The 71,071-nt window shown below is 43.6% G+C and overlaps 4 protein-coding genes across 5 annotated transcripts in view; 3 read left to right on the forward strand and 1 right to left on the reverse strand.

Annotated features, from left to right (window-relative positions):
- Positions 1-709: 709 nt before the first annotated feature.
- On the forward strand, positions 710-33,860 carry RCAN2 (regulator of calcineurin 2). 2 transcript variants are annotated; one of them, XM_089499194.1, is made up of 4 exons: positions 710-934; positions 20,088-20,261; positions 20,366-20,537; positions 33,700-33,860. In XM_089499194.1, the coding sequence occupies exons 1-4, from the start codon at positions 710-712 to the stop codon at positions 33,858-33,860; spliced, it is 732 nt and encodes a 243-aa protein (XP_089355320.1). The 2 variants fall into 2 exon arrangements, with proteins under 2 accessions (XP_089355320.1, XP_089355321.1); XM_089499195.1 differs by lacking the exon at positions 710-934 and adding an exon at positions 15,777-15,863.
- Positions 33,861-42,733: 8,873 nt separating this feature from the next.
- Positions 42,734-45,542, forward strand: ENPP5 (ectonucleotide pyrophosphatase/phosphodiesterase family member 5). Its single transcript, XM_089499212.1, has 4 exons — positions 42,734-43,493; positions 44,280-44,456; positions 45,228-45,452; positions 45,535-45,542. Exons 1-4 carry the CDS (start codon positions 42,734-42,736, stop codon positions 45,540-45,542), a joined length of 1,170 nt encoding a protein of 389 aa, XP_089355338.1.
- A 4,743-nt stretch (positions 45,543-50,285) lies between these two features.
- Positions 50,286-54,165, reverse strand: ENPP4 (ectonucleotide pyrophosphatase/phosphodiesterase 4). The gene is made up of 3 exons (XM_089499251.1): positions 53,337-54,165; positions 52,839-53,009; positions 50,286-50,647 (listed from the first exon to the last, which is right to left on the reverse strand). Exons 1-3 carry the CDS (start codon positions 54,163-54,165, stop codon positions 50,286-50,288), a joined length of 1,362 nt encoding a protein of 453 aa, XP_089355377.1.
- Positions 54,166-61,460: 7,295 nt separating this feature from the next.
- The window catches only part of LOC149281486 (aminopeptidase NAALADL1-like), a 10,102-nt gene continuing 491 nt past the window's right edge, over positions 61,461-71,071 (forward strand). Inside the window, exons 1-17 of the mRNA XM_089499213.1 lie at positions 61,461-61,657; positions 62,982-63,154; positions 63,326-63,447; positions 64,048-64,167; positions 64,722-64,911; positions 65,073-65,166; positions 65,298-65,399; positions 66,370-66,455; positions 66,702-66,821; positions 67,281-67,366; positions 67,526-67,589; positions 68,156-68,223; positions 68,340-68,431; positions 68,989-69,079; positions 69,445-69,526; positions 69,649-69,822; positions 70,029-70,116. Of these exons, the coding sequence (XP_089355339.1) occupies positions 61,461-61,657; positions 62,982-63,154; positions 63,326-63,447; positions 64,048-64,167; positions 64,722-64,911; positions 65,073-65,166; positions 65,298-65,399; positions 66,370-66,455; positions 66,702-66,821; positions 67,281-67,366; positions 67,526-67,589; positions 68,156-68,223; positions 68,340-68,431; positions 68,989-69,079; positions 69,445-69,526; positions 69,649-69,822; positions 70,029-70,116 (1,949 nt within the window). The remainder of the gene's footprint in view (positions 61,658-62,981; positions 63,155-63,325; positions 63,448-64,047; positions 64,168-64,721; positions 64,912-65,072; positions 65,167-65,297; positions 65,400-66,369; positions 66,456-66,701; positions 66,822-67,280; positions 67,367-67,525; positions 67,590-68,155; positions 68,224-68,339; positions 68,432-68,988; positions 69,080-69,444; positions 69,527-69,648; positions 69,823-70,028; positions 70,117-71,071) is intronic.

Consider the following 71,071-nt stretch of genomic DNA (forward strand, 5'->3'; position numbering starts at 1 on the left):
CGCTGGGGGTTATATTACTGTATACAGTGCTGGAGGGTTATATTACTGTATACAGTGCTGGGGTTGATACTGTTTACAGAGCTGAGTTTTTTTATACAAAAATAATAATAATTTAATTTCCTCACCTATTCCCATAATCAACATGTATTGATTGGTGATCAGCTACGGATTTATTGTAAGTTAATTAGTTAAATCCGATGCTCAGTGGATGGCGTGGATCATTGCTCCGCACGTCTTTCGTTGGGTACGCAGTTCTTTCCGCTCACTAAATATACCGCGTACAGAATAAATGTGGGAAAGAATTCTGCATTCGCTGCAGCCGAAAACCAGCATACCATGTAAGAGGCAGCAATACCGATCCTATCCGGGGTTAACCAAAACCACATGTGAATCCTAAAATACATGGCGGGATCATCACGAGAGAGGAGACCACCCCTCCAACATGCGCCCCGGGAACCGTGCGCTCCTAAGGGGGGTTTAATGTGCCCGTGCCTTTAAAGGAAAATTTTAAGACTAGTTGGCACTTATTAAAGGAGGGGGTCGTTCCCATCAATTTTCTGTCCATTGGGCATCAAATCCCACCAAAATATGTGTCCAACTAACTCAAAATGGACCATTATGGATAATAATATCTGAAGCGATAGAAGGTTTTCTGTGTTGGGTTCAATTCTTTCTCAGACTGTTTCTTCTGTTTCTTCCTGTTCTAGGGATGCGCGGATCGCCTTTCTTCATCGGGATGAGGGAGACGGGTTACTTCGCTTGCGTGTGGGGTGGAGGAGAGCTGCTCTTTCTCTGCCCCATGCACCGAGACAAGGACTTATCCAGATATCTCACAGAAGAAGACTTTCAGGGGATCACGGACTTCAATGACCTCCCCACATCACTCTTCGCCTGCAACGTCCACCAGTCCGTATTCGAAGATGAAAGAAGCAAGGTAGGGGAGCGGTGGCTTCAGAACTTCATTGGTAGATCGCTGGTCATCCAGAAGACTTTTATCATGTGTAATGACAGAAATGTGCTTCCAGATTAAAATAAATCAGCGTAATTTCCCTTAAAAGTGTTCTATTTGCTTCACCTGTTTCCCTACAATGTCTGGTTTCAATTCTTGGTGATTTCTCCTTCCCTGTCATTTCTTCTTCATGTTTTCTTCTCCTTTTCATTTTCCCCATTTCTACTCTTCTTCTCCTTCTCATTCCTATTCCCTATCATTCATTCCACCCCTCTTCGGATTAACGATCACATCCTTGTTTCGCTCCTCACCCCTTTTCCTTTTGTAACCCAGAGGCCATCCCGTTTATCACCCACCGCCTTCGCTTCCATATCCTTTCAATCCCATGCAATAACTTCCTTCACCCAATACATCTGTATTATTCACCCCTTTGGGAACAATATGCTGCCAGCGAGGGCTGGCCACATGGCAATTACCCCTGGGCTGCTCTGATATGAAGAATTGTGGTCACTTCCTTGACCATGCAATTCCACTTACAGCCACTAGGGTGCCTAACATAAGAAATGTAGTCACTTGTTACACTGTTGACTGTTGTTTTTTGTTTTTTTTTATATGTTTTGGTTCATGAGTGTTGGACATGATTGAATAATATGAAGAAAATGTGTCTACCAAACACGTTTAGAGACATTTCTCCCAGTCTCAGTGTTGTCCTCCTTAGACGTCCGCATAGGGACCGGAAAACAAACATAGCCCTGCCCGCCTCGTTAAGATAGAATATTAAAATCATTTTCAATCAGTCTCCTGCGCATATTTAATAAATAGCGTTAGGTAAATGTCCTGCATTAATAATATATTGGAATACGGCAGTATATAGAGTTATGTGGGGAAGTGATATATATACCCGATACATTGCTATAAAAAATATGTACTTGGCAGGGAAGGGGTTAATGGATCTGTTCTCACACCGGGCTTTGGAGTATCTTGAGAATGTGCTTTCTAGGAATGGCTGGAAGCCTACCGTGGACAAGAGGGATCGTCAAGTTCCCAATGAACTCATACAAGCCCTAGAGGTTCGAGGCAGGCTGTCCATGAGCGACTGTTAACCCTTTTACTGGAGGAAAAAGAAAGGTCGGGCTAGGTTGATGATGACGAAAAAGTCTAAAGTAATGAAATGTACAATGAAATCAGGGTCATGGGACTGCTGTCCCGAATCCCAAGTGGGATAGAAATAGAGCTCGGCAGGATAGAGTGGCAAAATCAAGACTGTCCCACGAAAATCGAGACAGTTGGGAGGCATTCCTCCTGCAGATATTACTTGGTGAAATCGCCAACATTTTTATTTAAAAAAAAGATCCTTTTTCTCTTACATTTGCTTGAAATTCTTCCAGCGCTGTTTATAGAAATGATACACCTGTCCCAAACTCTGCTCAGGGGTCCGGCGTGTGGGACGTCACCCCTTTGTTTATTCCCAAAGTTCTAAGAGATTTGGGAAAATTCCATCGGTAAGAAAGAGGCTTCCTCCACGTTCTTTAAATTATAGATCATTCCTTCTGCTGGGGCGATCCGAGCTGCTGGTATTTTTAGGACACCGAACACTTTTGCCCATTTTGTTCTATTCTTAGCTCTTGGCCAGAGCGCGGTGGAAAGAGGGCCTCAGCGTTCGTGATAAAGTCGTGGCCCCCGCTCCGGCGTGGAATGCGTGTCCCGTAACTGGAATCTGGGTCCGCTTTCCGATAACCGGCCTTATCAGCGCCTGTCTACCTTTTAAGGATGACATTGCTGTGAGACGTACAACGTACACTCGCGCACTTAAAGGAGAACTAACCGTATCCGACGAATGTTTTCAGGCAGCCGCATATCAGCCGTTTGAGTTCTTCTTCAATCTACTAGACAAACACCCCGACTCCTTATCATACTGCTTGTGGGGAACAATAGAATGGCTCAGGCTCAATCACCCAGCCAGACTCTCTGACTAATGAAAGTCTATGGAGGAACGGACTTCATTAGCATCGCCATAAAGAATAGCCTCAGTGCGGTGATAGCCCCTTTGTGTCGTGAGTTTAATTTGCATTGTGAAATGTGTAGGCAATTAACCCTCTGATAACAGGTCTGAAACCCAGAATAATGAGGGCAGCTGTGTAATGGAAACCCTTTCGTGTTGACTCCGCTAGATAGATCAGTACAGTAGCGGTTAATAGTCTTTTTTTATTTGGCGGAATCTAAACTGAAAAACATCGTATTTCCACGAAGATATTTTTATCCAAGTGTATTTGTATTTTCATGGCTGGCTCTTTTTCCATCTCGGATAATGGACGGTATCCAGGCCGGAGAATAACGCATTAACACTTTAATGACAATATTTGGACCTACGGGTCACATCAATGACTCAACAGTTCTGGAATAAAGAGCTTAATCCGGTGGCCGCATTCTGCAGGGGGCAACTGGGTAGCCAAGTGGCTGATTGGCACACGTAGCAGGGCCCCGGAGCATGCATGGAATATGTGTGTGAAGAAATGGTTAGCGTGGTGTGCAGGTGCTGGAGGTATGTAGAATGAGGATGACCCACGGTCCAGTCGGTGCAGATTTTGTGGATAGAAGAGGGTGTCTGACACTGACTGGAGAACTAAAAATAAATGCACGTTTTGCAATAAAAAAGGCAGTTAAAAGGTCTACTTCTCTCCTTTTTGCTTCTTTCTTCCCCCTTTTCTAATCTTTTCTCTTATTCCTTTCTTTCCTCTCTTCTTCCTTTCTCTGTTCTCCTCTTTTCTCGTTCTCCTTTTTTCTTCTCTCTGTTTCCTTCTCTCTCTCTCTCTCTTTCTTTGTTCTCTACCTTGTCCTCTTCTTTCTGTCCTTTCTCTTTGTTGTCTCCCTTCACCCATTTTTTCTCTCTTTTCTTCTTGCTATCTTTTCTCTAATTTATCTTTTCTTATATCTCTTCTTTTTCTTATCTTTCTTCCCTTTTCCCTCCTCCCTTTTCTCTCTCTCAATTTGCCTTTATCTGTCTCTCTTCTTTCTTTCTTTCTTGTGTCTCCTATCTCTCTACCTAACCAAACATGACCGGCACGGTCACCCCAGCTAGTAATGACTTCCAATACATCACAGCATAGTCTTTATATGGGAGAAGGACACAGTAGCCGTATGCCGTGTGGCACAGATGGAGCATCGCTGGGCTCATTGTGAAACTCAACTTCAAGAGCAAAATTCATTGGGAGCCCATGATTGTTTCAACTTTATGCCTGCATGCGTTTCAGTGGCCCACGTCTGTGGCCCCTACATTACTACCAGGCTAACCTGGCTTTTCTTGGCCCATTAGTAATCGGGTCCAAATATATTGGCCAGTTTTCCAGAATACATACACATTTCCCTTTTTACCTACGCACGCATGTAACGTGTCCAGGTGCTGATATCGCATCCCTAGTTGACTTGGCAACACTAATGTACCCCCCCCCCCAAAAGCTTATTTTGTAGTAACTTCAGAATGTTAAAAATATGAATATTTTAAGAAATATCAGAAGAAACACAGGACAAAGAGCGTGGCTACAGGGTGAGAAGTTTGAGCTTTGCATCTGGTGCTAACAAAGTGCTCCTCTCTCCATACTAACCAGTGCAACAATCATCAGGAATTGTATTGGTTGCTATGGTGATAAGATCATTTTTTTTTATACATTGTCCTCATGGAGTTATTGTTGGCTGTAGCAGTGGTGCCACCTGTCTTCCAACAGCGGTATTGCAGCTAAATAAATGTAGCTCATTGATATTCTTCTATTACACGTTTTACGTTTATTATATAGGTGGATTAGATAAGGAATGTTAATGAAACTTACCTTCGCCGTATGCTTCCTATAACTTGCCTGTGCTCTGTTGATTTGGGTAGAACCGGTGGTGACACTATAGGTGCAGGCAATGTCCATATGGGCTGTCGGATAGTCAAAAGGCATGCTCGGAAAAAGTAGACATTTATGGAAAACTTTTGCTTCTTTTGTTCATGGAGCATCCTAATGTGCTGTATTCTTAGTACTGTTAGGAGGTTTTACTTTACTGGGGGGATGGTAGGTAAGTGGAACAGCCTCCCAGCAGAAGTGGTAGAGATTAATACAGTAAGGGAATGTAAACATGCATGGGATAGGAATACGGCTCCTGAATGTAAGACGAGGCCAATGACTGATTAAGGTTTGAGTCTTGGGCAGAGTAAATGGGCCGTATATTAGCTGGGTAATTGCTTTCTACCTACATGTGTAATAGATTATCAATGGGTAGTTACTTTCATCAACCAGGAGGTGGCGACAGAGTTTAATATTATCTGTAGTATTAGAATGTAAGAACCAACACAAATATTATATACATAATAATGTATAATAAACACAGATATGAAACAGGCATACCAACTACTACCCCCAAGAGATTGCACTGCATTGTGGGAGTTGCGGTTGCAGCTGCTCCTGTAGCAGAAGAGGCTTCTATATGATAATAAAGATCTCTGCTTATTCTTTCCCGCAATAATATTCCCCGCAATAATAAAGGCTGTCTGAACTCTGAACCAATCAACTACTTAAGATTAGGTGAGAGATAACATAATGGGGAGGAATAATCACACAGATCCTGAGAACAGGAAGGTAAGATGACGGCTTCTATGGTATATACATTAGGTGGGTTTTTGTATCTGTAAGCACCATGATATAGTTTTTGTTAATTATATTGAACTGTAAACTGCATTGTTTGGGATCAGTCAATAACACGCAAATACACTTATATGCAAAAGGTGTTTTTCTTGATAAAAAAAAAACCTCGACGTCAAGGTTGTTGGCTTTAACCCCTTCGTGACAAAGGCTGATTTTACTTTTTGTACCCTTCGTGACAATGGCCGTTTTAACATTTCTGCGCTGCTCGTGTTTAGCTGTAATTTTCTTCTTTCCCGTTTACTGAACCCACACACATTAGATATTGATATTGAGTTTTGCTATTTCAAAGCCATTTTTTCCAAATCTGGTAATTCTTCCCCCCATGTGCCATTTCGGGTATCTTTGAAGCCGGCCAATGCAATTTACCCCATCATTTTAACCCTTTCCAAGCACTTATTCTACCATCAGCCTTTGTCAAACTTTATGGTAGTAATTTTTTTGCATTTGTTTTTTCACACACATTTTACTTTAGGTATAAATAAACAGGTTCTGGTATATGTCACTATCAAAAAACACCCCAATATGTGTTTAGCAACATCTCCTGAGTACAGCGATACCTCACATGAATGATTTTGCCTGGCTGTTTGGGGGCAAAAGGGCCACATTTGGGGCATGCACATTTTTCAATGTTGCACTTTGGCGTATTGGGGGATCCACTGCCCATGCCCTATTTGGTACATCTTTGAGCCGGGCCATTTCAGTGTGCCCAATAAAGCTATATATTTTTGAAAACTAGACACCCCAGGGTATTTCAAATGCTAGTATTTTAACTCTTTCCATGCACCATATCTACCACCAGTCTTTGTCAAACTTTGTGATAGTCATTTTTTTCCATTTGTTTTGTCACACACATTTTACTTCAGGTATGAATTAAAAAGTTCTCGTATATGTCACTATCACAAAACACCCCAATATGTGTTCAGCAACATCTCCTGAGCGCAGTGATACCCCACATGAATGATTTTGCCTGGCTGTTCGGGGGCAAAAGAGCCACATTTGGGGCATGCACATTTTTCAATGATGAACTTTGGCATTTGGGGATCCACTGCCCGTGCCCTATTTGGTACATCTTTGAGCCGGGCCATTTCAGTGTGCCCAACAAAACCATATATTTTTGAAAACTAGACACCCCAGGGTATTTTAAATGCTGGTATTTTAACTCTTTGCATGCACACATTTTACCACCAGCATTTTTTTAAAGTTTGCAGTAGTATTTTTGTGTGTGTATTTTTCCCACACACACCTACTTTATGTATGAATTTACAGCTCCTGGTATATGCCGCTGTCACACGACACCCCAATATGTGTTCAGCAACATCTCCTGAGTACAGTGATACCCCACATGCATGGGTTTGTCATTTTTGGGGGGAACTAAAAGGCCACATTTGGTACGTGTGCATTTTTCTAATTGGAAATTAGATGTGTGGCCATCCTTCCCCCCGTGTTAATTGGGACCTTGTTGAACCCGGCCAATTCAATTTACCCCATCAAATCATACATTTTTTAAAAGTAGACACCCCATGGGCATTTAATATGCCAGTATTTTAACTCTTTCCATGCGAGAATTGTTTTAAGCTAATATGCTAATTTTAGGACTTGCTCACAAAAATATATTTTTTATATATATATATTTTTTTTTTGCCTTTTTTTAAATTTTTTTAACATTTTTTTTCAACTTGAAGGTTGCCCTGATAGTGACATCAGTGGGAAATTATTTTTACATTTTACTGTTTTTTTACTATTTTTTTTCTAATTATTATTAATTTTATTTTAAATTTATTTTTTCTAATCACACTGTGATTAGAAAGCTGAGCTCCATTGACTTGCATGGTTGAATGCAGTACCTATATTCAACCTGCAAGTGGAGCCAGAGTTCTCTAGAGGGTCTGGAACTAGCGAACTTTTTAGACTTTATTGTTTCTTTATTGAATTTTCCCGGACCGCCGCCATCTTGCAGAATGGGAAGATCACCAGCAGCTGCGGCTGTGACCGCTCTCCGGAGCGGTCACAGCCCATCCAAAGGTAAGTGTTTGGTGTCGCTGGATGCCTCCTGATCGAGGCATTCCAGCGACACCATTTAAGTTTAGGAGGCGATCGTTGATCGCCTCCTAAACGCTTTTAAAACGGGCGTCCGCCGCCATACAAAGTATGGCGGATGTTGACGCCCCGGGGAGGGGCCAGAGATGGCCCCTTTGTGCCGATAATGGCGTTGCTGAATGCCTCGAGGTCGAGGCATTACAGCAACGCCGTTTCGGTGCAGAAAGCGAAAATAGATCGCTTTCTGCACCCGTTTGTCGTTATCGACATGAATTTCCGTGACGTGCCCGGACCGGCAATTGTCATCAAGGGGTTAAGAAACGATCTGATAGCGATGCCTTCAGTGTACAGTTTATTGTCTGGACCGTTCCCTTTGAATAATAACACCGTTACTCACGCTAACCCTTACTGTTCGGAGAATTTCCACGCGTTATTAATAAGTAATAAATGTTTGTGGTCAATAAAGTTTTTTTTTTTTTAAATTAACTATTTATTGAAGATGTTGCAGCTGGAACTAGAAATGACCCAGGGCAGATCCCCCAGCCACCCACCCCACGGCCGCCATCTATGACGTCATATATGACATACGTTCTGTGTCTTAAATCCCGCGCACCGGAGCTTCTGTTTGTGGATTAGATCGGTGATTTCCGAGACATGATTCACAGCAGATCTCATTAGTGTCAGCCGGAAAGATGCCCTTGTGCACCAAGAAGCTTTGCTTGTCCCCCCACACCAAAACTCTGGGGTCTCCAGCATCACAGGTGCCTGCGTTATCCCCCCCCTGGCACCGCTTGTAGTCCTCACGCCTCCGAAGGGCACTAAAGATTAGTAGATAGCATTCGCAGGGAGAGTCCATCCATCAATTGCGTCAAAGATTAAAATCTTCATTGCCTGGACGTTTTCAATTATTTTTCCGCAGCCCGGCCATTATCTGGTGTTGCGCGCGAAGCACAAAGGCTTTCCAAGGGACGACAGTTGTATCCCTTTGGAATCAATGACGTCAAAGCTGTGTTCTTCAGCCCAGAGGACAGATGGAACTGATTGGGATCCTGCCTTGTCGATACCCATCGTAACACGTCTCTGGACGTCTCTAGGACGAGGTCTTCTCATCGCGTCGGCACTGTCAGGTCGTAGAAATGTAAAAGCCGCACGATCAGTTATGTTGTGCCCCAGTGCTATTACACACGCACCACGGCAGGTACAGAACCCCAGGGTAATTCCTCACATCGCATTTATCTTTATAATTGCCCTATAGCTGCGTATTCAGAAAATAGATAATCATTTTCTTATTTTAGGAAAAAAACATTTTACGGGAAGTTAATCGGAGACGACAATTACATTTATTTTTCTAACCGCCTAATACCGGTAATAAGGTGGAAAAGCAAAACATCTGCTGCCCTCTAGTGGTGGTGAACTTACAGCTGCCAGAAGCCTCACCTGCTGCCCTCTACTGGCAGGGAACTACAGCTGCCAGAAGCCTCACCTGGTGCCCTCTACTGGCAGGGAACTACAGCTGCCAGAAGGCTCACCTGCTGCCCTCTACTGGCAGGGAACTGCAGCTGCCAGATTCCTCATCTGCTGACCTCTAGTGGCGGGGAACTGCAGCTGCCAGATTCCTCATCTGCTGCCCTCTAGTGGCGGGGAACTGCAGCTGCCAGAAGCCTCACCTGCTGCCCTCTAGTGGCAGGGAACTGCAGCTGCCAGAAGCCTCACCTGCTGCCCTCTAGTGGCGGGGAACTGCAGCTGCCAGAAGCCTCACCTGCTGCCCTCTAGTGGCGGGGAACTGCAGCTGCCATATTCCTCATCTGCTGCCCTCTAGTGGTGGGGAACTGCAGCTCCCAGAAGCCTCACCTGCTTTATAGTTCCAAGCAGCTTGTTTAAGTGTCACTGCTAAGTCTCATCTTGTGTAAAACCTTTTACATCTATGTATAAAACCAGTCGTATTATAGAATGGAGCGACTGCTCTTTAGGTGGTGATGCTGGGAAGTGCGCCAAAAGCCAACGTCATGACTCTGTTCCAATATAATATGTTATGCGTTTTCCGTAACGTACCCGATTTAGTACGGAGCGTTTCCCAGCTGATTTATGTCCAGTGCTTAATATTCCACGGCCTTCCTGAGTGATCGATAAACGCGAGCTATTTATTAATGCCAGATAATGCGCACCGATGATGCGTTAAAAGGTCCAGAATCTTCGGGGACGACGGAGAGCAGAGCGCTCGCCAATTTATGGCAACATTAGGGGCTAACATAGGTGGCCTGGAGCTCACGTTAATTGCCCTGCCAGAATATTAATTGCTCCTTATGTTCAGATTCGATTAGCGAGCCCCTAATGTTCGTGTATTCGGGATGCTCAGCTTCTCCCCAAGCGTCTCCACTTAACTCTTTTTATGCCAAGGGACAGCAACGCATTGCGTGGTCTATACACTGGAGAGCTTTATAATACATAGGAGCAAAGCCCAAGGACGTGGAAGGTATTTGTTTGTAAAAGTGCTGTCCAAAGCCGGCCCCCCAAAGCCGGGCAACCCAAAACTCCCTTTGTTGCTACTGCTTAAAAATATTTTTTACCAAAAATGTAAAAAAATGCTGAATTCCCCTTTTTTTTTTTTTTTTTTTTTTTTTATTAATTTTCCCTGGAGATCAACATAGTATTATATGAAAGGTATACTGTGTTTAGTAAAATATTCTATATGTTACCATTTGATAATAATTTGGCAGCTTCATTTCTACAGGGCACCTATCGCACACACACACAACTAGCTAGCAGGGGTTGTCAACATGCGTAGCGAACATGCCCTTTACCAAATACCCCCCGAGAGTTTTCTCAATGCTTTGGTAGTCTTTGGTGCCCTATCAGGGGCTGAAGAAGGCAAAAATCAATTGCTTCTCTCAATTTAGTCAATAAAGCCTTATCTCAGTAGCAGTGTAAGACCTATATATAATTATTTTTATATATATATATATATATATATATAATCCATTATTGACATACCCATCACAACACAAAATATATAAAATAGTCTAGCTGTTCGCGCATGTTCATTAATGGCCAAATTACTACAAATTCAAAAGCAGAGAAATATACATTTTTAATTTGACTTTTTAATAATTATTTTTCTTCTTTTTGTAACGTTCGTCTTACAATGGTAACATTTTTGAAATTGTTGAATGGAGGGTGCAGACCTTGACTACGAACATGTGTGTGGTTTTTTCATTACTATTTTATAAATGGAGAGCAGATAATATGTTTCTAAATATTACACGGAATTTTCTGTCTTTGCCCCAAACATTTTAGGCCTGGTGTAAAACCACCGACCATAACCACTCAAGTATGAAACATTATACGGGAGAAGGGTGGCCGTTCGCATACAGAATTCATAAACGCCGCTGGCTGTCACGCACAGCGTAAGGTAGAACCTGTAATCAGGTAGAACAGCGTGTGCAAGTCCCAAAGACAGAACACCAGAGTCCAGTATAGAATAACCAATGAGCAAGCCAGGGTCAGGAAGCCAGAAGTCAGGATCGTTGCAGGGTAAGCCGAGGTCAGGAAGCCAGAAGTCAGAATAGTCGTAATGTAAGCCGGAGTCAGATGCCAGGAATCAAATAACAGGAACGCGTACTGGGATGACACTATACAAATAGGTACAACCATCAGAAGGCAAGGTGAATGGTTTCTGAGGCTCTTAAATAGAAAGAGGAAGTGCAGACTTCAATTAGCATTCTCCCGCCATAAATTCAAAATGCCGTTACGTCACTTCCGGTCCGCGGCCATCTTGGGGTTGGCGAGACCTCAAATTACGAAAAGGACCGGTAGTACCGGCTGGCGCCACTAGGTGGCGTGCGGAAGAGCGCGTACGCGCGGCAGGACCAGACCAGGATTCAGAAGGCGGCGGCTGCCGTGTGGAGTTGCGGGGTCTTCCCCGTCCTCGCGGCGGCAGAAGCTGTCTTGCGGAGGAGGGGGGTCTTCCTCTCCTCCGCGGCGGTTGAAGCTGCTGTGGTAGGGCGGGGGGTCTCCCCCTTCTCCTCGGCAGCTGTGGCTGTTGCGGTAAGGTGGGGGGTCTCCCCCTCCTCCGTGGCGGCTGAGGTTGCTGCGGCAAGGTGGGGGGTCTCCCCCTCTTCCGTGGCGGCTGATGCTGCTGCGGCAAGGTGGGGGGTCTCCCCCTCTTCCGTGGCGGCTGAAGATCCGCGGACCCGGAGGGACCGGCAGCCAGGTACGTTACACTGGCTTGTATTTCACTCTTTTAAGGTTTAAGACGATGGAAGAAACAAGTGGGTTTTTTTTGCCTTTTTTAATTATTTCATAGCAAATATTTCTGTGCAGACTGGCTTTTTGCAATATATATATATTTTTGTTAAGGAAATATAATATTTTTGCTTAAAATCAAAGAGGTCACGACAAGGGGGTCATAATCTAAAACCAAAGGGTTGGAGACTACATTCCGCTGGGTCAACTCACCAAACCTGGCCCTGCAAGGATAGCGTTCTATTTTATTGGACTTTAGGACTTGTTTATTTTTTTAATAATGTTAATGCCCCCCAAAAAAGTGTCTGAAAATTCCAAATCCAATCATATAGCTGCAAATTTTTCCTTAATTTTTAGCTTTATAAACATTTTTTTTTATTGTTGCTGACAGCAAAGGTTACAAACTGCTCAAAAAAATAAATAAATAAATAAATAATAAAAAAAGAGACGTACTCGGGTGGCTGCAATTTAAATTTCTCGAGTATTTCAGGATATATAAAAAATATCCTCGAGTATTTTATTCATTGTATGAATGGGTGTGAGGGTAGTAGATAAGCGAATCTGCTCTCCATCAGAAGTGGTAGGGGTTAATAATACAATGAGGGGATTTAAACATGCACGGGATCGGCGTACGGCTCCTGAAGACGCGCGGTGGAGAATAAGACGGATCAGGGGCCAGTGCCTATTATCTGCCTTTAGAGTCTTTGTTTTTTCTGAAATTCTTTTTTTCGGACCATTTATGATAACAAGAGACTCGGCTCCCTTTGTTTCAGCCTCGCTTCCCGTGAATATGCCGAAGGGTTAAAAAAACAATTAACCTTTCTGATGGCGGACAGCAATCCGAGTGCCGGGGATAACTGACACCAAGAAAAACCCTTTCACTGCTGGTTTTGTGGCGCCGGGGTCTAAGTGGTTAAACACGCAGCGTCCCCTCGATCGGGTCTCTGTCAGCGTGTTCCGGCACAGTGAGCGTCTGGATAAATGCGTTTTATATAAAGTATAATCATCTCGGAGCTGGAAGCCTGCGGAGGATCTTCTTGTCATCAGACGTTTAGTTCTGAATCCTGGGAAGGAAAAAAAAAAAAAGTAATTTTCAGTGTCCAAGGAAACAAATCGACTATCGCCGGTTTCACCGGAACATCGGAAACAAAGTGTGCTTTTTTTTTTTATGGGGCCCCTGCAGAGCCTGGAAGGGCCACACTCCGAGGGGCTGCAGTCTCTGCAGTGAAATAAGATTTTTTAATATGATTTTATTTACCAAAAAATAACTTTCCATCATTATAAATATTTTAAAATTCTATAGCCAAAGGTATGGACTCAATGCTGCATTCCTCTGGTTTCCATGGTGACTGCTCACCTTTTAGAACTTTGCCTGATAACTGTGTTCTATGTGTGTGTCCCAATGTGGGTTGCTATGGTGCTTTTAACACTTTATTCCCCTCAGCGTCAGGTCCGCCATCAGTATTTGTTTGGCTCGATACCACAGATGTCACAGATAATCGTGTTAATGGTCCCTACCTTGAATGCGCACCAATTTCGGCCCCAGGACCCCTCTAGGATTTAGTGTAATCCATAACATAAATGAATCTAATCCACAGATGCTTCCTGCAGTCCCAGCCTCCTAATGAGGCGGATTCTGGAGCTTCGCAGCCCTCACTGTAACAAATGTCCTCCTCCACAAGCTCTAATCGTAACTTCTAGCCAATCAGTGTTAAGCAGGGGCTCGGTCTCTGTACTGGTGCTGATGGTGGTAGTTCCAGCTGAGTATCTACTACTACAAAGCAAATCCTGTCTTCTCCTCCACAGCCTCTGTAGCAAAAGAACATTAAAATGTTGTATAGATGGAGAACACGAGGGTCAGTGTGACTATCATGACGGCTATCGCCCCCGGCACTGCAAATAGTAACGGTACAGGAGTCACCCCGACACAACCTGTCTGGTGGCAGAATTATCTCCTCTGCTAATCCGGGCCGTATCTTATCTCTTGTTGAATCATTGTCGGCAAATTAGTTACCAACGCAAATTCATTCTGACCTAAGATGATGTCTTAGATGCAATCAAGCCGGAGGGGGCAATCAGTGACCCAGAGACGGGGAGGAGTGCGCATTACTAATCATATCAGAGCCCGCTGGTGTAAGCGCGCCGTGAAGAGCAAGGGGTTTATGTTATAAATAATTCATTCAGGGGGATACAAGGCACGCTACAACAAAGCCCAACAGCTCTGCGTTTTTAAAGGTATACTTTCTGAGTCATCACATGGAGTAAACTATGCATGAAGACAAATGCCATGAGATAGTGGTGGGTCCAGGGAGAGGGCTTCTAGCACCGGGCATAATGGAGAAGCCCATGATGACACCACCACCATACAACGTCCTGGCCAGCCATGGCAAATGTTAAGAGACAGTGGTGGATCCAGATCCAGAGCCCCAGACACCCTTTGTCTGGCAACTCTGAGTACCCTTCTTGTGGGCATAATGGAGAACACCATGATGGCACCACCACCATACAACATCCTAGCTAGCCATAGCTAATGCCAGAAGACAGTGGTGGATCCAGGGACAGAGCACCGTAGGTACACCTTCTGCCTGGAAACTCTTTATGTACTCCTGCCTTCGAGCATAATGGAGAAGCCCATGATGGTGCCACCACCATACAGCATCCTGGCCAGCTATGGCAAATGCCATGAGATAGTGGTGCCTTTGCCTGGCACCTCTTTATGTACACCTGGTGCCGGCACCATACAGCACCCTGGTCAGCTGCCTAGGTCTCGTTCTACTAGAGGGCTGGACTTGGGCGCATGAGAGAGCCTTCCCGGTACATTATAGTTAAACATGGACTCAACCTTGTCTTTTATTATCAATACTACCCCTGGAAACAATCATGGGGTGGGGACGGCTATCCCCATTGCACAAGAACTTAGGGGAGGGGGTCACGGAACTCCCCCCTATTTGAAAAAAAAAAGCAAGATGGCGGCTCTCTGCTTATTTTCATAATTTATTAAAGCGCTGGAGCTGTTTAGGTAAGAAAATATATTTTTAGGAAAGATAACACACGCACCTTTTACATTTTGCAAAGTCCAACACATTTAATTCAGCACATCAAAAATTCTACATATATTTGTATGAATATAAATGAAAATGAATTATTTTAATGACGTTCAAAGTCTACCTAATCCTTTGTATTTCAGCAAAGCGCCTTTTTGGTATTTTAAAATTGGATTAATGTCACTAAAATGATAATTTCCCAATAGTGAGCCTATATGTATTATTATTTTATTTAATATTATTTTTATTTTTCTCCCCACTGGCCCCTATTGTGACAGCGCTACAGAATGTGCTGGCGCTACATAAATAAATGCGATGTATTTTATTATTATTATTTTTGGTATATAACATTTTTGGCATTGTAAAAGCTCTGATTTCCAGTTTTTTTTGTGCCTGTGGGAATATTGCGGTCTAGCGAGGTGAGAGCTGTGGTCGCATTGGCGGTTGCTGGGTCCAGAATAGATTGAGGCAGGGTTTAGATTTAGTACATAATCATTTTCAATTTGCTACGACGCACAGCCTGCAGATAAAAGGCTTGGGAGAGAAAGAAAAAAAAACTAGATTTAGCTCATGTCGGTGTCGGCGGTGATGTCATCGCTACGAGAGACAGTCGAGAGCTGTTACTATGCTGCGCTTGTTCAGTGTGAAAGCACACAAGGAGGAGAACGGCTCGGCGCTGCGGGATCCGACAGATACCGCAGCCGTCTCTCGGATGGTGGGGTGCCAGGGGAGCTGAGGAAGAGCTGCCGAAAGCTTGGTGAATATTGTGGTTTACAACCCCGCTTTTATCTTTAGAAGTTGTTTAGATACATTGTAGCAGAGAGAATGCCTTCCCGCAGCGTGGACTTTGATGTCTCCTCTCTGGTGGCTTGCCTTGTAGATGTTGAGGTGTTCAACAATCAGGATGTCAAGGTAAGGAGAAGGGGGATTGGGAACCATGAATTACTTTCCACCAGATCGTCAAACCCATAGGTCTTGGGGGGGGGGGGGGGGGCGAGCCGTGATTCTTTGGAAGGTGTAGCGCATTGTTACTAGACGTACGAGGGTGAGAAGGGCTGGTTGGAGATAATGCAGATACTTCAGGCTTTCAGAAGGTACTCGGTGTGTAGGCAAAATGTTCTCCACTCATCATTGAATGATTCCACCAGAAAGACATGAACTAATTCACCGAATATCGCCTTAACAGGAGCTTTATGTGGAGCCCGGATAAGATTCATTACAGGAACACCCAATTTAATGATTATTTTAAGAATCAATTAGCATTTAATGGGTGCCATATATTCAAATTACGAGGACGCTCTGCTGCTAGTCTTTTTATTAATAAAAAATCTTTGATAAAATTACCAGATTTTTACCAGAATATGTGGCCAGACCTGAACCCCTGGAACCTTGTGTCATAGAAAGAATATTATTGTCCAATCCGATTCGAGGTCATGTTCCTCGGGAGTCAGTTCTGCAGGGTAATTCCGATTCTAGATCCAATTTGTTGCAAACCTTGAGGGGTCTTCAGTGCTTGTTAAGAGGTAGAGGTTCGTGGCTGTCACCGGCTATAGAATAATCTGATCCTGCATCATGCTGCTGGTTTATAGGATCAGCTTCATGACATATACCTTGTTAACTAAGAGGGTGGTAGATCAGTGGAACAGCCTTCCAGCAGATGTGGTAGAGGAAAGGTATCATAGCTACCCTGGATCCAAACGAGATCAATGGCTGAATATCGTATAAGGTTTATAAAGCATGAGGAATGGGCAGACCAGATAGACCGGTTCTTAAATGCTGCCAAATTAAATGTTTGCACATAATAGAATGATTGACCATGAACACGTTGCCATCTTGGCTCCTTTGTGTCTGCAACACCCTTCCGCCACCAGCTCCTGTCTGACTGAGAGTGATGAGTGTTATAGACCCAGCAGAATAAGTAGGGGGCAGCTACTGAATATACCACTCTCTGGGTTCTAATTAACCAAACTATTGACGGGGAAAACGTATTTTCCGACATTTAATAAAGAAAACCAATAGTTTTTACACCTGTTCGCATGAATGGTTCCAGTGTGCGTTGGTAGCGTCACTTCCTGCACCTATAGATCATAATAATAAGGTATTGATTTGGAGCTTAGATGACTTTTTCCGCTGTGTAACACTTTCAGTGCCGGAAAGGCTCAGCCACATAAAGCGATGCGTTTTGTCCGTCAGATATGGGCGATTGAGAACCTTTATTACCAAACATCCTTCATGACGCGGTCATGTATGTAAATAACTATGGAGATAAACCGCCTTTGATATCTGATATATTTGATATTTGATGATGTAATGCGCAATTCACGAGTAACATGGCTCACACGGAAATATCACAAGTGGACAGAGGCAGGAGAACCTTGACCCTCCGACGTCAGTTACCCATCTCTGTTCTCAGTTCTGCCGCGTTCCGAAGGTTCCTCAACGTTTCCGGTGATTAAAGACACATAGTCTTTTCCATTCACAAGGTGGCAGCTGTGATTAGTGTTTCTGTGTCCATTTACCATGAAAATGACCCAATTCACCAGCTTTACATCATCTGTCTCGTTGAGTAGTAGATGGCATGGCAGATGTATAGCTGGTACAAAAGGTTAGTCAACTTTGGACACTCCAGCATTGACTATAATTCCCATCATGCCCTGCCACCTTATAACATTTGGGTCTGTTTTACTTGTATAGAAATGGTTTACTCAATCTCTATGTCCATAGCGGGAATGGAGACCCCTCTTTCTCGCTCTCCAGCGGGCTGCCCCCCGTGACACACAGGGTCCTGCTAGTGAACAGCTACAAACATTTACTCCCTGGAGCTCCTATCTCGTGTTCCTTCCCGGCTCTTTCCCAGGCGTGAAGGGAGTGCAGCTATTGATCCCCTTTCTAAGCTGAGGATCAATACTTTCTCATATATCTACCTGATCCCATTCACTAAATATGGCAGATATGTCCGTATCAGTGTTCCGCATACTGAGATTGGCCCTGGAGCCAGCTGCATTGGCGAATTCACGTTTCTGATCACCCTACATCATCACATTATAGAAGGGGACTGCTCCTGGTGCGAGGGGGAGTGCTTCTTGAGTCAGGAGACTGAGGGAGGTGGCTGGCTCATTGGAGTGTGCGTTGCTGAGTGTGGTGTGTATGTCTGAAAGTGATGTGTGTTTGCGTGACCTCCCATAGGGAAAAAAAAAACTGCAAGGAACCTTAAACTGAAGGACGACATGCAAAATTAAATAACCCCCCCCCCCATCCTTAAATAATACATTGTAGACAGAAAGGCGATGGCTCTTTAAGGTGGCAGCCATCTGATGGCGGCCGTCAGCCGGATATCCGTTCTGCTTCTTTCTGCTGAGGTCGCGGCCGCTGGCGGCACACTGCAGTAAGTATGTGGTGGTGTCCGCCAGTGGCCCGCATGTAAAAAAACAAAAAAAAGATTCCCTGGACCTCTTTAGACCAAAGATGGGCCGCCAGTCATCTTCTAGGGGCATGTTTGATCACTATGAACGTGTGCATTATCATGCCCAGGCACTGTATCAGTTATTTTGCTGGCCTCCACTCCCAGCACTCTCAGCATGCGGGTTAATGCGGCTCCCAAACACCTGGAACGTTATCCGACCCGTTACGCCTCCGTGTCATTCGCCAGCGTCCGGACGAATCTTTCCCATTTTTTGCTTCTTGCAGCCAATCACATGCTAATAAACTCGATTACCTCATTGCACCCGTCTCCCTTCTGATGACACAAGCGACAGGAAGTAAACAATATTAACCTCTTCCTGGATGTCCTGTCAATTATTTCATACAGGGGTGGGGTTGAACCTGGGTTTGTCTATCAGGCGCAGGGAGAAACGTCATTGGTTTTAAAGGATCTTCGTCATTTCGACTTCTTTAGGTTGTGTTCTTGGTTAATGTGGTAACCATGGTAACACAACATTAAGCGGTAGTTTGAAACATTGAAACAAAGAACTTGACAGCAGATCAGAACCAGTCGGACCTTAATCAGTCCTCGGTCTGGTGCATGTTTGAATCTGCCACTTCCGCTGGGAGGCTGTTCCACTTATCTACCTCTCCGTAAAGTAAAACTGCCTTACGTTACATCAAAGCCCTCTGACTCTCGCAGTTTATATAGACTTTGGATCAAAAAAGTCATCCATGCTCCCCGTGTAATCTTGTCTCATATATCTTGATTTATTCTGGTTATATTTTTAGTGTAAGTTTCCGTCGCCCAGGAACGTCCAGAGAATTCTTTTGCAATGAATGGAGGTGAATATTTCTCCGTTCGGAAAGAGCTCTGAATATGGCAGCAAAAACCTAATATTTTAAATCATTTTTCACGCCGTTCTCGATTTATTACTCGGTGCCAGAAAAGGGCGTATTCAACCGTGGTGGTTATTTTAGGAAAAATTAGGTAAAGGATTGGTGATCGTTCCAACGTTCTGAGTTCCGTTCACTAACGCGGCCTCCGCTCAGTCCAGGGAATCATATTCTAAAGTGCCTCGCGCCCTCCAGAATTCAATTAAGAAAGTTTGGATTTACTGAGGGGGTGGGGAAAGATAAGTGGAACAGCCTCCCAGCAGAAGCGGTAGAGGCTAATACAGTGAGGAAATGTAAACATGCCTGGGCTACTTATGAGGCCTTGAATTATGGGCAGACTAGATGAGCCGAATGGGTCGTATCTGACATTGGGTCTGATGTTTCTATTTAATCTGACCGTTACCCCTAACACTGTGCCCCCTATTACCCCCAACCTGCGTCCTGGAAAACCCACTCCAGTCCTCCATGGGGCAGATCGCCCTCTTGGGTAATTAGGCCTCCTGGTGGGCTGCTGCTCCCCCAACGGCCACGTTGGCCTCTGTTGACCACATTACATGAAATAGTATCCCGGTGCCCCGTTTTAAAGATGGCGGCTGCGGAAGGGGCATCTGTTGGCGCCACATTGGATCAGGCCTGGGTGGGCGCCAAAGGGAAATACACCGCAGAACCCCACCATCTACTTTCTCCATCTCTCCTTTATTAATGGAGGGTTTTCCTCCTGCTTCTCCTGCCGTTCTGTAGAACGTTTGGTGACGTGTTCTGGGAATTCGCTCGCGTGTCGCGATGTCTCACGGGGGCGACTTTTTTTTTCTTTTCCAGGAGAAGTTTGAGGGCTTATTCCGGGCGTACGACGACTGCGTCTCTCTACAGCTCTTCAAGAGCTTCAGGAGGGTCCGGATCAATTTCAGCAACCCCAAGGCGGCAGCCAGGGCGAGGATAGAGCTCCACGAAACTCAGTTCAGAGGAAAGAAGTTAAAGTTATACTTTGCACAGGTAGGAAAGATATTGGAATCGTCCGCCGGTCCTTCTCGCTGCGACACGTCGTGACAGAGTGTAGTAAACGTGGCCATTGCTTGACTCCCCATCCTTGTGCACAGGTCCAGACCCCCGAGACAGATGGAGACAAGCTCCACCTGGCCCCTCCGCAGCCCGCTAAACAGTTCCTCATCTCACCTCCGGTCTCGCCTCCTGTCGGCTGGCAGCCGATGGACGATGCAACGCCCGTTATCAACTACGACCTTCTGTACGCCGTGGCCAAGCTGGGACCAGGTAAAGAGCGAAGACGTTGTCTGTACCCAATGGCTGAGCGGAATATTAACACGCGAGCCGACCCTATGCCTGTTCCGAATATTAACCCTTTAATATTGTATTGTGGTGACATGTGGTGGCAGCCAAAGAACAGTTCATAGGAAAATCACAAGTTGTTGAAAGGTACAGATAATCTGAACTAAGTCACCTGTATTCAAGCAGGGGGGTTATTATTGTATGCAGCGCTAGCGGTTATTACTGTATACAGCGCTGAGGGGTTATTACTGTATACAGTGCTGGGGGTTTATATTACTGTATACAGCACTGGGGGTTATATTACTGTATACAGCACTGGGGGTTATTACTGTATACAGCGCTGGGGGTTATATTACTGTATACAGCGCTGCGGGTTATTACTGTATACAGCGCTGGGGGTTATATTACTGTATACAGCGCTGGGATTATATTACTGTATAAAGCGCTGGGGGTTATATTACTGTATACAGTGCTGGGGGTTATATTACTGTATACAGCGCTGGGGGGTTATTACTGTATACAGCGCTGGGGGTTATATTACTGTATACAGTGCTGGGGGTTATATTACTGTATACAGCACTGGGATTATATTACTGTATAAAGCGCTGGGGGTTATATTACTGTATACAGTGCTGGGGGTTATTACTGTATACAGCGCTGGGGGGTTATTACTGTATACAGTGCTGGGGGTTATATTACTGTATACAGCTGGGGGTTATATTACTGTATACAGTGCTGGGGGTTATATTACTGTATACAGCGCTGGGGGTTATATTACTGTATACAGTACTGGGGGTTATTACTGTATACAGTTTGGGGTTATATTACTGCATACAGCTTGGGGTTATATTACTGTATACAGTGCTGGGGGGGTTATTATTATTTAGACCTAATAATTGGATTAATATTTATTAATTTACAGTGAATTCACTAAAAAGCATAAAGCAACTATGCACGCAATGTAAAAGCATTGCTACTGAAACATAAAGTTTTAGGCAGGTATGTAAAAATGCTGTAAAATAAGAATGCTTTCCAAAATAGACGCATTAATAGTTAATTTTTATCATTGAACAAAATGCAAAGTGAGGGAACAAAAGAAAATTCCAAGTCAAAACAACGTTCGGGGTGACCACCCTTTGCCTTCAAAACAGAATCGGTTCTTCTAGGAACACAAAGTCAGGGATTTGGCTGGCATATTTTTGGGTGTATGATTAAACAATTATACCAAACAGGAGTGAATGATCATCAGTTTAATATATAGGTGAAAACAAAATCATTAACTGATACAGAAACCGCTGTGTAGGACGAATAAAACTGGGTGAGGATCAGCGAAACTCTCTGACATGGTGAGGCTGCTGAAGACAGTTTAATGTCAAAGGTCATACATCATGGCAAGACCGAGCACAGCAACAACACACAAGGTAGGCATACCGCGTCAGCAACGTCTCTCCAGGCAGGCATTTCAAGGCAGACAAGGCAGGGTTTCCAGATGTTCTGTGAAGAAGCACAAAGAAACGGGCAATGTTGAGGACCATGGACGTAGTGGTCAGCAGATGAAAGCCAGATCGTGCTCACTTCCCTTCACAGGCGGAAGATGTCCAGCAGCGCCATCAACTCAGCATTGGCAAAAAGACGATGGGACCCTGGTACACCCTTTTACTGTCTGGAGAAGTCTGGTCAGAAGTGGTCTTCATGGAAGACCTGTGGCCAAAAATCCATACGTCCAACATGGAATTCAAGGCCAAGAGACTCAACTATTTACAGAAGCCCGGAAACTGGGGTGCAGAAAGAAAATGCAACAGGTGCTCTGAACTGATAAGCCAACATTTTTAACATTTGGCAGAATATTTAAGCAGAAGACATGGTGTTTGCCGAAGGGCGGGAGAGCGGGACAAGAATGGGTGTTTGCAGGCAACAGTGAAGCCTGGTGGAGGTTCCTGGAAAGTTTGGCTCTGCATTTCTGCAAATGGACTCGGGGATTTATTCAGAATTATTGATGAGAAGTACAGGGAGATACTTATCCATCATGCGATACCATCAGGAAGACATCTGACTGGCCCTAAATTTATTCTGTAACATGACAATGACCCCAAACATACAGCCATTAAGGAATATCTTCAGCGAGGAATCCTGGAAGAGATGGTATGGCCCACCAAAGAGCCCGATCTCAACATAACTGAATCTGCCCGGGATTACACGAAGAGAGAAAAGCAACGGGGGTGCCGAGTTCCACAGAACGTAACATTTTAATACTTCACATTTCTGATTTTTTTTTTATATTTCTCACTCATGTAAATTTTGCTCAGCACACAACCTGTAAAGGCTAACAATTTTATATATTTTTTTTTTAAAAGTACTCATTAATCCTTAGAAATAACATTTTATAATAAAAATGAAATAAAATTTATAAACTAAGATATAATATTAAGTTAACAAAAATACCTATAGTCTTTAAAATTATTTTTTTTAAAATATTATTTTATAATAGCTTTTACTCTGTTTTAATTAGTCATAATTAAGTGTTAAATTAAGCGATCCTGCTTTGAATATTGTATATATATATATATATCTCGGTATTTTCTTCAAGTAATAAACTCTCCCGTATTGCTCCTTATCTCTGGCTTTGAAACCACAGCCGCTTTAGTTTATAGCCAGGGGTTGTCGATCTCGGGCATTCCATTTTTATACACGTTTTACATTCTCCAGAAATGGCTTTTTGTAACCGAAAGCCGAGTTTCTGCAATGCATCAACTACGCAGAGGGGCAAAGCAATTAAATCCCAAAAATTAATTACATTTTTTGTGTCTGCAACATTGTAAACACGACAAAGGAGCTGCGATGTAGGAAGCCTTTATGGCGAATCGAGATAAGCTGATGTCATATCCACCTGCAGCACATTACTGATCTAATTACACAAGTAATAAAGTGCATTTATTCCAAATATAAACGTGAGGTATTACCTCTTTTATCACTTTTACAACTAAAAGCAGCATTATTAACACCCTTCTCGTTACTGTTAACTGCCCAAATCATTTTTCAGAAATAATTCTTAACTGATGTAAATGTTTAGCTTATTCATATTTTTTCGGGGAATACGTAAATGACATGTGACACAAAAGCAACCATAGAAACAAAACAAAAAAACAAGTTTCAGATAAAAGATACAAAATGTGGCCAAGCTGCTCTTTCCACCAGAGATTGCAATGAATGTGTTGCCAAGTGGGACAGCACCCTTAAAAGTAAAATAAAACGGAGACATTATTCCAAGCTTTCACTCATTCCAAAATATGTGTGTTACAAATTTGGAATTTAGGCTTTTTTTTTCCAGCTTTCCTTAATTCCGTTGTCCAATCTCTCTTTCTTTATGGTAGCGAGAGGGGCTTTCACAGCTGACGACGAGATCTGTTACAATGAATTACATTTTGCCCTTTTAGAAGTGGCAGCGGCGCTTTAATCAAAGAAGAATTACGTTTGTTGTATACCTTTTTTTTTTTTTTACGCAGATTATAAGGATGTTTGTTGGTCGGAGGCCTAAAAGACTGAAAGGAAAAATCCAGTAGCCTTCGTTTTTTTAAGATATTGAAAACTTCATTCCCAAAAAGCTCGGTATTCCTCGTAAAAATCGTCAGATCTGTGACTCAGAAGCGGGTTCGCGTCGATGACAGCAGGAGCCGGGGAAGGGGGGTTTCGTGCGACTCGGCCCTCTCAGGGTTTGTCTTTCAAATGTATCCTGGGTTATGAAGACTCGATGAAGAGCTTTAGTGATTTGGATGTTATGTGGCCACCTCTGTACCAGGAGAAGCCACAAAACGTCTCAAAGCAAGGCAGGAGGACACATAACAGACACCGATAAGAAGGGGGCATAGTATGGTAAATTAGACTGCTGAAGACCTCTTCACCGGTAGAAAGAATAAACACCCGGAATATACGAAACGGAACGAGACTGGCCCCCGAAACGCCGCGCTTAGGACCTTAGATAGAAACAGAGAATATGACAGCAGATAAAAACCTTCTTCCTGCTGTAAAACATTACCAGTTTCACCAAATCTTTCATTATTTTTCATATGACAAAGTCAGCCCACCACAAAATGTAATTAATGATTATTATTATTATCATTAAGATGTCACCAAACCCACATACACTCACTTGTATACCGAATATAATTATTACCGGTCTGACAAATAAATTCTGTATCCGGTTTCGTTTCATTAACCCTTGCATAGAAGTTCTGGGCTCGCGCGCTTAATGCCGGCTTGGTATTTATCAAAAAGCCTCCAAAAGCCCCCAAAACCGCTTCCATCACAGCACTTAACATAGAATGTCGCTGATGGATATGCGTATAATACGTCGATGGTCCTTTAGCCTCTAGAGAATGAATGCCCGGCCGATCATTGCTGTGCACTACGGCGTACCCTAATTAAAGGGTCTTTCTCCTTTCATTATGTGCTGTGTGCATAGCGATGCCGGGGTCTCTGTGTCCTCGTTGCCAATCTTTATATCTCTATAGTGCTTTTTATTTAGGTTTGCTTTTCAATGCAGAGAAAAGTCGCCCTGGGCACAAGAGACAAAATTTTATTTGCATTTAAAGGGGAACGGGATAAAACCTTAACAGAATGTGGCAGTGCCAGTCATCGGTATCCCTGTTTAATTAGAATTATAATCTGTAATTACTATTCTTACTGTCGTTACTATTACCTCGTAGTTGCAGAACATATTACGAACTTTCTATAATAAGGTTTGCTTTTTTGTGTAAAAAATTTTTTTTTATATATTTTATACTTTGTATAATTCTATGTACGTCAGAGCTCGAGGCATGGGAGCACCGAGGACTCCGACGCCGTCACTTTAATTACTTCTTATCCATGGCTATGACTCAAAGAACAAATAAACCGGCTTACACATGACTGTGTGCTCACGCTCGGTATATATATATATATATATATATATATACCATATGTGTACCTATGAATACACTGTTACTGGATTTCATTCTTGTTTGATATGAAATTTGTGTGTGTGTATATGTATGTATATATATATATATGTATGTGTATATATATATATATATATATATATACACAAAAGATGCTAAACTGGTAGTATTACATCTGTTATATTACACCCTGTGATTGGATTTATGTGGATATATTTTGTTTGGGAACCTGTTAATCATTGCTAGTTCCTTCAAGACAAACATAAAATTTGGCATCAGATAAGCCTCATTCGTCCCATCCCAGACTCAAACCTTAATCCCATGCCTGTCCCATGCATGTTTAAATCCCTTCACTTTATTAGCCTCTACCTCTTCTGCTGGGAGCCTATTGCACTTGTCTACTACCCTAATGAATATTAGATACCCTTTTAATAAAGGTCGCTTTTTTTTGCCTGTTGTATGGTTCAGTGACACTTTTGTTGTTTTATGCTAAACGCACAGTTACATTTTATTTTTTATGGGTATCTCAGTATTTTGGGGAATCCCAATTGATTTTTGGAATGCGTTGTTCGCCACTCTTGTTACTTGAAGACCCCGAAGAGGTGTAAATTGTAAATATATTATTTACATACCTGTGCTGTTCATAAAATAAATCCCGTCCGGAATGAATTTTACTGAAGCATAAAACGCGTGGAACTATTAAATAAATGTCACCCAGGGATGCGTTCCGTCCGTGTAACTTTCCACTACAAGGTTATTTATTGAAATATTCAGCTTACAAATAGCAAGAATATAGAATAAGCTGTATGTGTGATTAAAGGGGTATAGAATAAGCTGTATGTGTGATTAAAGGGGTATAGAATAAGATGTATGTGTGGTTAAAGGGGTATAGAATAAGCTGTATGTGTGATTAAAGGGATATAGAATAAACTGTATGTGTGATTAAAGGGGTATAGAATAAGATGTATGTGTGATAAAAGGGATATAGAATAAGATGTATCTGATTAAAGGGGTATAGAATAAGCTGTATGTGTGATTAAAGGGGTATAGAATAAGCTGTATGTGTGATTAAAGGGGTATAGAATAAGATGAATGTGTGATTAAAGGGGTATAGAATAAACTGTATGTGTGTTTAAAGGGGTATAGAATAAGATGAATGTGTGATTAAAGGGGTATAGAATAAGCTGTATGTGTGGTTAAAGGGATATAGAATAAGCTGAATGTGTGATTAAAGGGGTATAGAATAAGCTGTATGTGTGATTAAAGGGGTATAGAATAAGCTGTATGTGTGATTAAAGGGATATAGAATAAGCTGTATGTGTGATTAAAGGGATATAGAATAAGCTGTATGTGTGATTAAAGGGGTATAGAATAAGCTGTATGTGTGGTTAAAGGGGTATAGAATAAGCTGTATGTGTGATTAAAGGGATATAGAATAAACTGTATGTGTGATTAAAGGGGTATAGAATAAGATGTATGTGTGATAAAAGGGATATAGAATAAGATGTATCTGATTAAAGGGGTATAGAATAAGCTGTATGTGTGATTAAAGGGGTATAGAATAAGCTGTATGTGTGATTAAAGGGGTATAGAATAAGCTGTATGTGTGATTAAAGGGATATAGAATAAGCTGTATGTGTGATTAAAGGGATATAGAATAAGCTGTATGTGTGATTAAAGGGGTATAGAATAAGCTGTATGTGTGATTAAAGGGGTATAGAATAAGCTGTATGTGTGATTAAAGGGATATAGAATAAGCTGAATGTGTGATTAAAGGGATATAGAATAAGATGTATGTGTGATTAAAGGGATATAGAATAAGCTGTATGTGTGATTAAAGGGGTATAGAATAAGCTGTATGTGTGATTAAAGGGATATAGAATAAGCTGTATGTGATTAAAGGGATATAGAATAAACTGTATGTGTGATTAAAGGGATATAGAATAAACTGTATGTGTGATTAAAGGGATATAGAATAAGCTGTATGTGATTAAAGGGGTATAGAATAAGCTGTATGTGTGATTAAAGGGATATAGAATAAGCTGTATGTGTGATTAAAGGGATATAGAATAAGATGAATGTGTGATTAAAGGGGTATAGAATAAGCTGAATGTGTGATTAAAGGGATATAGAATAAGATGAATGTGTCATTAAAGGGATATAGAATAAGCTGTATGTGTGATTAAAGGGATATAGAATAAACTGTATGTGTGTTTAAAGGGATATAGAATAAGCTGTATGTGATTAAAGGGGTATAGAATAAGCTGTATGTGATTAAAGGGGTATAGAATAAGCTGTATGTGTGATTAAAGGGGTATAGAATAAGCTGTATGTGTGATTAAAGGGGTATAGAATAAGCTGTATGTGATTAAAGGGGTATAGAATAAGCTGTATGTGTGATTAAAGGGGTATAGAATAAGCTGTATGTGTGATTAAAGGGGTATGGAATAAGCTGTATGTGTGATTAAAGGGGTATAGAATAAGCTGTATGTGTGATTAAAGGGATATAGAATAAGCTGTATGTGTGATTAAAGGGATATAGAATAAACTGAATGTGTGATTAAAGGGATATAGAATAAGCTGTATGTGTGATTAAAGGGATATAGAATAAGCTGTATGTGTGATTAAAGGGATATAGAATAAGCTGAATGTGTGATTAAAGGGATATAGAATAAGCTGTATGTGTGATTAAAGGGATATAGAATAAACTGTATGTGTGATTAAAGGGGTATAGAATAAGCTGAATGTGTGATTAAAGGGGTATAGAATAAGCTGTATGTGTGTTTAAAGGGATATAGAATAAACTGTATGTGTGATTAAAGGGATATAGAATAAACTGTATGTGTGTTTAAAGGGATATAGAATAAGCTGTATGTGATTAAAGGGGTATAGAATAAGCTGTATGTGTGATTAAAGGGATATAGAATAAGCTGTATGTGTGATTAAAGGGGTATAGAATAAGCTGTATGTGTGGTTAAAGGGATATAGAATAAGCTGTATGTGGTTAAAGGGATATAGAATAAGCTGTATGTGTGATTAAAGGGATATAGAATAAACTGTATGTGTGTTTAAAGGGATATAGAATAAGATGTATGTGTGATTAAAGGGATATAGAATAAGCAGTATGTGATTAAAGGGGTATAGAATAAGCAGTATGTGATTAAAGGGGTATAGAATAAGCTGTATGTGTGATTAAAGGGATATAGAATAAACTGTATGTGTGTTTAAAGGGATATAGAATAAGATGTATGTGTGATTAAAGGGATATAGAATAAGCAGTATGTGATTAAAGGGGTATAGAATAAGCAGTATGTGATTAAAGGGATATAGAATAAGCTGTATGTGTGATTAAAGGGATATAGAATAAGCTGTATGTGTGATTAAAGGGGTATAGAATAAGCTGTATGTGTGATTAAAGGGGTATAGAATAAGCTGTATGTGTGATTAAAGGGGTATAGAATAAGCTGTATGTGTGATTAAAGGGATATAGAATAAGCTGTATGTGTGATTAAAGGGGTATAGAATAAGCTGTATGTGTGGTTAAAGGGATATAGAATAAGCTGAATGTGTGATTAAAGGGGTATAGAATAAGCTGTATGTGTGATTAAAGGGGTATAGAATAAGCTGTATGTGTGGTTAAAGGGGTATAGAATAAGCTGTATGTGTGATTAAAGGGATATAGAATAAACTGTATGTGTGATTAAAGGGGTATAGAATAAGATGTATGTGTGATAAAAGGGATATAGAATAAGATGTATCTGATTAAAGGGGTATAGAATAAGCTGTATGTGTGATTAAAGGGGTATAGAATAAGCTGTATGTGTGATTAAAGGGGTATAGAATAAGCTGTATGTGTGATTAAAGGGATATAGAATAAGCTGTATGTGTGATTAAAGGTATATAGAATAAGATGAATGTGTGATTAAAGGGGTATAGAATAAACTGAATGTGTGATTAAAGGGATATAGAATAAGCTGTATGTGTGATTAAAGGGATATAGAATAAGCTGTATGTGTGATTAAAGGGGTATAGAATAAGCTGTATGTGTGATTAAAGGGGTATAGAATAAGCTGTATGTGTGATTAAAGGGATATAGAATAAGCTGAATGTGTGATTAAAGGGATATAGAATAAGCTGTATGTGTGATTAAAGGGATATAGAATAAGCTGTATGTGTGATTAAAGGGGTATAGAATAAGCTGTATGTGTGATTAAAGGGATATAGAATAAGCTGTATGTGATTAAAGGGGTATAGAATAAGCTGTATGTGTGTTTAAAGGGATATAGAATAAACTGTATGTGTGATTAAAGGGATATAGAATAAACTGTATGTGTGTTTAAAGGGATATAGAATAAGATGTATGTGTGATTAAAGGGATATAGAATAAGCTGTATGTGATTAAAGGGGTATAGAATAAGCTGTATGTGTGATTAAAGGGATATAGAATAAGCTGTATGTGTGATTAAAGGGATATAGAATAAGATGAATGTGTGATTAAAGGGGTATAGAATAAGCTGAATGTGTGATTAAAGGGATATAGAATAAGCTGTATGTGTGATTAAAGGGATATAGAATAAACTGTATGTGTGTTTAAAGGGATATAGAATAAGCTGTATGTGATTAAAGGGGTATAGAATAAGCTGTATGTGATTAAAGGGGTATAGAATAAGCTGTATGTGTGATTAAAGGGGTATAGAATAAGCTGTATGTGTGATTAAAGGGGTATAGAATAAGCTGTATGTGTGATTAAAGGGGTATAGAATAAGCTGTATGTGTGGTTAAAGGGATATAGAATAAGCTGTATGTGTGGTTAAAGGGATATAGAATAAGCTGTATGTGTGTTTAAAGGGATATAGAATAAACTGTATGTGTGATTAAAGGGATATAGAATAAACTGTATGTGTGTTTAAAGGGATATAGAATAAGATGTATGTGTGATTAAAGGGATATAGAATAAACTGTATGTGATTAAAGGGGTATAGAATAAGCTGTATGTGTGATTAAAGGGATATAGAATAAGCTGTATGTGTGATTAAAGGGATATAGAATAAGATGAATGTGTGATTAAAGGGGTATAGAATAAGCTGAATGTGTGATTAAAGGGATATAGAATAAGCTGTATGTGTGATTAAAGGGATATAGAATAAGCTGTATGTGTGATTAAAGGGGTATAGAATAAACTGTATGTGTGATTAAAGGGGTATAGAATAAGCTGTATGTGTGATTAAAGGGGTATAGAATAAGCTGTATGTGTGTTTAAAGGGATATAGAATAAACTGTATGTGTGATTAAAGGGATATAGAATAAACTGTATGTGTGTTTAAAGGGATATAGAATAAGATGTATGTGTGATTAAAGGGATATAGAATAAGCTGTATGTGATTAAAGGGGTATAGAATAAGCTGTATGTGATTAAAGGGGTATAGAATAAGCTGTATGTGTGATTAAAGGGGTATAGAATAAGCTGTATGTGTGATTAAAGGGGTATAGAATAAGCTGTATGTGTGATTAAAGGGGTATAGAATAAGCTGTATGTGTGGTTAAAGGGATATAGAATAAGCTGTATGTGTGGTTAAAGGGATATAGAATAAGCTGTATGTGTGTTTAAAGGGATATAGAATAAATTGTGTGTTTAAAGGGATATAGAATAAGCTGTATGTGTGTTTAAAGGGATATAGAATAAGTTGTGTGATTAAAGGGGTATAGAATAAGCTGTATGTGTGATTAAAGGGGTATAGAATAAGCTGTATGTGTGATTAAAGGGGTATAGAATAAGCTGTATGTGTGATCAAAGGGGTATAGAATAAGCTGTATGTGTGGTTAAAGGGATATAGAATAAGCTGTATGTGTGTTTAAAGGGATATAGAATAAGTTGTATGTGTGTTTAAAGGGATATAGAATAAGTTGTGTGATTAAAGGGGTATAGAATAAGCTGTATGTGTGATTAAAGGGGTATAGAATAAGCTGTATGTGTGATTAAAGGGGTATAGAATAAGCTGTATGTGTGATCAAAGGGGTATAGAATAAGCTGTATGTGTGGTTAAAGGGATATAGAATAAGCTGTATGTGTGTTTAAAGGGATATAGAATAAGTTGTGTGTTTAAAGGGATATAGAATAAGCTGTATGTGTGTTTAAAGGGATATAGAATAAGTTGTGTGTTTAAAGGGATATAGAATAAGCTGTATGTGTGATTAAAGGGATATAGAATAAGTTGTGTGTTTAAAGGGGTATAGAATAAGCTGTATGTGGGTTTATTGTCTGTTGTTGAGTTGTATTTGTTCGTACTGCCCCCGGATATCTATCTACCCTTAAAGTTGAAACAGAAAGTCTGTCATGATACCCCACCTCATCCAAGCCTTATTGTGTATTTGCAAGTTGTGTTTCGCTGTGAAGCGAGTAGGGCGCATGCATAGCCAATGAAGAAACCGCTCTAGTGACTGCCTTGATCAAATCTGGATAGTTGGCAACTATGAGGTCTCTTGTGGTAAGACATTCTTAGCCCTGATGTAGTTGGAGACAGTAGAATCGGCAGAATCCCCCCCCATTAGTTCCTAAGGGGGCACAGCATAGATTTAAAGGGACCCCTCAGCTATCATATGCATTAAAGTCCTATTATGGCTGAAGTGTCCCTTTAAGGGTTAAAGCCACCTGAGACCATTCCTGATAGCTTCTCGTCATGCTAGGGGGGCACATGGGTAATTGCAATGTGAGAAATGGCTCGGAAATGTCATTTATTTCTCCCCAGTGCCCTGTATTGATCCAAGTTAAAATCTGATTTACTGTAGAAAGGAATATATGTTTATGTTTGTGGGGTAGATTCGATTTTCTGCAGTTTGCCAATAGAAAGATGTCACATAGTATTTTAGTTTAACCCTTGCTGGAGTGACAGGTGCCATCAAAGAGTTAAATAGTAGGATTTAAGGGAATTGCCTGCTTTTGCTTTAAATAATATCCGGTCCTGAAGCCTTGCAAAGGCTGCCTTACTCAATCAAGAACAATCAGCAACTTAATGGTGGGGAAGGGTTTAACATAATGGGGAGGAATAATCATGCAGATCGCGAGTACAGGAAGATGTATACACCTAACGCGGGTCTCTAACACATAGATATCGGTTATACGAGGATTCCTTTAATATAGAGAACTGCAAATCGTAGCTTAGGATAAAAAGTGGCAAAATGCTGCACTCCTTTATTGTATATTATATTTTACTATATATAACTTATTAAACTTTGGTTATATTTATCAGATTTATTGTTATGGATTTGTATAGCGCCATCGTATGCCGCAGCGCTGTACAATGTAGAATCAGGAGTCTTGGGTGCTACCGGCTTCAGTTAAGTCACCGCTTGACTTGGACGGTGCAGCCGAGCAACGGAACCGTTCTCCAGAACAAAGAGCTAAGAACGGTGACTTACTTGGTGTGCGGAGAACGCACGCAGCCGCTTGCCTGCGACTGGCAGGGAGCGCTTGCCTCTCGGCGCTCTGAGCATTGACGTCAGCCGGCGACTGAGAAATTGGCTGGAACCCCGGGGTCAGCGGCAAAGAGAGACATCGAGCCGTTTTCTGCTCTTTTTTTCTCTTTATCTCTCGCTTCCGCGATGCAGGCTTCGGCTCGCAGATTGCTGCTTGTTCTCAGATGTGTCTCCTAAACCTGTCTTTAAGTTTCTTTTCCACCGACTGAATTTAACACTTCGCGTTATCGTTCCGTGCACTATTCTGTGACCGTTCGGCTAACAAATTCAATGTTTTCTTTATAAGCAGCATCTTTAACCCTTTCAGTACCAACCATGTAGATGACGGTTCCATCCGATTTTATATTTGGAGGAGAATGCTGGGATAATAGTTTATTTTTTATCAGAATGCTGGGATAATAGTTTATTTTTTATCAGAACGCTGGGATAATAGTTTATTTTTTATCAGAATGCTGGGATAATAGTTTATTTTTTATCAGAACGCTGGGATAATGGTTTATTTTTTATCAGAACGCTGGGATAATAGTTTATTTTTTATCAGAACGCTGGGATATTCGTTTATTTTTCATTAAAACGCCGGGATAATATTTTCCTTTTTTTATTCACATGTCTAATAAATTTGTAAATAGATCTCTTGATTGAGCAGATTATAGACTTTTCTTGGAGTCTGAGTAGGGGTTAATTTGAAGGGGGTTAAGTTGGGGTGTATCTGTGATTGACGTCGTGTCGTCCTCCCGCAGGTCAGAAGTACGAGCTGCACGCTGGCACGGAATCCACCCCCAGCGTTGTAGTCCACGTCTGCGACAGTGACCTGGAGGAAGAAGAAGACCCAAAGAATTCACCAAAGCCCAAAATCATCCCAACAAGACGCCCCGGTTTCCCCCCAACCCAACCTAACTGACCCGTCCCTCCGGTGCTGTACCATCACCCATCATTTTAATACAGGTTTTCTATTCTTTCCTCTTCCTTTAGAAAGTAGAATTTTCTCATTTTTATAGGGAGGTTTTTTGGCACACTGTGACATAATGCATGTGGCAATACAGAAGCCGTAGCGAAGCTCTCATTGATGATGAAGGGGTCGCCTCAAAGGTCTCCCGGGTACCAAAATAGTCTAATAAAAAGCTAAACCGTGTTCTTTATTCTGAATGCCCGTCTGGCCCAGAAGAAAGCATGGCAGCAGGCATCAGATTCCCGATGACTGATGGTTTGGGTGGCATGTGTTGAGGAGCCCAACAAGAGGCAGTAGACCATGGCTTAAACACAACTCGGTTTAGACGGTTCTCTGCCCTCCTCCTGTCCGTGCGCTATCTTCAAAGACTATTCTATGCCTGGTGGAACTCCGGTGGTCTTCAAGTCTAGAACCATCTGGTCCTGATGAGGGAAAAGGTCTAGACTATAAAGCAGACCAAGAAGGATTACTCTGGAGTTAAAGTATTTCTGGTTCTTGAGTGAAAAACATTTTTTTTTCCGACCAGCTCTCGTTAAATGCGTCAGGAGGTCTCGGTTTTATGTCAGATTCTGGTGGGGGCTGTTCTTTCTGTTCTACTGTTCTCTTATCACTTTGTCATTTGTCTTTTAGCTCTTGTTATTTCTCCGTCTGTGTTTTTTGTCGATAACTTTTCCTCCTGTACGGTCATTTTCGAGGTTGTGACCTTCTTTAGTATCTCGGTTCTTCGTCTATGTGTCCTCACCACATCTCATCCTCTCCCGTGTTCCTCTTCCCCTACTCTTTCCTGGTGTCTATCCCTGTCTCCCGCATTGTGTTCTCCATCTAAGTAAATGCCCCGATGTATGTATGAAATTAATTACACATCAGCAATAACCGTCTCATCAGTCTGATCGGATAGTCCTAGTGAATTAATACTTTTTGGACTCCTTTCGAGAGAAATATTTTGTCCTCCGTGGGAAGCAGTTGGCCTCCTTAGTTACGTTCTGCCCTTTATAGCGGCTTCACTGCTGGTCGTTCTTCCATTTATGCGCAAAGCCATGAGTAGACCCAAGCGGTAAAGTTTCCAGGCCAGAAATCTGGACGTGGCTGGGACTAAACCCAGTTTATTTTGGTACCTGGAGCCACGATAAATTCCCCGGTTAGTTTAGGAAGAATGCTGCCAACCTGGACACGCCGAGGTCCCTTAAGTTAATGGCTACCGTAAGCCGGGCTGCCAAGTCACCAGCAACTTTTGTAGTAGGAACTCTCAACACGCCTCCCTTACACCTGTGGAAAATCTCAGGTTCTAGTGAGTGGAGCCCGTAGTTTAAATACCGTTCTGGATTTTATCAATGAAAACCATAAAGGTTGACTTGGTAAACCCGAATTAATATGGTTTTCCAACTGGCGGCCCTTGTTCTTGATGCAGTCGTTTTGTGCGTTCTAAAGCATTGGCTGTTGTGAAGTCAATAGCATTTCCCCCCCCCCCAGGCCTCGAGCCTATGTGTGTGAATGAGAAGGACTGATATAATACGTGGGACCTCATAGTTGGTCCTCACGCTCAGAAAACGCAATAGAGCAGGTTTTTAGACACATCTTACACAATCACACAAAGGTGCGCGGTGGCACGGGCTGCCAGGTAGTCCAGTGGCTCCCAAGGACCACCTGGAAAACATATGATAGGGGGCATACGGTGACTGGTGGGGTCCAAATAAAATAGTATTATTTAACGGACAGATCTGGAGTACACTACTTTATTTATATCGTAATTACAGTGTTTTTTAGACACCGGATCTGCTAAGTTGCCCTGAAAGAAGACCGTTTTAGCCTTCACAAGTTGAATTCGTTGTCTGAACCAGGGCCCGACTGACGATCACAAGGTGGCCCTGGCCTTTTAGGGTGTAGGTGTGTTTTTATGCTCACATGGCACGAGTCTGGCATATCCAGCGCCTGCAGAACGGGTGGGTATGGGGAGCCGATGGCTAGCACCCCACCGCCATACCCGGGAACTTTGGGTGAAGTACCGCTTCTCGGAGTCACTAGGGGGGAAACAACAGGTCAAGGGAGCAGCATTGGGTCACAGCCCACTCCCCCTCCAACAATAGCATGTGTGCCGGGACATTGGCGGGACCACCCTCGGACGTCAGCGGGACCTCCTACCTTCCCGAAGGGGAGCTTTGGGTAGCCGGAGCCAGAAAGTTCCCAGTTATGCCCAGCGGTCATTTGCCCCGGTTTGCCAGATGGCCACTCCGGGCCGACTCTCTGGTCTGGGCAGTTTTAAGCACTTATGGGGGTTTCCTAACAAATATAAGCACATTAGGCTGCAACAATTGGCTATTGTATTTGTCTTTTACATATGTCAAAAAAATTGTGTTAAAGATGAAGTTCCACCAATGCAAAGGTATGTTCCAGCCTTAATAATTGCCAAGCAGGAAGGCGCAGTCGCTGGACTTCTCCTCGAACATCTAACCGGAGATGGAGACGCACAACTCACCTTCAACGTTACGCACGAGAAGTCGTTCTATCTCGTATTGCGACTGCACTAGACACGATGTTTCGAAGCATTGTTATTATAAGCATGATGTTACGTGTTATTCGGTCCGGGTTCCCTGTGGGGGGAAAAAAATCTTCGTTTAATGGTATAAAATTTAACAATGAGAAGAGAAATGAGCAAACCAACGCGTTTCGCATGGAAACAGACCCGAGATTATTAATAGGCAAAAAACAGGGTTTAATGCAGAATCTCCTTTTTGTACATTTGTATAATTGTCTGAATATGGTTTTTTTTTGTTCCCAAAAAATGAGTAGGATATTAAACTGTGATTATTCCTGTTGTCGACGTCATTTGAATGCTTGTGCGTTTTATAACCCGGTGAGCAAAAAAAATAAAAAATAAAGGGCGGAAGTAAAATTCCCGCGCATCTGGAGACTACAGGCACATGTAACGTTTTCACTTGTAATGAATTGAAACTTGTTGTAAATATCTGTAAGACTCTATAAAACGGAGGCACTTCCGATATTTTAACCCCTGCACTCTACCGCTGTGTTTATTTACCTTATTAACAGAAAAGACGCGTCGGCAACCGATCAGAAAACAAAAAGAAATCTCTGAAATGACTATTGTAGCTAGAAATGGCTGATTTTTAATGGAATCTCTTCATAGGCGTACAGAGACCCTTTATCACTCCCATCACTCCTTTATCACTCCCATCACTCCTTTATCACTCCCATCACTCCTGTGTTCCAATGGGCCTTTATCACTCCCATCACTCCTTTATCACTCCCATCACTCCTGTGTTCCAATGGGCCTTTATCACTCCCATCACTCCTGTGTTCCAATGGCCCTTTATCACTCCCATCACTCCTGTGTTCCAATGGCCCTTTATCACTCCCATCACTCCTGTGTTCCAATGGCCCTTTATCACTCCCATCACTCCTGTGTTCCAATGGCTCTTTATCACTCCCATCACTCCTATGTTCCAATGGCTCTTTATCACTCCCATCACTCCTGTGTTCCAATGGCCCTTTATCACTCCCATCACTCCTGTGTTCCAATGGCCCTTTATCACTCCCATCACTCCTGTGTTCCAATGGCCCTTTATCACTCCCATCACTTCTGTGTTCCAATGGCCCTTTATCACTCCCATCACTCCTGTGTTCCAATGGCCCTTTATCACTCCAATGTTCCAATGGCCCTTTATCACTCCTATCACTCCTGTGTTCCAATGGGACGTTGTGTTCGCTGATCCAAGTTTAAGTTTAAAAGGCTAATTGATGTTTAGAAAACCCTTTTTGTGATTATGTTACAGCCAGAAATGTCCTTGTTTTCCATGGAAACAGCTCAGTGACCCCAAACTTTTGAACGCGTGTGTGTCTGTCTGTCTGTCTGCACATACTGCCTGTATGTTCCTTTTAACCAACTTCAGAAGCAGAGGCTCTTGAGGATATGCTGACATTGAGTATGAAAAAGCCCAAAAAACAGTAAAATACCCGTTCTGGACTCTGCACGCCGTCTGCACAGATTTATAAACGATTCGTCGATTAAACGGAATATTTGGTGAGTTTTTTTAAACTTTTTGTATATAAACATGACTGGCATTCAAAGGGTTACACAAGGCAAATTATTTGTAGGAACATTTAAAGTGCCGATAAACTTCAAGGAGAGACCAGCTGAGAAAAAGCACTTTCACAAATAACCCCCGGCGCTGTATACAGTAATATAACCCTGTGACAGGGCCAGGCTAGCTGGCTCATGTGTCATATGAAGTTTAGCCGGGTCACGGAGCACTTTTGTGTCCGGTTCCGTATACCGTGACCCGGTAATATATTATATTGTGTATTATTGTGTAACCGGCCCAGAGACTGATGTGGCTTCAGCTCCAGCCTTCAAGGAGACGATCCTATAATCTGGCTGGGGCTCTTAATCAGCCAGCACAGCCCTGTCTGCCCAGACGGCACCCGCACTACAGGGGGGATAACACAGGTGGGGGAACCCATTGTATTCTGTAATCCCCTCACCTGATACATCCCCTGTATACTGATGGGATTTGTGATGGGATGTGGCTGATGGGATTGGGGGTTGGGTTCGGTACACATTGCATTGAGATGGTATAAAGTTCTGTGTGTTTGTAATAAAGAGAGTTCTTCTTGGTTTGCTACGAATGGTGGTCTGGATGATCCGTGGATAGCTGAGTGCGATCCGTATGAGGGACTGACTGGTGATTCCTCAGCCCTCAAACAGGGGACCCAGCACTGTATACAGTAATATAACCCCCAGCGCTGTATACAGTAATATAACCCCCAGCGCTGTATACAGTAATATAACCCCCAGCGCTGTATACAGTAATATAACCCCCAGCGCTGTATACAGTAATATAACCCCCAGCGCTGTATACAGTAATATAACCCCCCAGCGCTGTATACAGTAATATAACCCCCAGCGCTGTATACAGTAATATAACCCCCCAGTGCTGTATACAGTAATATAACCCCCAGTGCTGTATACAGTAATATAACCCCCAGCGCTGTATACAGTAATATAACCCCCAGCGCTGTATACAGTAATATAACCCCCCAGTGCTGTATACAGTAATATACCCCCAGCGCTGTATACAGTAATATAACCCCCCAGCCCTGTATACAGCAATAATCTGGAGTCGGCCATTGCTGTCAGTCATGTGATATTTTGTGGGACTTTCAGACACCGCACTGAGCTAATGCTTTAGGGCGATGCTAATGAAGTCCGTCTCTCCATAGACTTTCTTTAGAGAGAGTCTCAGAGAGTCCGACTGGGTGATAAAGACCGAGTCATTCTATAGCTTTAGTTCAACACACTGGATCTGAACATCTGGATCGTTCCAGCGCAGCAGAAAGACAGCTTGGGCCTCGCAAACCCGAGAGAAGAAATCCCTCCAACTGACAAAAATCAACGGGGGCCGGCGGGGTCTTTGTGATTCTCTGGAACAAGGCGTGAAAAGCTTGGGAATCTGAACGGTTCCATGATCTCCGTTATCTCCCCCCCCCCCCGACCGCTCTCATCAGTCCTGTCCAGAGACAGGCGTGACCTCATTAGATAAGTGGAACAGCCTCCCAGCAAACGTGGTAGAGGTAAATACAGCAAGGAAACTTCAGACATGGACAGGACAGATGAATGGCCGGTTTGCGTGTTGTGAGATTGTGGGGGGGTTTTTTTACTGCAATTTAACGCATTCTTTGCTTAATATTTATATAAATTTATACAAAATCAATCAAAACGACCAAAAATAAATCTATGAATGTAATTGGACGATGGCCGTCTTCTCCCCGCGCTCCGCAGTCATCCCGAGTGAGAGCACTGCCTCCGGTCCTGGAGAGGGCTGCGGGACGCGCCGGCGAGACGTTTAGCGGAGCGTGCCCCACGCGTCACGTGACTGTCCGTGGATTCCGGGGCACACAGCTCACAGCCGCTCCTCGGCTTCACTATACATTATGGCGTCCCTTCTGCTGCAGGAAGAGCTCGGCCGGCCCTGTATAATGTATGGCTAATTCAGAAAGATTTCAACAGTCTCCTCGCCCATATAGTTATACATTATCCGGGGCCAGTGTCGGCCCTTCTTAATGAATAAAGCCAGAACTCTCCAGTTAGTGAATAAAGCCTTTTGCTGGTGATTTGCAGAGACAACGCTGCCCTCTAGTGGCTCTAAATCCTTCAGAAGCTCTTGTCAGCCGTCCAAACCACCTCCCCTGAGGGTAGAGTCACTGTATCCTGACTCTGAGATAACTTGGGAAAGTCAGCTGTCGGTTTATCCTGGAAAGACCTCTCGCCAGCCGGGAGCCGCAGGTTTCAGGTACGTCTGCGGAAGAACGGGGGCTGCAGCTGCACATCCCGGGGGCCGCCGAGGCTCTCTCCTTCCTGTAGAGACCTCAGACTTTCTGTTGTTCCTTCACTGCATTAACCTCTACCACTTCCGCTGGGAGGCTGCTCCATGTGTGTTCTTCATGTATACTTGCATTTAGTGGCACAGAGTTGTGTATATCTGGAGGTAGCGACACGGGGTTGTGTATAAGAGCCGCGTATACCTTCAGGCACAGCGCTAACACACAGCCAAAAGCAGCAACCAGGTCATTTGCGCCGTCAGAAGCCAGCCTGATTGGCATTCCTTTGGTCCAATTAGCGACACCTTCTTACTTTAGCGATGGAATTCTGTCCAATCGGGCTCAGGGGGCGGGGTTAGTGTCTGATTCTGCGACACAGAGGAGAGAGAGGGGTCGCGACAGGTGAGAGAGAAACGAGCAGCCCGCGGTACACAACACAACGACTTCACGTGACTGCCGTACAGCGCGACCGGCCCCGGTCTGTACCGCACGGACCCTGACAGCTACACGACACAACCGAGGTATTACCGCACGGCAAGCGTGTACAGGGCCGAGTACATGGGGGGCTAATACCGTGAAGAAATAATACCTCCGCAGCCCGCAGGGGCAGTCAGAAGGGCAATTTATCTTGCAGGAGCCCCATAAATGATTGACATTTACAAATATCCCATAATAATCGAGTGGGGGCTAACACGCGTTCTACAAGCGGCCCCCACGGGGGCCAGAAACCTTTGGGACCTCAGAGGTCTCTTCTTCAGGTGTCTTTCCACTGATATATTTATTATTTTATTTTATTGCCACAATCTGATGTGTGTTTTTCACTTGCGCTTTTTGTATGATGTTTGCGCTTTTTGTATGTTTGTTTGCGTGTGGAATAAGTTCACGCGTGACGGGGGTGTTGGATCACGCGCTGCGCAGGTGGGGTCTGGGGCGTGGTGTACGGCTTCCTGCTTGGGCCGGTGCCAAAGGATGATATATTTGTGCTGGCAAGATCACAAAGGGGCTTTATTCACTAAAGGGCGAGCTGCTAGACGTCACTATACATTACGAAGGTCCAACCCCAGGGAGCTTCTGCTGCAGGAAGAGCTCGGCCGGCCCCGTATAATGTATAGTTAAATCAGGCTCCTTCAGGCTCCTCACCTGTTAACTCATACATTGTCCAGGGCCAGCTCGGCCCTTCTGACTAAAGGAAACCGCTAGTCTTGACGTTCCTTAGTGAATAGTGAAGTGAGGGAGTTGGAACCGCGTTTTATGGCTGCTGGCGCGTTAATGTGCGTGGCCCCTAATGAACTCTCTGCATTCTGATGTCGGAATGCCGGGTCGTGTGATGCCGGCTGGTGTAATAAGCTGAGCTTGAAGAGGAGACGCGTTAAGTAGGGACGTAACTGTTACGGGTTTAACCCCTTTGTGCCCCGTAGGGTGTACAGGTACGTCCTGAAAAGCTGCGGCAGGAAACCCAATAGGACTATTGTTCCGGTGCTCAGTGAGCACGCTGGTACCCCGGTATGTGATGAATGTCCGATCACTCGATCAGGCTTTCCCTCCCGGGACGAGTCGCTGCTGACAAACACAAGAGGTTCACCCCAGGACAGGAGAGCAGAGCAACGGCTCCCCCTGCCGGCCGAACGCAACCGCAACGCCGGGCTACGGAGTCCTGTTTACTGATCACAGCGAGATCAGCGCAGACAGATCAGGAGAAGGGGGGGGGAGTTTCCCCCCCCCTCAAAAAAACCAATTACATTTATAGGCAGCCCAGTGATGTCACCATGACATCACCGGCATACAAAATGTGTAACAGATAGGGATAATGCCATAGTGCCCTAAATAAAATATTGAGAATATGTAATATGTACGGGGGTATGACTGCGATCGGATGTCGCTGAACACTTACACCCCCCCCCCCCCCCCCGGTACTGAAAGTGCCGAAGGGACATGGAGATGCCGAGAGTCTTAAATCACACCTCTAATCCTCGCCCTCGTCCTGAAGAGACCTGCTGGTTCCTGCACCGATGACCTTTATGATGAGATTTATTTAGCGCTCGAGGTATCTGCCGGCTGGTTGGGGTTCCTGAGGTCATCCAATCATATATAGGCCGGCGTCTCTCTCCGGGTATCACGGGGGGGCAACTGGACGTAGAACCCGTAGCAGGGGCTGTTTGGTTTGCCGAGCTCGTGGAGGTCTCTCTTTCAGACGGTAGACGAGACCTCGGACAGCTTGTGTGACATTTTTTTTTATGAAATGGCTATAAAATCTGGAGAAAACCAATAGAATGTTAGAAGTTCTGAATTATGTTTCTATGGCGACCGGCGACTACAGTCGCACTTGTGTATCATTCCCTGTAGACAGAAGCTCTGTGCATAATGGTGAAAATGGTTTTTTAATGTTTTTTTATCTGGCGTTTTGTTCTGTATCCGTAGATTTCGGGATGGGGGCCGACGTCTTCTGGAGAACGATATCCGTCTTGGCGCTGATTCACTCAGCAGCTGAGTGCATGAAGCTGGATCAGCGGAAGGTTTTGGTCGTCTCCTTCGATGGCTTTCGGTGGGATTACATCAATAAGTTTCCAACCCCAAACTTCAAGAGTTTGATAGAGAAAGGGGCCCACGTGACGCAGGTCCACAACATATTCATCACGAAGACCTACCCCAACCATTACACCTTGGTGACGGGGCTTTACGCCGAGAGCCACGGCGTGGTGGCCAACGAGATGTTCGATCCCGTCCTCAACGAGTCGTTCTCCATGAACGCCTTGGACGTGTACAAGCCGGAGTTTTGGGAAGACGCGGTCCCCATTTGGGTGACGAACCAGCTAGAGGGTCACAGAAGCGCGGCCGCCATGTGGCCCGGCACCGACGTGAGGATCCACAACGTCTTGCCCTCCTGCTACTTGCGGAACGACGAGTCCGTCCCGTTTGAGTTCCGCGTCAACAGGATCATAGAGTGCTTCAACGGAGAGCTGACCAACCTCGGCTTGCTCTACTGGGAAGAGCCGGACAATTCGGGACACCATCTGGGGCCCGATCACCCGCTGATGGAGAAGGTGATTGCGGACGTGGATGCCATGCTGGGCTATCTGGTGGACCAACTCAAAAAGGCCAAGTTATGGGGCTCCTTGAACCTCATCGTGACGAGCGACCACGGCATGGCCCAGTCTTCTCTGGATAGGGTCATTCTGCTGGATGACTACATTGACAGGCAGCTCTACAGGCTGATAGACCACTCCCCGACGGTAGCCATTTTGCCAAAAGCAGGTGAAAATCAACCTATTCTGATCATATATATATATATATATATAATGATTTAATACATATCACCACTGTGCTTTTTGATGCCATCACAGCTTGGTTACTGAGTAACGATGACAGCAGAATCCTATTGCAGTGGGGCTTATCTACTAAATGGAGAGTTGAGTCTCTGGTATTCTCCTGTGGACTGCATGCGCCGAAAGCCAGGAATTGCAGAATTTGTATATCTTTGATGTTTCGCTGATTAGGTTTTATCGCTTTTGGGCCAGTGCAGCTAAGCAGCTGTTTCATCTTTATAGGCACTTCTCGGCATTGATTGATTCCTGCGCTGCTAAGGCTTCCCAATAGCCGGTAATCCTTTCGCGTCTCGTCGCTTTTATCCGTTCTAATCCTGTAAAGGGATCGGACTTTGTGCCGCGTCTCGTCCGCGTAGGCTCGGAATATCCCGAGGAGGCTGTGTGATTCAGCGAAGCTGCCTCTCGCTCTCATTCATCTGTATAAAAACTGTGTGCAGTGTGTGCAGTGTGTGCAGTGTGTGCAGTGTGTGCAGTGTGTGCAGTGTGTGCAGTGTGTGCGAACATATATATATTATAGTGTTTGTATTCATCTGGGAATCCACAAGCAGCTGGGCAGTGCTGCAAGCTGTAGCTTCTCCGTAAGGTAGAATTCGTTGACTGTTTAAAGGGCTTCCCGGGACTGAAGTATCCTTTTAAATTCAGCCGTGTAAGTGGAAAAAGCACCTTTAAACTCACACGGTGTGTTTTTTTTTTTTCCTCCCCTATTTTCCTCCAGGAAAGCTTGATGAAGTGTACCAGGCCTTGGCCAACGCACACCCCAACATGACTGTTTACAGAAAGGAGCAGATCCCGGACCGCTTCCACTACAGAGAGAACGTCCGCATTCAGCCCATCCTTCTTCTCGCTGATATCGGTTGGACCATCCTGCGAAACCGGTCCGACATCTTTAACTGTAAGTAAATCCGCAACAAATTCAAGCTTTGGAGGTGGTGCTCCGTATGTCGTGGCATAGGTTTAATGCAAACATGTATACTCTGAGAATTAGGGGCTATTCACTAAGGAGGGAGTTGGCCGATTTCCCCCCCCCCCCCCCGATTAATCGGATAAAAAAAAAATGTTAATTTTTTCATTTATTTAAAATAATTCAATAAACAAACAGGATGTTAAAAACAAACAGCAGAATAAAAAACTTTGATAAAAATGCATTTCTTGTTTTTATTTCCCAACCTGCCCCCCCCCCCCCAGTTATGCACATCTGAGCCCAGGCTTGCCACGCTGCCTCCCATATATGCCACATACCCCTGATATGCCTTATACCCCCAGATATCCCATAGTGCCCTCATGGATTCACAGACCCGTTCACAGCACACTGACACAATACTTTTATAAATAAATACAGGGTTAATCTTTACTGCCCCCAGGACTTAGATTCCCCTAAGTTTGCCTCCCTTTACCTCTAACTGCACCTTAAGGTAACCTTATTAAATTAATTTAAATTAACCCTAACTACCCCATCAAACATAACTGCCCCTAAATTAACCCTAACTACCCCATCAAACATAACTGCCCCTAAATTAACCCTAACGACCCCATCAACCATAACAAGATTGTGTTTTTGAAACCCATTCAATAATTATTTTGTTATTGTGTTTGTATTATTATTATTTTTTTTTTTTATTGTGTTTGTATTTATTATTTTTTTTTTGTGTTTGTATTTTTTTAGGGGGAGACCATGGCTATGACAATCTTCACCCTGACATGTACCCTCTGCTTATTGCCAGTGGCCCTGCCTTCAAAAAGAACTTCACTCAAGATGCCCTAAACTCCACCGACGTGTACCCTCTTCTTTGCCACCTACTCGACATCAAACCCTTGCCGAACAACGGCTCCCTGACCAACGCGATGGACCTGCTTGTCCGCCACCCCCAACAATGCCCGGCATACGGAGGTAACCCACAATCATGTGCAAACGTCCTAGGAGTCTGTCTCGGATTTGCAGTAGTAATCTCGTTCCTCCTGGTTTTTCTCAGGCGCCTAAACCGCATCCGGACGCGCGTGGTCCACGAGAGACACGTCGAGATCACTCAGCCGCTGTTAAGTTAATTAAAGCCGCGGTTCTAAGTATTGCACGATGCTGCTGGAAGTGCCTGCTTCGCTTTACTGGGGATATCTCTCAGGGTATGTTAGATTTCTGGGGGGGGGGGGGGATATTTACAGGTTGAAGAAATCTATCCTCAAAAAGATTGCGTGTTAAAGCTTCTGAAGCCACGCGAGCCGAAACGCAGCTACGGAGCAGTGCCAAGTATTTAGACGTTAATGCCCAGCGCCTTATACCGCTATACAGCCGATAAGTCTTATGCTAGAAGCGTTCCAAGGCTTGTTTTGGAGCTTGCAAGGCTAATGCAACCCCGGCGTCCTTAGTAAAGTTTACTTTAAAGTTGGTGAACTTCCTAATACTTGAATATTTATTTCTGCAACGGGATTAAGGCTGCCGTTCCACTTGCACGAAATATTCATTTTGTCATTTTTTTTTCTTTCTGAAAAGGGACGTTCCGGCCATCAAATGCGCTTTAATGCATATGATAGCTGAGGTCCCTTTTTAAATTTCTGTAGCGTCCTCTCTTGCGCATGCATGGAGGGATTCTGCAGTAGTTGCCTTCATTAAAATAAGGTTCAATCACACAAACTATTTAGAAATGTAAAGCTGTATATTGTCAGGGATACTAGATTTTAAGGTTCTATAAGCAATATGCATTAGAAACCACCCTCTGGCTATACATGGGAGCGGCCATCTTAACTGCCTGCAATTATTCCTCCCCATTAAGATATTTCTGTCCTAATGTAAGGTTGTTGGTTTGTAAAGGTGTGGGGGGGGGACGGGGACTTCAGGACAGGGAATTGATTATATAATGCTGGCTATTTCTAAATGCAACTGAAAGACAAGCAAAAAAACATGTTATCAGCACTTTTATGTATTAATTTTGTTATGCTAAAAGATGAGAAGGCCTCAGTTCCCTTTACAAGTAATTTTTTGTATATCTGTTTTCTGCCTGCTTTTGTGTCACATGATGATTAAGCATTCCCTGAAAAATTTAGAATGAAGCACAATTTTGCACACTGGAAAAAAAAGTACTAGACATTGTTTAAGTTGTTAATGCACATTTAGTTATAAAAGTGTTAGATTCAACAGAGTAGGTGGAACTGCACCTTTAAAGCTTGTTTGATTTACATCTCGGTTAAAAAAAATAAACAGACAACCACTAAGGCAAAGAAGGTGACGGAAAGCACTGACACGCCACAAGGACACCCAAACCTATAATGACACACAAGGTAAGATATCTTCTCCTTGAGCATTAAATCCAGCGCACTATACGGTAATCTCTGTCGCCGTTGACAGAAAAACCTGCTTTTATCTCATTTTTTTTCCAATAAACTTCCTTTGTCTGCACACCTGGAGGCCGCCATTGTTGTCAGTTGTGTGATATTTTGGGTGACGCTTCCTGTTCAAACACCAGACTGAGCTGATAAAAACATAAATAAATAAATAAATGGTGGGACACCCCCTTTGAAGAGTATCTCAAACTTTAAAATGCGTGTTCACCCCCTCCATGTCTTGGCGTTAAATGAGCTTAGCAGGCAATCAAAGATCACTTTCTTTGCTCAAGCGGTGTTGCTGAAATGCCTCGAAATCGAGATGTCGTTGAACACATATCGGGTGTTGTTTGCCCTGTGATGTGTATTAGCTGTAAACTCATACCCGAAGTGCAGTGTGTGTGAAAATGAACATACAAAAAGTTGACAAAGGCTGGTGGTAGAATTAGTGCATGGAAAGAGTTAAAATACAAGCACATCATTGGTGTGATGGAGGTAAATTCAACTGACTGGCTTCAAAGATATCCCAAATAGGACATGGGGGGGCAGGATGATCTAATTTGGGAAACACTTTTATACACAAACGGCAGAGTTTGCAGGAGAGTTGTGGTTTCAATTCCCTCAAATGTTAATATTCGTTATGAAAGGCCAACACCTGGCAGATTGCTCCAGCAAGAAGAGCTGAGCCCTCTCTAATGTATAATTAAATGTAAAGCAATCTCACTGATTTAACGATACATTACACAGGGCCAGCCAATCTCTTCCTGCAGGAAATGCTCACTGAGGTTGGCCCTTCATAATGTATAGCGGAATCACAGAGCTGAAAACCAACAGACGAGCTGCTGTAGCTCCCATTGCTGAAAACGTTAATGCCGGTTCTGATAGAAAGGCGTCTGACCCCTCTGCATGAAGTGGCAGTGATGTCGCGGTGGGGCATGGATTTACCCGGAAGGTATGGTAGGTGTAATATTTTAATACGTATCTTTATGACATGCGATCGTTCCGCTGTAAGTAAAAGCAGCGCATGTACAAAGTGTGCTCGGAAAATCATTAACGTCGGCGTTAGTTGGTTAATAGAGAATTTTTATTAAAAAACAAACTACACAGGAATAAAGATAGGAAAATATAATTATGTTCATTTTCTATTAAAGCTCTCAAAAATAACATTTTTCAAGAAAACAAAGTTTTCATTTCCCGATAACAGCGTTCAGGTCAGAGACACAACTGTTAAGGAGAACCCATGTCGTGCGTGACGCTAATCTGATACAATGTCAAATATGGGGCAAGCAGCATGTTTTACTGGTTGCCATGGTAGCTGCCCAATCACAAGACAAAATTATTATTTTATTCTCCCTTTTATATTATTCTGATTATTTAAATATATATATATATATATATGCTATATACATTTTCAGATCAATAATAAATAATCTTTAAATAATAGGAACTAATAATCTCTAGAACCACTTCAAGCTTTTTCAAGGTCAGTTCGTCAAGTGTTCTGTAATCAGAGCCGTCTATTCTTGCTCTCGAGGGCCACAGCATCAGCTGATCTGATGCTGGGGGCAGTCTGGAGCCCCTGGCTCTTCTCGCCCCTTCCTAAAAAAAAAAAAAAAAAAGACTGGTTTGAAGCCTGTGCCAACTTTCATTTTTGGCCGGAGGGGTACAGTTTGTATTCAGTTTAAAATATTAGGTGGGGGGACCAAGGCGATCCGGCATATTCTTTAGCTTCGCTTCCCAAAGCACAGCCGAGGTCGGCGTTTCTCGCGTCAAAACGCGTCGGGCGCCAGCGTCCCGGGACAAGCTCGGTGCCGGCGTGCTCTCATTTATTCTTCTTTTGTAGTAACCTTTTTCTTATCAATAGGATTAGCTTTTTAATTTTGATGAAAAATAAATATTGTATACTTTAGATTTTTCCCCATTAAGCCGGCTTCTTTTGGATTAACGCAACGCTATATATTAAGCGTAAAATAAAGTATCAGCCCGTATTCCAAAACCAGAGCTCTGCATATCAACTCGCCAAAGTCTTCCAACAAATCGACTTGCTCCTTATGGGTACATATATGAATATTCTAATAATTTCCTATTCTCCCGATTATAATCCCAAATAAAATGCACATTAAAACGAATATTCTATTTTTAATTTTATACGATGATGTCATTGCCAGAGACGTGACTGCCTAGCGGCAAGACAGTGAGCGGCTAGCCTAGTAATATCACAAGAAAGATCGAAAAAACCTCCTGAGAAACACGGATTATATATAAAAAAGTGATCTGATCGATATAAAAAAATGTTACCGTGCGCCAGATCCCCTTCTATACGCAACCCAGCTGTGTATTCTGCCTAGGACGGGGGTTGGGCAGGGACAGCAGCCCCACTGCCCTGTTACCCGTGGCAAATCATCCTATATATTGATCAGGCTGCCCGGTGCACTCGGGCTCAATGGGGTAATTAGGAAGACGAGAGAACCATTTACCCGCAGCCGCCATAATATCCATCCCCATCTAATAAATAGAAAGGAAGTCGCTATGTACAATTATTAACATTACAGCAGCTCTGATATAAGCCGTATCTCTGGTGTAAAAAGGTGTTTTTAATAGTTTAGCGGCTCTTTATGGGGAGAAGAAGGACCCAACAACCCGACTTTTAATGCACGGCTCGTTTTTGTTATAGGGGTCAATGTTAGAATCGCGGGGGTTACGTTTTTCACTGCAAGTAGCCTCTAAATAAAAAAAAAAAAAAAGAATAAAAACCTGCCGAAATCTCCGCACTCCGTGAGCCAGTGATGGAGACGGCCGGAGGAAAGTATCCCAGGGGTCCGCACCGCCGAGCAGGAGATAAGCAGTTAATGACCCCCATACCATTTAAAAGATTACGACTGCATAAACAGACAAAAAAATCATTATGTTCTAATATTACTTCATACGGACCGAGTCCAGACCAGGACTGGCCCGGTGGGCCACTAGCCAACATGCAACATGTACGTGCAACCACCAGCTGGATATGGTCGGATGCAAGCCAGGTGAACACAACGTGCGGCCTCTCGTATTCAGCCGGTGGCCGCCGGGCCTTAAAGCGCCAGCCTCGTCATCCTCAGTCCGGCCCTATGCTTTTTCTACAGTTAATAGAAAGATGGAGCGGAGCTTTTCATCGGGGAGAAGCAGCGGAGAACATGCGCGATCGACGTCTGCACATCACCCCAAGCTGCTTCTCTAATAAATAGGTAAAGCTGAAGGCCACCCTTTGAAGATAATAAAAAGGGGGCTTTAAGGAAAACATTAGAAAGAAACATTGAAATCGACAAGTAAAATAAAGTTGGATCTCTCATTGGCTGTCACTGCGTCAGGATTCACACCTCGATCAAAGGAGTGCTTTGTGGTGCTTTGCGCATGTTTCAGGACAAGCGATCTACCCTATTAACGGGTCGTCGTCATCGTCAAACCGCAGCCTTGAGAACTGGCGCGGGGACGGCGTCTTCTTCCTCAGCAGGATTATGAGGCACGTCAGGGTGGTGAGAACCATCACCGCTCCCAGGACGATCCCGACGGCCTCCGGGACGCCGACGCACCACTCGCCGGCCAGCAGGCACCTGGTGCTGGACAGAGAGCCGTTGTTGGCTTCCGCCGGTAACCCGAGGATGCGGCACATCATGGGATAGATGTCCACGCTGTTTATGGTGTTTATTTTGGAATTCTTCTGGAACGCTGGGCCCCGGGCAGCCAGGAAGGGATGCATGCTGGGAAGGCTGTTGTCGTAACCGTGATTTCCCACTGCAATGAGAAGACAATGTACATTCGTTACAGATTCTAAGCATCCATCACCATAACCGCCCTGTTATAATCAGTGGCGCATTCTAGCCGAGGCCGACTAGTCTCTATTGGGCGATCCGGCTACCGAGTGCTTCAATCCGGCTACCGAGTGCTTCAATCCTCCATGGGCTGGCTGGGAAGGTCAGAGATATCCCATAGAACCAACCCCTACACACAGGGCCCTTTGCCGCCCCAAGCGTTTTTTTTTTTTTTGTTTTTTTGAAGCGGAGGAGAGAGAGAGAGGGGCGCCGAGTGGTTTTCGCTTACCAAGCTGTCAGTACCCGCTCGGCGCCCCTCTCTCTCTCCTCTGCGGCGAGTTTCCCTGTTCGGTCTCGGTGCCGGCTTGTAATGCAGAGCGCCGGAAGTGACGTGAATTTCCGGCGCTCAGCATTACAAGCCAGCACCGTGGCAGCACAGGGAGACTCGCCGCAGGACTGTTTAAGGGTAAGTACCGGTGGGGGGCGGGTAGATAATGCCGCCCCCCCCCCTCGGCGGGGGGCGGCATTTTAAACTTCGCCCCAGGCGGCGTTAAGTCTTCGGCCGGCCCTGCCTACACACTATGTAGGACTGTGCCTAATACATCACAGCTGAACGTCCCTTAAAAGGTAGCATGATGTCATATCCTGGAACCTCCCCCCCCCCTTGTATATCACTGCGGAATATGATGGCGCTATCCAAATGAAGCCAATGATCTGAGCTAGATGTTGTTTTAATAATTACCTCCCGGTACCGCACGACATTTGCTATAACTATACTAAACCGGTTTTTCCAGTTTTGCCGGAAAGCGGACGTATCGCCCAACCTGGGACATCAGGCGGCCATCAGAATGTACGTGCACCAGCAGTGATTCTTATCACAGGTCATGGACAGGGCCGGCCCTACCATGGAGCAGAGTGGGGCAATTGCTCCAGGCGGCACTTTTGACGGGGCGGCAAGCCCTTTCTTTTTTTTTTTTTCTTTTTTTTTTTTTTAAAAGGGGAGGAGAGAGAGGGCGCCGAGTGGTTTTCGCTTAACAAGTTGTCAGTACCAGCTCGGCGCCCCTCTCTCTCCTCTGCGAGCCCTCTAGCTCGGTTTCGGTGCCAGCTTGTAATGCTGAGCACCGGAATATGACGTCTTTCCGGCACATAGGGAGGGAGGGAGAGGAAGGGTAGATAATGGGGGGGGGGGGGGCATTTTAAACTTCGCCCCAGGCGGCATTATGCATTATTGGGCAGGCCCTGGTCATGGATGTGGTGCCAGCAGCTTCCATACAGCAGGGGATTGTGAAAATATTTAACAATAACTCATTAAGAAGGAGAAGAGGGCCCTGATCTTGTGAGCTTACAATCTAATAGGATGTTAAAGGTAAATGGTGTGGAAGGATATGACTGTAGTGCGGTTGATCTGGAGATGGGGAGGACAGATGGTGTTTTTTTGTTTTTTTTTAGGATGCAGGTTTTGGGTATCAGGAGGATAGATTGTAAGCTTCTGTGAACAGGTGGGTTTTTAGTGGGGGTTTAAAATGAGAATAAGCAGGGGGGGGTTCTGACAGAAAGGGGTATAGAATAGCTACGGTATAAGTAAAAACGAGTGGAAAAGTTTGGAACGGTACAAAGAGAGCCACAATTCGTGGGAAGAAAGCTGGGAAATGACGTACCTCCCAACAGTCCCGCTATTGACGTGACAGCCCCTGTTTTTTTCTGGGTAGCTGCCCCATTATAGCGATCAGGGGTCTGGGAGATATTTTGGTGCGTGTGGCCACCTTGCGACGCTCCGCAGCCGAGAGTCACAAGGCGGCTCCTCCGAGAAAGTGGGTGGGTACCACATTTATGGCTCTGCCCCTTCCCCGCCTCCTGCCACACCCCTCAAAAAAGTCAGGGCGTCTAGATAGAGCATTCAATTAAACAGAATTATTTCTGCAGATCACCGAGAGAAGCAGGGATTCAGCGCCTCGTCACTTCTTTTCCCGCGAGAAGATCTGCACATTATTAATTATTATTATCGTTTATATTGTGATTTTTTTGAGTCGTAGTATACATTATGTTTGCCGTAGAACGTTTATTTCTTACGATGAGATATACAAAAAATAAAATAAAAAAAAAATCATATATTTTATTTAAAAAATAAGAAAAAAATCAGGAAAGACGGTAAAAAAAAATAAATAAAACCTTACGTGTGGGCAGCGATCCGTTCTGCACGATAAACCAGCCCTCGTCTGCCACCAGGAGGATGGGTGGGATGCGGCTGTTGTGCTTGTAGTGATAACGCTCAGGAATATCCTCTTTCATGTAAACCTTCAGATTTTTATGGCAGTTTTTTAACAGTTTATAAACGTAGTCCGCATCTGTGGACAAAAGGATTCGAGACGTTACATTCTCTAGGATGTGTAGCAGATGTCATTTTTAGTTTCTATGGTAACAAACGATCAGTCCCTCCTGGTTCTTTGTCACATGACGATTAAGTGCTCCCGACAAAAATATAAATTTCGATTAAAGATGGCTTCTGGGATAATCAGTCCCTGGTCCCGTCTGAGATTCAGGAGCCATATACCTATCCCATACAGGTTTACATTCCCTCTCTGTATTAATCTCTACCACTTCTGCTAGGAGGCTGTTCTTCTTATCTACCACCTTCTCAGTAAAGAAGAACTACCTTCTAAAATGTTACAAACCTCCGATAGGAAATATCGCTCCGATGGCGCTTGCTTCGACCAGGGTGTAGTTTCCAGGGCCGATGCACGCGTCCAGTCTGATGAGCCTCTTCTCGGAGCACTGAGCCATCCCGTGGTCGCTGGTAATGATCACATTGATCGTGTCCCAGAGCTTCAGCTCCTTCAGCTTTTTCACTAAGTAGCCGACGTTTTCGTCCACCGCGCTCATCACCTCCGACATGTTTGCGTAGTCGTCGGGTCCGTAGCGGTGGCCGCCGCGGTCGGGCTCCTCGTAGTAAAGGGCTGCGAAGTTGATGGGATCGTCGGGTCTGGTAAACCAGCCGGTGACGTTATCCACCCTCTGAGCGAAGCTCACGTCGCGGTCGTAGTCCAGATAGTACGTGGGGGTGTAATTATGAACGCGCACGTCCGACCCGGGCCACATGGCGCCGCCGCTTCGGTAGCCATGGAGTTGGTTTGTCACCCAAATGGGAGTTGCTTCCTCCCACCAGAAGGACTCTCTGTAGCTGGACACGTTAAAAACCCGCCGGGTTTCCGAATCATACATGACGTTGGACACGATCCCGTGGCTCTCGGCGTACAGGCCGGTCACAATCGAGTAATGATTGGGGAGAGTTTTGGTGATAAACACGTTTTTCACCTCTTCAACTAGAACTCCGTCTTCCATAAACCCCCTGAGGTTAGGCAGGGGGTATTTGGTCAAGTAATCCGCCCTGAAGCCATCAAAAGACACCAGAAGTAGCTTGGAAGTCGCGTTGCTCTTTGACTGATCCGCCGCACAGAATACGAGCCCGTGCAGGACAGCTAAAGTGAGTATTAATTGAGACATGTCCACATCCGCCCGAACGTACCTGGAAATGCGAGCAGACAGTTTTAATATGAGAGAGAAGAAAGAGGACAGAGGAGAGAGAGAGAGAACAAAGGAGAGGAGAGAGAACAAGAGAGAGGAAAGGAGAGAGAGAACAAAAGAGAGGAGAGAGAGAACAAAAAAGAGAGAGGAGAGGAGAGAGAGAACAAAAAAGAGAGAGGAGAGGAGAGAGAGAACAAAAAAGAGAGGAGAGGAGAGAGAACAAAAAAGAGAGGAGAGGAGAGGAGAGAAGAGAAAGGAGAGGAGAGAAGAGAAAGGAAAGGAGAGGAGAGAAGAGAAAGGAGAGGAGAGAAGAGAAAGGAGAGGAGAGAAGAGAAAGGAGAGGAGAAAAGAGAAAGGAGAGGAGAAAAGAGAAAGGAGAGGAGAAAAGAGAAAGGAGAGGAGAAAAAAGAAAGGAGAGGAGAGAAGAGAAAGGAGAGGAAAGAAGCGAAAGGAATATTTTAAATTAATCTCTTGGTCATGCGCAATTCCAGCTGAAAATATGGAACACTGGCACTAATGGGGTTAATGGGAGAGGAATGGTTTAGAGAATACAGTTCAGCTACAAAATGTACTGTTATCCAGATTTGTTACACATTTAAAATACACTCAGCAAAGCAGAACTCCAAAATGTACTTTTTTTTTAACCCCTTAAGGACAGAGGATGTAATATTACGTCCTCACAGAACAGGCGTTTAAACCCGAGGAATAGCTCCCTGTTACATTAAACTGTTACATGCCTTCTATGACCCTACACTGACATGTACACCTAGGGGGAGGCCGGGAGAACCGGTAACCGCGACGTATGCTTGTATGTGATTACAGGGGATCTCTCCGAAGTAACCTTATGATTGATTTATATGATTCATGCAAGTTCTCGGCCGCCCCCCCCAGCCCCCGGCGTTACCCACAACTACATATGTTGGCTCCGCACGTCTGATGTAATAGATCATCCAGCAGCCAATCACACGAAGGAACGGAAGCTGCGGGTATCATGAACGGACGATTCCCCTTGTATTGTGGCGCTCGGGCGTGCCATTAATATTTAGCCGCACTGCAAACGTCCAAACAATGGCTGAATTCCGCCGTTACCCAGATATGGATTTCTCACCTACAGGCGGCCAGTTAACTCTCTGAGTGCCAGGTTGCCCTGTAGCCCACACTACCTGTCGCACCTAAGGGGCTAAAGCGGCCAACCGGGCTGACATTGGGGCAGTAACGATGCCCGCTATTCCAGAAGCTTCCACGTGACTCGCATGCCGGCGACCTACGCTTTCCCAGCCCGTCACCTGCCTCGGCTCTATCTTTTGGCACTGACGCTGCGCCAGGTGTACGGCGGGCAGCAAGAAGAACGGCAGGCCCCTATCCGACCTCCCATCCCACCGGCCGCGCTCTCACAGACGGAGCGAGACGGGGGAGAGCCGTACTCTCCGGGTGCCACCGATTTGACTTGCTGCGTTACCCAGTTACCCAAGTCTGTCTTATTATAGAGATTTGAGTTGATATGAGCAGCCCCTGGGTGGGGGTCCGCAGTCCGTCCTCTTCATGAAGCGTAAAGGACAACGCACTTATCTCTGTACTATCCCTTTAACATCTCTTTATCTACCTCGCGTCTCCCACACAGGAAGGAAACGGTTACCGGCTTCTGCTATTCTTCAAGCGTCTATTTCAGAAGAGACGCTGCGGCACAAACACCTTAGAGTGTTACATCTGCCTACACACCCCGGGCTACAGGCCCCACATCCCTATCTCATGCATGTTTAAATTCCCCTCACTGTATTAGTCTCTACCACATCTGCTGGGAGGCTGATCCACCCTCTAAGTAAAGTAAAACTTCCTTACATTCCATCTAAGCCTCTGAGCCGTTAGTGTTGGATTCTGGCCTCTCGTTCTAACATTTCTCCTCCTTCGCTCCTGTATATCAGTACTAAGGCTGTTTCTAAGGCTGCGTTTAATTACCCAGCCAGTGGAACTGCACCTTTAAACCAGAAAACAATAAGAGACTTACTGAAAATGCGAACGCCGGCGGATGCCAAACCCGCCCCAGGTCACGAATACCACGTCAGCCGGGGCTCCCAGATGATCCCATCTGGCTACTAAATGTTCACGCGCCGAAAAACTACCAAGGAGGTTCCCAGACCTTTAATTTATATAGCGCCAACATTTCCTGCAGCGCTCCTTACAGTCCCTACATTCAAAGGGTCAGACAGAACTAGAACCGACAGACTAAGGGGAACCGATACATAGGGAAAGAGGGCCCGGATCGCAAGAGCTTACAATCTAGAGACTATGGGGGAAAATGACTCTAAAAGTCAAGGTGACAAAGAGTAAAAGGAAAACCCTTTTGAGGGATCCTGGTGAGGTCATTCGACTGATGCGGCTGCCAAACTCCACCCTGGGCTTTTATTTACTGTCAACACCGGGGCTTTTCCTCGACAATGTATCACCACGGAAACCACCTTCAGGTAAACGCAGGTATTGGGAGAGGAAGTAATCCTACAACTCCCATCCGGCCCGCCAACCACAACACCGAAAAGGTGACAAATAGTTGTGACACTTTATTAACTGACGTATAACTCCCACGATGCACAGCTAACCTACGCATCATTTAAATGAGCAGCATGCCCCAGGGCACAAAACAACTCCCATCATGCTCAGGTTACCCCCCCAGGTACAACGTCTTCCACTCTAGTTCTAGGAAGCCACGCAACGCCCATCATGCCCAGGCAGCCAAATTTCAACTCTAATCATCTAAGCCCTCCAGAAGTATTAGAGCCTATCCGTAACATGGCAGATCTGGCTGAGCGTGATGTGAGTGGGGCCGCACAGCAGTTAAATGTCAGAATGTCATGAAAGCAAAAGGAAACTCATAGAAAACACCCCATGTCAGTGTCTATAAGCCATTGGGGACTGAGCTAAGGAGATGATGCCCCGGCGGTGCCCCCCGAGGGGTCTGGCCGGTTAGATATTGCCCCCTATACGCCAGAAACTCACCCAGAGCAGACAGGGCACCAGCTGGACTACTACCTGCACTTCCTCCTTCCAAGCCCTGGACCCTGTGACGTCTGGGGGCGGGCACTGATTGTAGGGGCGGAGACGATTGCAGGGATGATGCGGCGATGATTGGCAGAGAGCGATAACCTCGCCCACCTGTTAAAGCCCCGCACGCAGTGTACCTAACGGGGGGGGGTGTGTAGAGGCGCCAGCCCTGTAGCAGTTACCTCTCTGTACACTGTGTTAATACAATGGGAATTATTCACTGAGCTCACCATACTTATTAGAATTCTTCTGGGACTCTAAGGGTTAATGGATCTTGTTTTGCCCTAAATCTCCTGTGAGATGCGCGTTTCCTAGAAAGGAACGGCTGATGTGGTCTCCCCGAATAATATCAACTCCTAGGGATATAGCGCCCTCTGCAGCCTGTTGGTTAAACAGCACGTTGGAGGTGGAAAGTGGCGGGAGTCAGAGAGAATGAACAATGTCCGTATAGTAAATCCGCTTTCTCCGTACGCTCCGTTTGTTCCGGACAGGGCGTTTAGCACATCATTCCGGGTTTTACCTGGAGTCTCCGGGGCACGTGCCGGGCCTCCGGGTCACACCAACCAATTCCCATCCTCGCCATTCTGGTTTAAACTATCTAGTTTAGCCAAATGGAGCAGTCATGGCAAAAAAATAATATGACTGTTCCTTTAATGGTGGAAACATTCTTTATATGAGGTAATTAAAGACAATAATAAGCTCCTTCGTTAGCAGAAGCCTCATAAACACGCAGTTGGGCCTGTTTCTCCGCTAGGGTAAACATATGTTATTGTGACATCCCGTGTCGGCTCGGATGATACACGGATCGTGGCACGTGGACAGATCACGCGAATAGAAGGGGGCTTATTCCTTTAACTCTTCTCTGCACCCCTCTGCAATCTGAGTGTCAATGTGTGACCTTAATGGATACAATCTATCCATGAGAAAACTACGGAATCTTCTTATTTTACATGCAGTACTGAACACCGGGACATATTTTTAAGATCGGACTTTGTCATTATTTTTTTGTCCCGTTTTCTGGAAAAATAATAAAAATAAAGTAAAATAGAGTGCAGTCTGTCTGCGATATCTCTCTGCCAATGCAAAACCCTCCCGTCCCATTAATATGCCCTATAGTCAAATGAGCTTTTTTCGTAAAGTTTTGTTTGGTATTTTTTTAGTATATCCAGATAAAAAAATCGACATGTTTTTCACTTTGATACGTTAGTGAATAAAACAATAATGCTTGCTAACCTCTGTGTATAGAACAGCAGGGGCAGCATTAGGGAGAAGCTGCAGCTGCCTTTCTACGCTGTGATCCGATGACTCTTGCCACTGATTGGCTGCTTGAAGTGCCAGGAAAGCGCTCCCATTCATATAAATAGGAGCGTTCTTCTCACATGCACTCAGGGGGCAAAACACATCCCCTGCATGGAAAATAGCAAGAGGTTGGCAAAAAGGGGCAAATTCAAATGGGGGAGCTGCAAGTACCCCATCATGGGAAGATCCCAGGTATGCGCCTGGCCCCCAGCTCTCACAAGGTTAATTAATATTGATGGTCCATTGCCCCTTCCGCTTTCCTTTTATATAATTATATTTAACTGGTTTATTGCCTTTTACAACCAGGGTTCAGATATACAATCTGCTTTGTCAGGTTAAAAAAAAAACACAATTTAACAAACAATACTGGACAAGTGCCCTGCCCTGCAATGAAGATAAGCAACTTATAAGACCAAATATAATAACCCCGAACTATGCATTTAATACCGCAGGCATTGGTCCCACGAAATGTAAAATTTGACGGCAGATAAGAACCATTCGGCCCCTCTGCTCTGCCACTTCTTCCTGATGTGAAGACTTGGTTCCTAATCATAGTCTATTCATATCCCATGCATGTTTACATTCCCTTGTTGTACTAACCTCTACCACTTCTGCTGGAAGGTCATTGCACTGATCTACCACCTCTACCCTCTCAATAAGGAACAGGGAGAAGCCTCCTGGCCCCAACTCCACAGGTGATGTTAACCATCTCTATAAGACACCAGCACTGCAGGTCTGTCTGGCTGCGAGAGACGCCTCTTATCTACAGGGCAACTCCAGACCCAAGACACTAAATCAGCCCTTCCAATAAATGTAATTAAAGACACTGCACATCGATGGCCATTCCAAGCAGATCTGTTGTTATCCCTCCCCAGGGTTCCCTTCTACTAGGCAGAAGACTTCTTGGACTTCATTCCACTGTAACAAAATAACCAAAACCACTAAACAATTAAACAGATACACAAGACTCCAGAGAAAGAGGTCTTATTATCAGTCACTATACATCATTTTACATCCCAGGAGAAGACACCGGAGGTCCCAAGGCTCTGAACAGCACCTGGGAGGTGAATCCATACATCCCCCGTTCCTGTATAATGTATGTAATATATATATATAAGACGGAAGGAACCCCGTACAGCATGTTATACACCGATGTGTTTTTTTACTTCTACCAGTAAATCATCCTTAGCTACAGTTTCCATTAAACAATGGAGGAACATGTCCGTGAGGAAAGATGATGCCATGTAAGTTCAGGACATCTATTAATACATGGAGGCGATTAACTTTTGCTGATCTTCAAACTGCCGTCCCAATGCAACCTCCTTTCACCTCTTGCAGAGTAGTGAAAGGTAGTGTGTGTGTGTGTAATTATATATATATACATACACAGGTATACGCCACCATTGGAAGCCATGCATGCGCACGCCATCACACGGCCTCCACCATGTTTTACAGATGATGTGGTTTGCTTCAGATCATGAGCCGTTCCAAGCCATCGCCATACTTTTTTTTTCATCATTCTGGTCCAGGTCGATCTTAGTTTCTTCTGTCCAAAGAATGCTGTTCCAGAACTGGGCTGGCTATTTTAGATGTTTTCTGGCAAAGTCTAATCTGGCCTTTCTAGTCTTGCGGCTTGAGAAAGGTTTGCACCTTGTGGTGAGCTCTCTCTATTTGCTCGTGTGAAGTCTTCTCTTTATGGTAGATTGGATAATGATATTCCTACCTCCCGGAGAGAGTTTTTCACTTGGCTGGATGTTGTGAAGGGATTTTTCTTTACAGGATCCTACGATCATCCACCACTGTTGTCTTCCGTCGACGTCCAGACCTTTTTGTGTTGCAGAGATCATCGCTTCGTTCTTTTTTCTCAGAAGGTAACTGTTGATTTGGCCGCCCCTAATGTTCCTGCCGTCTCTCTGATGGATTTTTTCTTTTTTTTCCTGTTTCACTTGCATTGAGAGCTTCTTTGACCGCATTTTGTGGGTTCACAGCCACAGCCTCCAAATGCGAATGTCACACCTCAAATCAACTCCAGACTTTTTACCTGTAATATCCCACACCTGTCCACGAAACAGCTTTTGAGTCAATTGTCCAATTACTTTTGGCCCCTTAAAAAAAGAGAGAGCTACATATTAAAGAGCTGTAGGACGAAACTAGTTGCCCGAGCTGCAGTTTCAGATGCGCTGTAGCTTGGTATGGGTCCGGCTTTGCAAGAAGGACTAAGCTGCGAAATCCATCCATGAATCAGGTGACCAGTCAGGCTCTCTTGTTGTTGGCCCTTCATAATACATCTTAACGTCAACCAACAACCCTTGCGGGACGCGGCCGGGACTACCAGCTGACCTCAGTGGGCGTTTCTGCTGATGTCGCAGGACACACCCCCATTTAAAGTGGAAATGGGCGGGGAGTGGGGCGTGTCAGGACCCCGCTCCTGCGACCCGGAGCATTCAGGTATCGACCCGGAGAACCGGCGCTTCTCCCAGAGAGTTCCCAGCTATGGTTATGTGATGTCATCGATGGGGCCCCTGGGTCCCCGCGCCCTACTCTTGATGGACCTGACTCTGCTGCTAAAGAACTCATAACTTTTAACTTTATTAACTCAGCGACTCTTTGAACCCACAATAAAAATGAATAGCGCCCCTAATAAACCCTGCTTGGGTTGGTTTATTCTTTATTCATTAAACCTCGTCAATGTACAAAGTGCGTTCATCTGATCCTACAGGAGAAGAGGGTAACTTTCAGGCAAGCGGATTCATTGCGCTAATTATTAACAAAACAGACATCCTGGTCGCTAGATTATGAAAATGAAGATATCTTATCTCACTAGTGATCGGTCACAGGGATTATCACGTGATGGGGGGGTGTTAGTATAAATGTTAGGACGAGAGCGGTGCATTTAGAAGTTTCTGTATATTTAGAGGTTCGGAAACATCTGGGGCAAAATGAACTGGTTAAAGATTGGAGGCTTTACGCTGGGAGGTGCAGTTTTATTAGCGGTGGGCCTATTGATTGGTCACTTTGGGATTACGAACAATACAAAGCCAAGCTGGGTAGATGATCTATCTAAGGACCTTGATGAAGAGTTTATCCGGGAATTCATGAATGAGGTGGACAATCGGCACATCGAAGAAAACTTGAGGTAGGATGATGTTTTTCAGAGAAAAAAAAATGGATAGATGGCTAGTATACCCAGCATACATCTCACCCATTATATTATTAATATAATTTATTTAAAAGGACAGTTTAATGTCACTGACATCCCCGTTCAAGAAGAAGGAATGTTAAAAGTGCTAGAAGTCGCAGCTTTGCTGCGGCAGCTGCCCTCCTCCTCCTCAGTGGTCAGACATTTCTCATTTCTTGTCTCTGATTGGTTACTTGAAGGAGACAATCAATGGTTGGAAGTGGTCCCATTGATTACAAAGGGGGGCAAACCCAAAGTTTAAAGGGACTATTCAGCTATCATAAGTGCATATGATGGTCGAAGTGTCCCTTCAACATTATTATTGTTACAAAGTGTTGCACATATTTTGTCTATTTCGAATATAACTGCACGTTTTGGGGTTATTTATCAAATAAAGCCATTCTAGTGCAATGTTTGAATAGTAATCTTATCACCATAGCAACCTAAAGGAATGGTACAATTGCAATCACTTGTTTTATACATAACCCAATTTCTGGTATTAAATCACAGTAGTTACTATTTGTTTCTTCTTCCCTGGTAATTCTTTCCAATTTTAAATTTATAATAAATAATAATATTTTTTTATTTATATTTATTCACCTAAGATGCACATTATTTTATTTGCAGTATTATCTGCAGTATTCTTTTCACCTAGAGAGCTAATCTATTTTAAATTAGTAGTAGACAAAATCTCCATTTCTTTCATCCATCCTGTGATTGATGACTGATAGCAATTTTATCCTTTTTTTTATTCTTTCAAAGTGACTTTTATCTCTGTTCTGCTGATTTATTACACCTGTGTAACATTATATTTGACAAAGTGCACACAGCAGTCAAAAGGGCAAATAATACATTGTTTACAATCCTAATCACCTTAAAGATATGGTGTTTCATGACAAGCTTGGACTAGCCATCTGGGGCAAATGCTCAGTGGCCCGCTGGCCGCATGCACCCCATACCTACCATTATTGCCATTCAATTGGAAGATCGGGTCCTGTAATGAGCAGCCGCCACACTGCGAGATTATATAAACATAAGCGTCTGTGCATATCCAGCCAGTGGCTAAACTTATGTCTTTTGGCATAAGTGATTAGAGTCGCGTATCTTTCCCAGTCCCAAGTAGGGAGAGTTTTAATTCAACAGATCTACATGCTTCTCCTTGTCGTACTCACTTTGATAATCAATAGATTAAATTGGAACTCTTAGCGGGCATCACCTATATTTCTCCAGGAAAGAATATGTTTTTTCATGCTAACCTTGACTTGTCTCTCACTCTCTTCAGAGTCCTCTCCAAGAAGCCTCATGTGGCAACGAGCCAGGCTGACGAGGAGCTGGTAGCACTGATCCTGTCTCGGTGGAACAATTCTGAGTTTGGTTTGGATTATGCTAAAGAAGAAAGATATGACGTCTTCCTGTCATTTCCCGATAGCCAGAATCCTAACAATGTCAAAGTGTGTAAGTGTTATTGTAGGCAACCTGTAGGTATTACGCCTAGATACACCGTGAGTAAATGTCACCTTCAACTTTGTGTTTTGGGGACTCTGACCATGAACTCCACCTTTTCTAAAATCTCCCCAACTCTTTCCTAATGTTATTGTCTCACCTTCATCTCTTTTGTTGATTTAGTGAATCCAGATGGTAATGCTCTGTTTACCTCCCAACGTATGGAATCGGCTCTCACCGATGACCAAAAGGACCCTGACATCTTACAACCATTTGTTGCATTTGCTCCTAATGGAACTGCCATGGTAAATCTCAAAATTTTACAATTAACTCTTTAAAAATTAAGACGACTAAGATAAGAAGTTCCCCTGTGACTTTTTAAATACAGGGATGTAGAGGTTGGAAAAAAAAGTAGCAATGACAAAAGGGAAAGGATGTTTTTATTGATTTAATTGAAGAAAAAAAAATCATAGGGCATGGACCATCCAGCACTCTGGACAACCCCAGATGGACCTGTGTATAGTGTGTAGTTTTAACATTTAGTTTTGCTTTAACCATGTATTATTAAAGAGGACCAACCAAGCTCTTTTTTTGCCGAAGAAGCTCATTGTGTTGGAAAATTGAGTAGATGAAACAAAATGGCACCCGTACTGCAAACACTTTAGTGAATAAACCTCTTTGTTGCCAAGATGTATCATGCTGATCTTTTAATTCTCTCTCTCCTTCCCTGACTTCACTCATTTAGCCACTCACATTTTTCTGCCACTCCTTGCCATGCGTACACACGGGAGCAGGGTCCCCATAACACTTTCTCTCCCTCTCCCCCATGGTTCTCTCTCATAACCTTCATGGAGTGCCACCCCATGCCACACGTTCATGTCACCCACCCTGTGTTTATCTCTTAGGGCAAATTGGTTTATGCAAATGAAGGCCGGATAAGTGACTTTGAGTACTTGGCTAACAGGACAAACCTGAATGGTACCATAGCCATCGTACGATATGGTGGGATAGGCAGAGTAACCAAGGTGAGAGCGCATGCCTGCTTTTTTTATCTTTTGTATGTGCAAATATGAGAACATAACAATCTGAGGAGCCGCATTTGTAATGCACATAATTCCCAGTAAGCGGCTAATTAGCAATTATGGGTTTTTAGCATAGCCAACTGGATTGCCCGATTGGTCAATATGGGGGCTTGGTTGGGAAGACAGGATAAATACCGTAATATACAATGTCCGTTTTTTAGGTTATGATTACTTTTTTGTTTTTCACCGGAAAGGCCATCATGGTACCAGGTCCCTAAGGTCTTGCTTTTTGGTGGCGGGGTGAGTGGGCTTTGGCCTTTTGGCTGCTACCTCTTAGTGAAGACTTCAGTGGGTCCTCTATTTGGGGCCCTAAAAGATCCGGCATCCCCTTGGCTTTGGTCAAGGAAGGAAAGGAAGGGGTGCATATCCCCTCGTAGGCAATGCAGCCACAGAAGAGAAAGAGGCGCTCTTGAAGCACCATCCACATAATGGAATAAAGCAGAAATGACTTGGGCTTCTAGGACTTAAAAAATCCTGACACATTTTATACTATCCAGGCCATTAATGCTGACAAATTCGGAGTGACAGGGGTAATAATTTACACCGACCCCAAAGATATTAATGATGGGAAGAGCGATGCCACTGAAACGTATCCCAATTCCTGGTATATGCCCTCCTCGGGTGTAGAACGAGGTTCATTCAAGGAGAATTTTGGAGACCAGCTGACGCCGTATTATCCTGCTAAAAGTAGGTGCCTGTCTGTTCCTTCTCTCATAACCCCCTTGTTTCCCTAGAACATAAGCTGTCTATTCTTTTGGTTCCTTTTTATTGTTTCCGAATTCACTTCTTATCCATGCTGAAACTGCTCCTGCCTGATTTAATTTACCAATTCTTAATTTTCTTTGCAGATTTTACTTACAGAATTCCAGAATCCCAAATCAAAGGCCTTTCGCCTATACCGGCTCAGCCAATAGGATTTGAGGATGCCAAAAAGCTTATATGGTGAATAATTTATGTGGACATTTCCATGATATCTATACATTAATAATACGTTTTTAGAACATTACACCTTCTGGCAAACATTCTGTTAATACATTAGAACTTGCTGTAATTGTCCTTTTGTGTCCCCGCAGTGCGCTTGCCGGAACTCCTGCTCCAGGTAGCTGGCAGGGCTCACTGGGGTGCGTCTATCACACCGGTCCTGGCTTTAGGGGAGACACTAACTTCACTAATAGGTAAGCTATGACCACAGCGTCAAACCACAAAAACTTGACTTTAAAGGGGAACTCCCACCATACTCATGTATTCTGTATTCCCATATCTCAAAAATAATAACCTTATGATTTCTTTCTACTCGCCTACCCTGTTCTATTTGTGAAACTAGTTCTTGAAGATCGGAACTCGCCGCTGATTGCATCAGTATTTATATTGCCAATGGCATTAAATGCAGAGATGAGAAGGGCAAGGTGAAGGGGTAGAGAAGAGAAAAAGAGGTGAAAGAAAAAATGGAGAAGAGGAGGAGTGGTGAGAGAGAGAAGGGGAAAGAGAAGGAGAGATGAAGATGTGGATTAGAGTTTGAGAGAGAGTGTGTATATGTATAAGTGTGTGAGAATTGTGTTACCGTGTGTTAGAGTGTAGTGTTAAGCATGATTGTGTGTATCATCATATGGTATCAGGGGTGAGGCTAAGGCTAGTGGCCCCTGGGGGAGTAACAGGGTGTTTATGTAAGTGTATGGTATTAGAGTGAGTGTGCGTGTTAGTGTATGGTGTGTGTGTGTGAGTAGATCCACCCAATAACATAATAAACCAGTCAATCCATGTTGATCAGTTGATCTCTCCGACATACTGTATGCAATAAGGAACACGTGCAGGTATGGGGATAGGGGTCAGGCTTTGTAAATCTGCTGCACTGATAACAAGTCCCCTGTTCATTCGATCTAAAACCTACAGCTGGGCTGTCGGTCTAAAGAGGGGGTACAATAAGGAGCCTATGTACATTTGTAAAAAAAAAAAAAATGAAATAAAAAATGAAATAAAAAATATCAAATAATATAAAATATTACCTATAAAATATCTGATCACAATATATCCTATATATATTTTTTATATATATATTTTTTTTTACAAATTTACCTTTGTATTAATATATTTTAATACAAACTTGCATTTCATCGTAACCTAACAATGTTACAACCTCTGTTGCAGCGATGTCCAGGTCAACGTTTATAATAAAAGAGTGATAAAATCTTCAGCCAATGTGATGGGAATAATCAGAGGATCCATAGAACCAGGTGAGGGCAGAAAAAAAAAACTTATTTCAACACCAAGAACACATTTCGGAACGTGGTCAAAAAGGGGGGCAGATGATTTTTTTGGACTATATAGTTCCTCCTCTAAACACTGAAGCCATCGTTATGTCTTTAAATAATTAAAAAACAAAACTAATTTAATTTTAATTTAATTTAGCTTCCTTGTCCGTCCTTTCACGCAGCATGCGCTGCCTACCTTAATCATTAACACGTCACCTGTGTACGCAGATAGGTACGTTATGTACGGGAACCACCGAGACAGCTGGGTACACGGAGCGATCGATCCAAGCAGTGGGACAGCAGTAATGCTGGAGATAACCAGGGTCCTTGGAACAAAGTTAAAGCAAGGTAATTCTCCCCAAATTCACCCTCACTACCTCCAGCCGAGACGATGTGCCATTTAGTGAATAAAGTGTGTTGGCTCTTCCAGCCAGTCTCCTACCATCTAGTTTATGTTCTGCCATCGCATGGGAGACTCGCTTCTAGAATGACAAATATACCTTTTGGAGTATCAAGACTTGACTTTGGTTACCCAAAGGGTGTTCTAAAACCATGATCCAGTTTTTGTTCCGGAGGGGGATCATGAAGCACTCCTGATACAGGGGACCTTCTTGAAGACATTTAGCCGGGGGTCAGTGCCGCGTACCTACCACAGATGCCGTCCATGGGAACACCACCACCAAAGCAGAACCCACCATGAATTGTATTGCCCATTAACGAGGTAGCACCCGAAGATGATAATAAGACAGGGATGTCTTGTAAGAAATCTGTGAATCCTATCACGTTTCACCTGTAATGCTTTTGTAGGTAAGTGGCGTCCTCGGAGGTCCATCATTTTCGGAAGCTGGGGAGCAGAAGAATTTGGTCTCATCGGGTCAACAGAATTTGCAGAGGTGACTATTAGTAATGGAATGGTGTTTAGTATGGCAACCACTGGGGCATTAACTAGAATTTCTACTCCGGTTGTAGCAATATTCATTATAAATAAATCCGTATAATATATAATATTCTGTATCATTTATGTTAACATCTGTATTTTTAATCTGATTTAGGAATATTACAGCAAGTTGAGGGACAGAACAGCGGCTTACATTAATGTGGACATCTCAGTTTTTGGTGAGGTATACATTATCTTTGAGAGATAAGAATAAATAATATAATGATGAATGCAGATTCTCGGGTGTTTCTAGGTGGAATTATGAGAGTTATTTGGACTACCTTTTTTAATTGCACATGTCATAGATCTTACATGTATGTGTGTCATGAGTGACATCACAACTGTCCTATTCAGTGATGTATGGTGGCCTAGACCTATGGTGGCAATTTTAGTGCGGGGGGGGCAGCAGTTCCTTTGCCACATAACCAGCGCCCTATTGCCCCATTGATGTCATAGGACATAGCATATGACATATGACATCATATTCCATCACTTAGCATACAGGACCGTGGCCATGGAGTTAAGTGGTGGTGGAGGGGGTACAGCCCTGGGGCAGGTCTAGGGCAGAGCATAGCCAAAATATACCACTGGTCCTATCAGACATGTGGCTGCGGGGCGACAAGCACTCTTCATATAACATCATAGGTCACAAGGCTCTCTTACCTTCCCTCTTGTCACTTGAGTCTCACCTTTGCTGAAAATGATACATAAATCACTTATTGTACTTTCTTCTGTCTCACTTTAGCCAACGCTTCACTTAGAGCCCAAGGAACCCCCCCTGCCCAGAGCGTCATCTTTTCTGCATCCAAACAGGTATTTTACAAAAGAGAAAAAAATTATTATCAACAGCTCGAGGAACACAATATTCATCATATGACGCGACAGTCCATCAAAGCAAAGCGGCTCTGACCTACGTGTTATTTTCGCAGGTCCAAACATCCCAGGATGCCTCGCTCTCCGTCTATGAGAACTGGAAGAATCACTACAACCGAAGCAGCCCTCGATACGGGATCATACCCCAGTAAGGGGCATTGCCACGCGCCTTACAGTCCTGTGCCACCAGGCAAAATCCCATTTACAAAACCTCCACCCAGACACACAGCGCCGGCCAAGTGCCCAAAGAATCTCCCAAAATGTCCATGAAAACAAATTGCAATGAAAAATGGGGCAAAAAAAAAGCAGTTTCATATACCATACGTCCCAATCACTGCTTATCATATTACCTTTGGGGGAACATTTGCTGTTCTCCATTTAATACATTTTAAACTGATTTATTATTTTTTCCAGAATATATATTATTATTATCTTTTAGAAAAAACATTATGGCCATAAAATCTGGAAAAAAAGCTTCTGAAAAGGTTTATGTTTTTTCGTGACATCATTATAACGTGTCTGTTAGCTGTCACTGCGCGGCCATTAAGACTCGTTGGGGTAACACTTCTTTTTTAATGTTTGCGGGAGGAATAGAGAGAGGGAATTTAAACATGAATGGGATAGGCATGAAGATAAAACAAGAAGAAGGGTTAAAGCTGGTAGAAAAATGTCGCAATCTGCATTGTTTCTGTGTTTTTCTCCTAGGTTGGGGTCCTTGGGATCTGGCAGTGACTATGCCCCCTTTCTTCATTACCTGGGGATAACCTGCATGGACATTGCCTATACTTACGACAGGGTAAGTCAATTAAATCTTTTATACTAAGTAGACTTTCCCATTGGGTCCAAGTTGGGTAGGCAGACTTAGCAGCACCTGGGATACTGGAGGAGTGGGCAATACAAAAGACCCCTTCCACCGCCCGGAGACCAAAGACAACTCAGGAGGGCCAGGTATCCGCTGGCACTTCTGGATTTCCGAAGTATGTAACGATACGGATTATTCTAGCAGGACAACATTAGCTTCATACTAGGCTGGAGGTCTGGCTCTACAAGAGTGTCCGGCGCTGACCCAGTTCAAATTGGGTTCTCATGAGGATATTTTGAGGATATTTGTAACATTTTTAACTGCACCCTAACCTTATTTCTCATGTTTTGCACCAACAGAGAGTAACCTCAGCCAGGATATACCCTGCTTACCACACGGCATTTGACACCTTTGACTATGCGTCCAGGTATATCGATCCAGGTAACTTCGCAGTGCAGAGGAAAGAGCCACATAAAGACCTCAAGCATTGTCCGCCTCTGTCTTCTGGTGAACCCGAGGAACCCGGGGTCCTTTTCTTTCTAATACCTGTCACTGTTCCATAGGCTTCACCAGTCACCAGATGGTAGCGCGCACGGCGGGCAACGTCCTCCTTCGGTTATCTGACAGCCTTATCCTCCCTCTGGGAGCGAAAGACTATGTGGAGCTCCTGGAAGATTATTACAAGAAAGCAGAGGACAATTTTCAGGCCGTTCTCAGCCATCACAAAATCTCTATAGGTACCGGAGGTGGGGGGCAGAAACGTAACCAGATATGCATAAAATAATTAGTTATTCCCTAAACCTCAACACTATGCTCGTTAGACCAATATAGCCTTGATGCAGCCGGAGCTGGACTAGCTCACGTTAGCTGGTTACATGATCTCTACGATTCACAAATAGAAGATTCCATGGCACTCTTACATTTCTCTTATTCTGTCTTTCAGAACCACTGAAAGTGGCTATAAACAGGTACAAGGTGGCTTCCGAGACTTTGGAAGAAACCATTAGAAACCTAAAAGATGCCGATAAGATGTGAGTGGACCTCGACTGCGTGAACAAGCATATGAGTCGAATGAAAAATGCTACTCTTTATTATTATAATAATTATCATTATTATTATTATTATATATATCCTATGTATAATATAGTAATAGATCACCCACGGCTATTTGTTAAAACAATCACGCAAAAACATTCCAACCAGGGCTACAAAAACAGAACTTTTAAGTGGATTTGGTCTTTACCAGTGTTATATTCTTATTATTATCACAAAAGGGGAAATCCAAAATTAACACTAATGTTAAAAGTGACAATATACTAATTATCACATTATCACATGAGAAAAGGGTCCTGCTCTTGCAACCTTCCAGTCTATCAGGAGGTTGAGGGGGACTGAGACGAAGGCGAGGAACCGCTGGGGGGGGTCTCATTGAGTCTATGACTTTGTGTCTTTTCCATATCTTTATCCCGCTGTTCCAGTCCGCACTTCAGTTAAGAAACGTTCTCCTTTATTTCAGGCCGCTTCAAATCCGGATGATAAATGACCAGCTCATGCTCTTGGAACGAGCATTTGTTAACCACATGGCCTTCCCTGATAAATTATATTACAGGTATATCAGCTCTGGGTTTACTGGTGTTTTCAAATAAATGACGCTGAATATGTTTATTATATTCTCCCCCTAATGCTATTCCTATATAATGTCATCTCTGGATGTAGGCCCACAGCCATGGCACAGTGTGGAGACAGATATCTGGGTGTACCATATTAATATACATGTTTAAAAGACTTTAATATGTTGGCTTTATGAAACAGTTAAGAAGATTAAGCTCTCTTGATCTGTAACCATATTATCTCATTTGCAGTAGATGCATTCCTCTCAAAGGGCTTTAGCTGCTCCTGCTTGACATTGAGAAGCCAAGTGCTTCTCTTCCCAGTTCCTACCATCCGTGAGCTACTGGCATTCTCTTTGGAAGGACATCACTTTCC

The sequence above is a fragment of the Sceloporus occidentalis genome, unplaced genomic scaffold (genome assembly GCF_023333645.1).
Source record: "Sceloporus occidentalis isolate IW3139 unplaced genomic scaffold, rSceOcc1.0.p SCAF_131, whole genome shotgun sequence".
NCBI classification, from domain to species: Eukaryota; Metazoa; Chordata; class Lepidosauria; order Squamata; family Phrynosomatidae; genus Sceloporus; species Sceloporus occidentalis.

Excerpts from the sequence above, each read along its gene's own strand:
- RCAN2 (XM_089499194.1), top strand. The coding sequence starts at position 710 with ATGCGCGGATCGCCTTTCTTCATCGGGATGAGGGAGACGGGTTACTTC. Across the intron at positions 20,262-20,365 it reads TAAAGTTATACTTTGCACAG|GTCCAGACCCCCGAGACAGA; the intron begins GTAGGAAAGATA and ends CCTTGTGCACAG. Across the intron at positions 20,538-33,699 it reads CGTGGCCAAGCTGGGACCAG|GTCAGAAGTACGAGCTGCAC; the intron begins GTAAAGAGCGAA and ends GTCCTCCCGCAG.
- ENPP5 (XM_089499212.1), top strand. The coding sequence starts at position 42,734 with ATGAAGCTGGATCAGCGGAAGGTTTTGGTCGTCTCCTTCGATGGCTTT. Across the intron at positions 43,494-44,279 it reads AGCCATTTTGCCAAAAGCAG|GAAAGCTTGATGAAGTGTAC; the intron begins GTGAAAATCAAC and ends ATTTTCCTCCAG. Across the intron at positions 44,457-45,227 it reads CCGGTCCGACATCTTTAACT|GGGGAGACCATGGCTATGAC; the intron begins GTAAGTAAATCC and ends GTATTTTTTTAG.
- ENPP4 (XM_089499251.1), bottom strand. The coding sequence starts at position 54,165 with ATGTCTCAATTAATACTCACTTTAGCTGTCCTGCACGGGCTCGTATTC. Across the intron at positions 53,010-53,336 it reads AGCGATATTTCCTATCGGAG|ATGCGGACTACGTTTATAAA; the intron begins GTTTGTAACATT and ends TTTTGTCCACAG. Across the intron at positions 50,648-52,838 it reads GAACGGATCGCTGCCCACAC|TGGGAAATCACGGTTACGAC; the intron begins GTAAGGTTTTAT and ends TTCTCATTGCAG.